Source organism: Coffea arabica, chromosome 9e (assembly GCF_036785885.1).
Source record: "Coffea arabica cultivar ET-39 chromosome 9e, Coffea Arabica ET-39 HiFi, whole genome shotgun sequence".
In the NCBI taxonomy this organism is placed as follows: domain Eukaryota; kingdom Viridiplantae; phylum Streptophyta; class Magnoliopsida; order Gentianales; family Rubiaceae; genus Coffea; species Coffea arabica.
This window is the reverse complement of record NC_092327.1, coordinates 36244425-36304069: the sequence shown is the minus strand read 5'-3', so window position 1 is coordinate 36304069 and position 59645 is coordinate 36244425. Positions and strand designations below refer to the sequence as shown.

The following is a 59645-nucleotide window of genomic DNA, read 5'->3' as shown; positions in this document are numbered from 1 at the left end:
GACCTGAATTGACAATTTGATAAAATGGCCCCCCCGGCTGGAAATTAGGAGAATGGGACTTTTGGAAGCTTGTCCTTTAGTGCGGACACGGAACACCAAACACGAGAGCGAGGACCAGGACACGGTTATTGTCCGTTATAAGCAGTTTGCCACGTTAGGGACACGTGCTTTTCATACTTGTCGTCACCCCCACCTTGACCGTTGACCGTTTTATCCGTACAGCGTTTTGGTTTGGTGGTCCCGCGTTCTCGTTTTCCACAGTGGTAGTTTTTTTCTCCAATCTTCCTTGGCTAACTTCTCTTCTGCCGACAAATTTCTTTTATTATTCTTTTTATTATCTTAAACATTAAGCCCAAGATTTTTCACTCTGTAAGTAGAATTGGATGATGAATCAAATTATTCCATACTCAGATTCAGTTTGGTTTGATAAAATCTCGTTCGAACTTAATTCACCAACTATCAAATTCGATAAAATGTTCGTTTAAATTTGATTCGGTAAATAAACAAATTGAAATTAAACAACATTTTAAACTCATTAAAATAATCAAACAAGTTTGAATACTAGAGTGTTCGCACTTGATTAGGGCCGTTTACATCTCTACGTAAAAGATACAACTGTGTCATATTAAATTTATTTCTTTGAAATAAATAACATATTTCTGATTTCTTCGGGATGTAAAGTTCCGTTCTTTTCTTAAGCAAGTAAAGTTTGGTCCTTAATTTAATTTGTTCAACAATAATTAATAGCAAACATAACCGGGGAAGGAATGAGTTGGTTTGGGGGAGGGACAGCAAGTGTGAAATTTTGAATTCGAGCTCTTCCATTTACGCAAAAAAAAAAAAAACCATTTAAATAGCAAACATAACCAACTCTTCAAATTGAAGTCGGCAGAAGTTAGTGACCCGGCCGGGAAAAGGGGTCCTTATCATAGATTGGAAAGAAGAATGGACAGTCAAATTAGGTTTGCCAAAAACTCTAGTATAAAATGATCCGTAGCTAATCTGGTAACGTATTTCTGTGTTGTTTTTGTCTCTAAATTCTCGACGGCAGTTTATGGGGTGACGTTAACAGTTACTTTCGGCTATTTAGGATAATTGATTCCTGGAAGATTCTTCAAATCCTTTTTTTTTTTTTTTTCCAAGATTAGATAGGTGGCAGGGGAAATTTTGGAGCTATTGAAGGCTTGAATTCAAGGATAGTCAAAGGGCAATCGAACCATTTGAACAACTCCAGCTTAATAACCAAACTTCTTTATCGTTTGCTTCAGAAGTTATGAGAAAATTCATTCCATTGAATTTCTTTTTCTTTTTTTTTTCCTCCCATCCCTCCCCAAATCCGTCCCAACCCCAACCGACAAGTCAGGATTTGAACATTGAACCTAGTAGCAGAAGAGAGATCTTAACAGTCCTCCCCTGACTATTGGAAGTTCCATTGAAGTTCATGTGGATGTTAGTTGTTGTAGAATTAGCCGTAAAGAATGGGATTTCAAGAATGCTACAAATCTACAATATAGTAGGATGAAAATTACAACCAAAGGATATGGTCACAATTTATGAATAGTAAGATAAGTTATATCTATGTGTACGTATCCCGTACCAGTTATGTATATTAGTGGATTATGAGCGTAAACTTGAAATCTTACCGTATAATAAAGCGTGAGCAGAGATTTGGTATTAACGAAAAGTGTTAACATTTACCCTTCCGATATTTTTCATTATCTATCCACATCTTATTTGAAAAACCTTACGCTCCTACGTAACTATCACTAAACTAAACTTCCCGGTAGATTAATTGACACCCTCCAAAAATCTCTCTAACTAAATTTTTATTCTAAGTATATATTATCTATTATTTGCTTTTTCCTAAAATATGCACCCACATTACATACAGTGTTTGCCCCACCCACTAGTTGCAAGAAAGTGTCAGGGTAATGTTTACACCAAATAATTGCATACATACAAGTGCTTTATTATTGTAGAGACATATGCATGTGTGCGCGTGTAGCAGCAGAAGTATAGATGCAGTAATAAAAGACTTGCCGTCTCATCAACGCCATGGCAGAAGTGATATAACCCTAATTTTTATGCTTGCATGGCAGAACTTCAACCCCCTGAATATATACCGAGCAACATTCGTTGTTTCAGTTTAAAAAAATAAAAATAAAAATCAGCAGGGTAAAAGCTGTCGACTAAAATGAAAAATCAGCAGGTGATCGATCTTCCATGAAAGCTGTCGACTGTCGAGTGGCGACTGCTCCCACATTTTTCCAAATCCTTGTACTGTTAAACATCGTGCAAGCAGCTCGACTGTTTAATCTCACTTGGATTCTATATATGAAAAGAGAATGCACGTGGCAGGGTAAAACAAAATAGAACAAAGACATTAAAACCAACAAAAACAAAAGTCCCCCAGTCACGAGCACCGTGATTATTTGCATCAGACAAAAAGTGTATCTTATCTATCTGATTGTATTTTCAGGAAATAATTCATACCTGAAAGAAGATTGCTTAGTCAAAAGGGACATATATATACATGTATAGTACCATCTCGGTTGGTTTCGAGTTAATCATCCCGGGGAGTAATAAAAATGAATGGGTGATGAAAGTTCAATGTATCAGAATCTACAATCTCATAGAAAAATTTCAATCTTCTTGACCTTCTCGTAGAAAAGTTTGAATCTTCATGTGCCCTTCTTTTATGACTTGTCGAATAAGAGCAGTAATGTAGGATAGATGGCAAGAAGCAACATGACTAAATTGACTAGCAATAGTAAATGCGTCCTCTCCTGGGGAGGTTTGTTTGTCCCTTACTCAAGCTAGCGGCTAGCCCTTCAATTCTGATTGAACATATTATCAAAGAAAACGTCTGATATTTTCTTCAAGTGATTTCTTGAGCTGTGCACTACGATGGATTTGAATTTCAGAAAGTATATATCGTTTGCCTCAAGATTGTCGGAAAAATATTTCTTAACTTAAGCTAGCTACACTTGGCATAATAAGAAAGCAAAGCAAAGCAGATGATATCTAAGGTAACAATAATGAGAAATCATATTGTCAAGAAATGGGAATAGATTTCAATTACTTAAACAATTCGGGTATGACGTGCCAAGATCCTAACATCAACTTGAGGGGTGGTCCAATCAGCTGGGACTGATACCTATTTGTGCAATTTTTCAACTCCCCTCTTGAGGGTCTAACATGAATAATCCGAAGACCAAGTCTTGGGGTGGTCCTGAACAAACTCAAAATGCCCTATTAGAGGTTCACCACATGGAGTGAAAAGGTACGTTAGATTGGTTGGATTGTCATTTTTTTTTTTCTAAAAAAGTTTTAGATTTTTCGTGAACATATTTTCTAATTATCTTTGTATCTCACATGTATCACATCATTACAATGTATTTTTCTGCAAAAAATCGAAAAAATATCAATCCAAACGAGAAAGTTTTTTAGAAAGGAGAAGTCACGCATAGCCTGAAACTGTCCATTTTTAATCTTTTGTACAGTATGTCAACGTGAATATTTTTTTACGCTAACAGATATAGATGCATACCACTTTGCGTAACGAGTGTATTTCAAAACTTAAATAACAATAATATGACATGTATTAAAACCCGCTAGTATTGTATAAAAAAGTTTGATCCTTTTATATAAGTAGATTATGTCAAGAATTAATACAAGCATATGCTCGCATTTACAGCAGAAATTCAGACACTTATAAGATTTTTATTAAAAGGAAGTGAGCTGGTTAGAGCTGATTACTCCAAAATTTCTCGTTGGGATCTTAGGGCTGTCATTATTTTATTCACGAAAGGACCAATAGTCGACTGTACTAACATGGAAAAGTATATCTGTATAACCACGTTACTAGTACTTCGACAACAAGATTAACGGTGATTCTAGAAGTGCATGAACGGAGGCTTTTTCTCGGTGTTTGGGTTTTGGAAGGGAGGGAAAAAAAAGACCAACTTAAAAACTCTCTTTGTTGAATATATTTTTTAGGGATGAAAAGGAAAAGAATCTGCTCGCGATCCAAGACATTGACTGATCAGTAACATGCAAGATCCTTCTTCCAATGCTGGAGCATGCATAATCAGTCCCGTAATTCGTGAATATCAATCTGAATCTCCGTGGTGCTCGGCTCAAAGATTTTCAGATAACAAGTTTTCAGCGACTTTTTACTGAGCAACTTTCCCACATTTATTGGTAGAATAAGCAAAACATATGGAAAAGATATCTAGAAACCAAGTGAAAGTTGTTGGGTTAATGGGGAAAAGATGAAAAAAAAAAAAAAGAAAGAAAAAAGATGCAAGCAAAAGGCTCGAGGTCGAAGGAGCTGCTAGCACTATTGCAATTCAAAGCATACTAGTACAGATCTCAGGGTACCATCCTTGTCTTCAAGAAAATAAAAGTTGAACTCAAATCTTATATATTTCACCTGGACGATGACGGGAAAACACTAGTGTCATGTGTACATTAGTTTATCAGAATTTAGCAAGCCTTTCTTCTTATGTTGTTATCTGTTTTAAACCACCGGAATAAATTGATGTTCTCCACTTTCTTCAAGTTATCTTTTCTTACTTTCAACGATTGGAGTTTTATGCTGTAGGGAGACTTTAGTCTAGTAATTAACGTTGAGAGTTCGAAAATTAGAGTCTTGAGCTCAAGCCCGTTTCTCCCTCTCCAATTCTAAAATCCCACGATCCCCTACTTTATAAAGCAAAAAAAAAAAAAAAAAAAAAAAAAATTGGAGTCATATGCCTCTGGCTTATATGTCAAGATACATCATTGTCGTTGGCAAAAAGTGGCAGTGGCTAGCAGTACTTATTTAAAAGATTCAAAAGAAAGGAAGGATTTGTCATTGGTCCTGCTTTTCTTGCATGTGAGCGGCTATGGGATGGTCATGTTCCGCTGCTTCCGCACAGGCTGATTTCTTGAGCAGCAGGAGGTCAGGGACAGACACCTGTTGACAAATGATAAATGATCATGATCCCCTGCAATCCAAAGAAAAGCAAAGCAAAGCAAAAAATAAAAAAGTGCACGTACGTTGATTTTTCTGAAAAGTAAAAGAGCTTTTTTTTAGCGGTTTTGGTAGTTAATAACCACCGAAACTGGTGCCCACATGGTAGGAGCAACTTTACCCCCCCGCAAGCTCCTCTTTACTTTCACTAGCTCACTACTTCTGCAGCTAAATAGGAGGGGGAATTGATCGAGTCTTCGACTGATTAAACCGACCACTGGATTGAAGTGGCATTGCCTGAGAGCAATGGTCTGCTCTTTTCTTTACTTTATCAAGGCATGCAAATCTTTAATCTGCACATTGTGGATTTCTGGCCTATCAAAACTATTATCTTGATCGAATTGGACCGAAATTTGTATAGCATAAAGTGTAAAACCCCATGTGATGCCTCTGATCCAAAGTACTACTTCCCACTTGTCAATTCAGTCTCTTGCTTTAACTGGTACGTCATGATCGGACAAGGTCCCTAAAATTTTAGGTATCTTCTTCGCATATGGTAATTTGTACTCATAAAACTTATCTAGTTTGTTGGTGGCCTTGGATTCCAAGTTCCTTTTTCTCCAATAAAAAAAATTGCTGAGTGCCCAAATGTTTCTAACTGCTAGAAACTGTAGAATGGATGGAGAAAAAACCAAAAGATTGGAGGGAGAGGCGCCTGAAATTAAGGGCACAGCAAGCCATTTCTTGTACCATATATAGCAAGTACATCAGGGATCGATCTATGTCTGAACCAGGAATCCTAACGAGTTGTCCCACAAACTATCAGCCCAGAAGAAATGGTTGATGCATTAGGCTTGTTACCTAAACGTTTTGGTTTCTTATCTTTAGTAGTTGTTTTCTTTTTTTTTTTTATCCTTGAATGCGTGCTGGATCAAGGTGATAATAATTATGCAAGTTACAATCCCAGCCCTTAATTTAGTATAAGATAAGGGCATAAGAGACCACCAAATCTTGACAAAAGCAGAAACCTAGAGGTCGCATGTCATTTTTGTTATCCAATTACCTTACATTATTTATGAATTTATGCATAAATCACATCTAATCATGAATAATCTTTGTCGGTATATATACATATGGGGTAAATTTTCACCCCAACCAATTGCATTTGCATGGGGAGTAAGGACTACAATTTGCTCTAACAAGCCTTTGTATATCAGGAAGAGCGACCTAACTTGCATGTTCTAAATAAGCCAAAATAGTTCGACCAGCATGCCGAGTGATGAGTTAGGCACATATTCTCAGATAGATCAAAGCTCGAACAACACTTTGGTAATTGTTGAGAAACTTTGGTCAGGTTCATGTGGATGGCCAAATCGTCCACATTAATTCCTCTTTCAATTAGGACATTTAATCTAATCAAGAGTTTAAGTTTCTAGGCAACTCCAATCCTTACTAATTGATTTTGAGACGAAAGTTCAACTTCATCGTGCCGAATTTTTGAGTTCTATCGTTTTAGTCTAAAGCCATGTATGAGTAAAATTATCCTGAGGAAAGAAAAATGCCCAGAATTCCTAACTTCTCAAGAATTTCCACGAGCATCTTTTCTAACATCGATCCTGCAATTATCTCTTCCAACAACATGCTTTGAATGGAAGATTTTTGGCATCTTGAAGACTAGAAGTCAAGGAATCCAACTATCAAAACAGAAAGAAGTAGGTCAGTGGGGTAAAAGAGAGTCCAGTTTATGAATCATAACTTTGATGATGCTGCTTCGGTGGTGCTTCATGGGACTGGCTCTTGAATCTTGACTAAACGAGGGCCAGGTAAATTTGATGTTGATTTTATGGTGCTTAGTCAGCAACGACGCAGCTGATTGTTACACCTGCTGCTGTACAAGGCAGCCTTGGAGAGAAAAAATGGATGCCGTGTCCGACCATAATTTCTCATTTTTTCGTGAACTTTTTCTTATCAACAACAAACAATGGTCCTCCTTTCGTCCTTGCTTCTTGCTTCTTTCCTTTGTTCCTTTTATTGGTTGTTTCGTTTCCATGCACAATAATATCTTCTGTAATTAACCAACGCCATGTTATACAGTACTATCATGTCATCTACTGTGAGAGAATTGGTGTGTGTTTTTGGGAGTTGGTCGGTTCAACACCATAAGAAAAGAGACTTCATAACTACCATTACCTAACTCTCTTCCGACTGCAAACATTTGAGAAATTGAGTATGTGTTTGTGTGTCAGAAAATGGAGGCAAACCATGTGGGTACTAGATATCAATACCCCACCTCTTATTTTTGTCAATCTTGAGTGATGCTTCCATTGCTTTTATGATCTCATGCCTGTTTGCCAAAAAGAAAAAAAAAATATATATATATATATATATACTTGAAAAGAAAGCAATGATTCATCTGAGGAAGGTGGTGGGAATTATCCTAATTCAGTGAGAAATAATTGAAGATCATTATTAATTCAAGGGAACCAATTAAGACAAGAGCATCGGCCATTTTCCTCTATATTGTTCGTTCGTTCGTGTTGATTTGGAAATGTTTTGGGAGGTTGAGAACTTGATTTAGCAAATTGATCGTACATTTAGCATTGGGAGTTTGGTAAAATCTCGATTCATTGTTCAGGAAATTTGCAAATTCATTGTTCAAGAAGAAGAAAGAAAGAAAGAAAGAAAGAAAATAAAAGAAAACCATTGTTCTTGTTAAAAATAATGAGGACAAGATTATCTCCCAAACCAACATCAAGATTTCTGCTGAGAAAGAATTTGTTTGACCCAATTTATGCAAGGGAGATAATTCAATTTTGGCTAATCAAATCGACAAATTATCTTCGCACTAAACATGAAACCTAAAGATTTCTTTCTCCCACTGATATTTATTTAATCATGGCCCCCAAAATATTTTTGAACAAAAACGATACATTTCTGTTGCTTGTTTCTTACCAAAAAACAGAGCTGGTACAACCATATAACTCTCCTGAAATTTTGAAGAAAAAAAAAAACCCCATGTCTCTTTCCTAGAGATTTGATCATCATTTCAACCAATATATCCTAGATTGAATGATTAAGTTGAAGAACACATCCTAGTTTTGAGTCATCTGAGTCCTCCTCTGAACAAATTGGTGACTTGCCGACACCATACGTGGGCGATGATTTCACAACAAAAACAGTTGTTTTAGGCACAATCCGACTACTCATCCTTCATATTTTCCTGTGCTAATAACCTCATTAATCTACAACACGTACGTACGCGCGTGCGCGCGCGCACACATACACACACAAACCAAAAAAAAGACATAGTACGTAGCAAACAATTTCCTATCTGCGTCAATTGTCATTTCATCCATATTCCAAAGAGAATTAAAACCGAATAGGGATATAGTATTTGTTATCCCCAGCTGGGATTAGCCAATTGTATTTCGATGGTTTGTAGTTAGCAGATAAGGATTTGCGTAGCGTCCTAATTTGACCATTATCCATTCAAGGCAGCAACAAAAAAAAAAAATTGTAGCAGAGAATTTTGAACTCATGGGCTGCTGTATCCTGTGGAGCCAAATGGGATGATGTTTCTTGAATCCTCATTTCCACCGGCCTAAGATACTTTTTCTCCCTTCAGTCTCCATCTTCGTCTACCATTCATAGTACTACTATTTTATATACATATAGTTTTGAAGCTTTTCATTAGTACCACATAAATCCAAACACATGCACACAATTTGTAATAATAAAAAAAAGTTTTTTTTTTGAGCCCCGGCCCATAGTATACATAAACCAAAATATATTTGAGAGTCCAATGAAAGACAGATACATAGATATTGTCATTGTCCAAGGGATAATGTGTTCATCTATGCATAAAATCATAGGAAGAACAGATGTCTACCGTCAACAAAGATAACTGAATCAAAAAATATCTCATGCGCAGGATTTACTGCCTCTTTTCAGGGTCATCGCTGATGAAAAGCAACCGCCAGAATCATGCTTTACGAGCTCGTAGAATTAGTAGGTGAGATGGTGATATGTGGCAAAAAAGAGAAATATTAATCGGCATGTTCGGATAGGTAATTACTTACACAAAAATTATTTACTTGTACCACAGACATTAACGAGGACGACGACGAAGATTACGTGACAAAATGAAAATTAAAAAGAAGCACCGACTTCTTGTTCTCAGGTATTGATCCACTCCCAGAATGCCCCGTGGCAATGCAGGGTTGACACCTGGCACAGTGTGCGCTCAACATTTGTGCACTTCCTAGTACATTTTTAGCCCTTTTATCAATTTCAACTGTAAAAGCCATCCATATCAAAAGTAGTTTAGATGTTGCTTCTCTTAAGGTTAGCCATTCGAACATACACAGGAGGACTCATTCCCAATTCCACTTCAATCTGACTAATTCTTAACATAATGAATGTGTCTGGATAGCTAAGTTTTGCCGAATAACATTTCGCTTGCATCGTAAATACATTTTCAACACAATTTTTTTTATAATATTTTCAACCAATCTTTTATTTTGCATACGTCAAATCACAAAAACGAAAAAGTGTTACAATAATCGTTTCAAATAACATCTCAAATAATCTCCTATCCAGACGACTCGACTCAAATTTACGTCGCGAGAAGATAGATTACTTGTTGGACTTTTAGTTTTACTTTTCCAAGTTTTTTCCATGAAGATGACGTTGCAGCTAAAACACAGGGACATCCTACTTTGCATGCACCATGAGCGCTGTTCTTGTGCAGTCACCAAAGTCGGGGGGACGTTAGAGTTAGACAAGGAATGGACTTTCCAGCAATAGCTATCCGTGTTATCCATGTCTGCTGGAGGTTTGTTCATCATTTCTTAGGGGGCAACTGAACCAGATTATAAGGTGGTTGTGCCTGTCTTTTCGTACAGTGGCCATGGCCGCGCAAACCATACCAGGATAGATTCTGGGAATATTCATTAATTGATCAAAAATAGACCTTTGAACTTGGCCAATTTTGTGACCAACACCTTGATGTCCTATTCCGACTAAGACATATTTCCACCGCCCTTAACAGTGGGGGACCCTATGTTACGTAATGAATTGATAGATCCCGGGCATTCCTTGGGCCCAAATGATGCAAAGCATACGCACAAACCACCAAGACTGAAGGTTTCTTTCTAGTTGCTGCACAGTTTCCCAGAAATTTCATCTTCATGGACCAGGATGGGATGTCATCGCCAGAAGGGAATCTTTTAAGCTAGCCCAGGTAACAAATTAGTACTTCAAAATCAATGCAGTTCAGTAGACCCAAAAGTAACAGTCCGGCCACATCAATATGGGCTTCCATTTATCACTTCACTGGACTTATATAATTTTAGTTAGCCTTCAAATATGTAAACACCATACGAAATGGACACTAATTTATGGTACATGCAAATGAACGTATTGAAAAATTAGGAGTGTAAACGAGTTTAATTAAGTCGAACATTCTAATATTCAAACTTGTTTGATTATTTTAACGAGTTTGATATTTTGTTCAAATTTGGCTTGTTTACCTACAGAACCAAATTTGAACGAGATTTTTTTATCAAGTTTGAATGTTATCAAATATAAAATGCTGTTCAAACTTAGTTTGACTAGTTAGCTGACTAAGTGTGAACGATCTCTTACCAAGCTGAATTCGATTCAAGCATCGAGTAGTTTGATTCATCTTTCAACCCTACGAACAACACAGGAAAGAACCGATTGATTGCCTATCGCCTCCAAATTCTCAAAATGAAAGATACTTGTATGCATGAGACTTTTAGAAGAGACATCAAAATCAGTGGCAAGGAGAGTTAAAAGGTTGATCAGTCTAGAATTTAACAATGAGCATCCGCAAGAAAGTATGTATAGAAAGAATTGTCCCTCCAACTAGGACCCATTGAAGAACTTTTCTCCTTGCCCTTGGCCTCAAGAAATTGAAGTATTGCAGTATCACCTCTAAAATGCATTCACCATCAAGAAAATACACCTGAGATTGTAGGAGATGAGCATATCAAATTTCTACATCAAGATAATATGCCACAAAAGGTAGAATATGATTATATCAAGTTTCTCCATATGTGATACAAATCATGTTGTACATTAGAGAGGATGCCGCCTGAGGTGATACCATTTCATTCTTTGGAGCTAAACTTCATTATCTCAGCCCTGTTGGATTACTTACCATGATTTTGCTAATTCTATTTCAGATCAAAAAATTAATGAGGCTTTTATTACGTTACCATACATATAGAGGTCGATGTCTTGGAATTGACTTTGGAGTCCATAACTGAGAAATGAACTCCTCCTACTTCCCGGTTACCTTCCTCTTCTTCTTTTGCAATTCACACCAAATTCTCACACATCATCCAACAGCATTGGATGTAATCATCCCAAAGCATATGAAAATTCAGGCATACAACGATTCATCAATGCACCTCCAAAGCCGACGTATTTCAACCTATAAGCCTTCTTTCATTCCAATTCATGGGTTTAGACCAGCAAGGGTATGGCTATTGTGCCTACAGTACTTCACACATGAATTTGAAGTACGCTCCTGACCTCATATTCTTCACAACTTCCAAGTCCAACGAAAGGTCTGCAGTATTAGAAACTATTTGTGTGGGAGGAAAAGATTGGTGTCAATGACTACTTAGTTATTGGGACCAGTTAAAGCGGACATGTGACGTACCACATGGATGACGTGTGTGTTTGATCGTGACTCTGAGAATGTTGTGTGAAGTGCACAAGAAGACAGAGAAATAAACAGGGGGAAGCAAAAAAGGAAAAGTGGATTTCTTAGAGATCGTTCTAAAAGTCAACCGTCGATTATATTAGGGAACCAAATAAAAGAATCAACACATCTCTAATTTGGTACGAAATAGTAAATTCATGTAAGTAGCCCCAGCCCTGTTTCATCATTTTTAAACTTTATTCTCAGCCAATTGAACCTTTAAACCAATATGGTACCAGTTATGAAGCATAATAAATTCATGAAAACACAAGAATTCTTTTGATAAGAAACTGGAGCAAAAAAACAAAGGGGAAAAAAACAATAGAGTAAAACAGTACAGGTTTCAACAGAATGGAAAACTGACAGAAATCTTAACCTAAAATGGTATCTACCTTTATGTTTAAAGAAAATTTAGACCCTAAATTTCAGGAAAAGATGCTGAGGTGTAGCCTATTTATAATGGTATTCCTGTCTGATATTTTTGTCATTCTAAAAGCTGAAGTGCTTAAGCAGCCTAGCTGATTCACACCGCCCCTCACACAGCACACGAACCCTCAACAAAATTAGACCTCAAAGACTTACCCTAAAACACGAATAAGGGACTTAGTCAACTTATTAAAGCATCAGGCATCCCATTTCGATGCTAAATACTGCTAGGATAAGTTTTAACACCAGAGTCATTTACAAGGTCCAAAGCAATCTTGCATTCATGAGGTTTCCTATAAGCAACTTATCAGCAGAGAAGTAAAAACAAAAAGAGGAAAGTCCAATAAGTAATAAATTGCAGAAGACATACTGGTAAACTGTTGAGAAGAGCAAGACTGAGAGATACATGGAAGGCGCATATAAAGAGCTTTTCCAGCATATTTGGAAGAGATGCACCAACATCCATCAACCAACGAGGTTCATATGAAGTCAAATGAAGTGCATGTCCCAGGGTAATTAAATCACCCACAAACGTGAAACTTGAAACGCAGCTCGTTTCTCCAGAAACAGAATTCTCATATCTTGGAAGCCAATTTCTTGCAAGTTTCCGGCATCCAGGAGAAGCAGGCCTTGAATACGTTATTTCTACCCATGCTAGACCTGGCATCTGGACTGGAGCGAAGCAATATTCTTCCTGCATCCACTACCATCTTATCAGCCACATTGCAAGTGCCAAAAGAGAATACTTTTTATTCGGCGCATCTATGATATAGACACAAATCTTACTTTACTCATAATAATGTACCTACTCAGCATGCTAAAAATGAATTTCCTACCTCCAAACATGAGCATCTTCTTTGGTCGCTAAGGGTTCTCACTCCATCACCACATTTTCTTAGCTTTATAACATCCATAGGATTGAGGCAGTAAATGCTTTCACTTCCCCTAGCACGATTATCTTCAATGCTTACATTATCTAGCACTGCTGGATTTAAGCAAGGGCTAGCTGCAAGTGCAAAAAGTTCATCCGGACAACTTGTATAATTGCCTTCCAACTGAAGCTGCATACTGTTCCTAATCAGATAAGAGGGCACACAATACCCTATTCTGCCATTGATTTTCGTGAGGCCTTTGTATTCGCCAGAATTGTGTAAGTTTTCAAGCTGCCAATTTAAAAGAGCAACCTTCTCCTTCCACTGTTGTACATTATGAATGCGGGTGCCATCTAATGATATAATTAAGTCATGGGGAGAGAGATAACCAAACAATGGTGACATAGGAGACACATACAGGACCTGTTGCAAGATAAGAACTTGTTAGGCTATACACATCAAGAGTTTATAACAGATAACAAAACAGATATGTGCGCGAAGTTACCATGGGACTTTCACCGTGTATGTAAAATGGGTCCAAGATCGATGGCAGTAGAAACAAAACCAAGGCACAAACCACACAAAACTGCAGGAAGTTCAATAAATCAGTTCAAAGTAAGTGGTGGATATTAGCACAAACATGAATGACTAAACGTCAGAGAAATTGAAAGAATTTTAATTACATCCAGAACCTACAGTGGCATTATGCCAAATTCCAGCACAATATATACGAAGGGCAGCATTTCTTGGTAATGCCTGCAAGCACTCCTCATTTAAAGCCACCAGAGCTCCTGGAAACAACACCGCTAGAAAGACAGCAATATACTCCATCTGTATACCCTCACTGCTTCACCCATAAGTGGCACCTACAGCAACATATTGTGAGATCATATCAATTATAATAATCTGACTATATTCTAATTTCTCTTGGACAAGGTACACAAGTAAAGCAACTAGGACATGTTGCTAATCTCCTGTAAAATGAGGAGCCTAACTGCAAAAACTATGAAGTCAGCAAGAAGCTAGTCCAATCATGCAGTAAAAGCAAGTCAGGGATGAGGTACATACATAATTAAAATCCGGTCTATTTTAAACTATGGTAAAGTATAGCCAACAAGAAGCTATAATATTTTATAACACACAAAGTTCAAGTTCAAACTGTTCTTATAGATTTAAAATCCCATACTAATTAGATAAAGGCACTAGTATCCATCATGAAGCATCTAACATTAACAAGAAGCAGCCTTCCTAGTTTAACTTATCACTCAGCATCTCATGGAAGAGGAAAGGGGATGATATTTGGCATGTATACCTGATCGTTTAGTCAAAAATACCTGCTTAGGACATTGACATCATTAACATTATTTACTAAATGACAGAAAGGTCAGATCATCTGCCGCGCTTATCCCATTGAGTTAGCAAATAAAAGCATTTCTTTCAAAACAGCATAAACCAGCAGGTGCCCAGTTGATCCACGTGAGCTGGTATTCATAAATATGGTTTCACATACCACAAAGAGAGGTAACATTGACATGACAGAGTGTACTTAAAAATCATTGAATCAAACAAAATATATAGGCAACATCATGCATGATATCACATTGACCCACAGAAAAGAGTGAAGAACATCTTAACCTTGCAGCAGCAAGAGCATGCCCAACTTCATGGATGAATACAGACAGAATGGAGGACAGAAAGATGTATCCAATATCAGGAAGTGACATGATTAGACCGGAAATCTGCAGAAAAAACACAAGATTAAAATGCTTTCAAAATCTGAAACTGACAGGCAAAATAAATTAGTCTCAAAATGCTTGTTCAAAATGTGGTAGTTGGTCTACAAATCAGGTGTGTATGTCCGAAAGTGATTTGGAATTATTTAAATAAATTAAGAGCTGAATACATACAAACAGTGTTCATAAGGTTGTATTTAAGCAGAAGCCCAGCTTTAATCATTTAGATCTCATCTATTTTAGCTAAAGCTTTTGTTCACCTCAACCATTATTAGACAAAAAGATAAGCTTAGCTTACTCAACACATAGAGATAATGAAATGAAATAGCTTGAGGACAATACAAATTTTAGTTAGTGAAATAAAATCTGTTTCACTTATATGTTTACTTTTCTTTGCTATAAGCACAGATTAATGGATCTATTCATCTATCAAAACGAACTCCCCACACGAACTATTCTACTATTGGACTATTTAATTAACCACAACATTTCCAGCTCAAACTGGAAAAAACAAGTTGAACATTTGACTTTTTGGTTGTCTGCATTCTGTTCATTTAGCAAAAAGTTTTCAGAATTAGCTTGAATACAGATCATTTATCTAAAACGCTACGAAAAGAACAAGGAAGCACGTTGAACATAAGTTGTTTGATAACAGGTTTTAATCAATTTTAGCTGCACATTATAAATAACATGGAGTCTATGGTTCTTATAGAATTAGAAATGAACTGTCGCATTTCTAATACACAGACACAGAAGACATAAAGAAAATTGAGGATAACAATCATGTTGGTTTGGATACTCAATGTTGAAAGATGATTTCAGGTGTCCAACTCTATGAAGAAGATCTCAGTAAGTCTAGAAACCAGTGTATTTACAAAAAGCCCAAGTCTTTAGTAAAAGCAGGAGACTATTATCACCTTGCCCTAATAGTGAAGAATAACAAGATGCACCTAACTAAATTAATGTACAATAAAGGATACAAATAGCTGGACAAACAAGAAAACAATATGGTTCTCAGTAATAGTTTTGGGCACCAATGCCACTATACATCCAAAAACAACTTAACCAACAGCAATGTATCAGACAGCAATAGGCTGCTAGAATATTCCATTACCAAAGTTGTATTTATAGTGAGTCAAAACCCCAAATGTTATTCATTAACGTACTAAATCAGGAACCAAGAACTGCAGAAATAGACAAATTCCATAAAGCTAGGTACCAGCACAGAAGATACAAGCAGCTGCACAGCTATAAGATCTAGATCATTTTATTAAAAGTGAATCTTTCCTTGGGGCTGGTCCTAACAAAAACTTATCAGTAAATTTCATGGATGCCTAACTAACTTGAATGACATGGCACACTTGAACACTAACCGAAGAGGAAAACCCAAATAATGATCCGTTGAAAAGACTGATCATCCCATCATTCCCTTTATACAGATGGATAGCTCCTCCAAATTCCCATAGAAGAATCTGCCTCACAACACACAGAAAACAAGAAAATCAAGTCATTTGCATATCACAGAATTTGATATAGTACCAGGAAGCACCATTTCATGTCATCTTTACGATAGCAGTCCTTTTTACGTTTTTCATGACTTCCACGGACCAATTCCATAGTGACAAAATTTCTGGCGCAGTGACTAACCAAAATTACTCCAAGCAATGCAGTAAGACTAAACCCGAGGCCCACCGAAAACCAAACTCTCAAACACCTAAAACAGAAACGATTGTAAATAAATAAGCAAAGGAAAAAAAACAATCTTGTCTCCAAAAAAAAAATGTCAAAGTTCGTAAAAATGGAAAAAAGGAAAAAAAATCTAAAGTGACTAAGTCAATCTGCCACATAAGTTTCTGATGCAGGCAATAAAGCTCTCAAGCAGTTCTGCAGCATATCTTTCAACAATGTACGTTTAGTCTTTCACGATTCCCTTACAAAAAAAGCTTGGAGAAATTCCTTCTTTTTGCGTGTGCGTGTGTGTGTGTGATAAAAAGGCAAACCTGGAATGACGACGACCATATCGATATAGAGGTTCATTCAAGACAGATGTTTTGAAGTCGCAGTACCTGTATTACACATAGTTGTCAAGTATTTGTCATCTGTACGTGATATAGAATTCCATTGAATTCAAGCACAACCCAGAATTCTTTTAAATTCAAGGAAAGGTTTTGATCGATTTTAATATGAGAGAGATGAGCATACCAACAAGAAACAGCGTTTGTAAGGCGAGTGAGTCGAAGTGGCAGAAGGGTCTGACTGCTTTGGCTGCCTCTCCCAAATCTTCTTATGCGTCTGCCTTCCATCAAACCTAACAAATCACTTGCTCAACTCTGTGATTCCAAATCTTCAAGAAATGATTCAGGAGGGTAGAAAAATGGATTTAGGGAGTCCATAGGCTCCAAGATTTTTGTAGAATTTCACAGCAGTAAGAAGGAAAGGCAGCATAACCCATTTTGTCAATTGAGCCCCCTACAAAGACCAATATCTCAATTTAGTCATCTTGGACTTGGACTTGGTTGCAAACAACAAGAGGGTTTTGGGTTTACCAGTTTTATCAGTCTTTGAGCTTTTTCATTTTTTTTAGTAATTTATTTTTAAAAAAATTGGTTTATTAATTATTTATTACTTCTCTGTTGTTTTTTTTTTATTTGGTGTTTATCCTTAAACTTTGTCATGTTATTTAGGGAAGAAGTGGAATCTTGGGTAAATTATGTTACATTTTGCAGCAATTAGATTATATATGTTGCTACATCATGTTTATCTTAGTTAATTTGCTACTATAAAATAAAACTACCAAATATATGTCAAAAAAATAACAAATATTCATTGTGTATTGCAATAAATTTTTAAAAATGTAAGACATACCAATACTTTTCACAAGACAATGATGCTATTTTGTCGAAAAAAAATTATAGTTATTGTTACAATAAAAGGATATTATCTCTAAAAGAAAGGAAGAGTGTTTCTTGAAAAAAAAAAAAAAAAAAGCAAAAAATGCTTGTTTTATTAATAAAGGCTAGAGCATAAGAAACAAAATGGTATTAGGTGAGGTGATGATAGTTGATACTTTAAACATACAAATTCATATTCCAACCCGTACAAAAATGATCTATATTAAACAAGTTACTCTAATAATTTTATTAGCCTAATTTCACTTTGCATAGTTGAAATTGTATCACTATTTTATTTTGTACCTTAAATTTCAATTTTAGATATTTTACACTCTAAAGTATCAAGGTTATTCAATTTAAATTCAATCAAAGACTACTTTCGCAAAATTAATGAGTATACCTGACAATTGAGCGGGTTGGGTTGTTTATATTGGGTTTTTATTTAAATGAGTTATTTCCAATCCGTTCAACTTTAGATGGGGTTGATTTTGGATTGTATCATATTAGGTCATCTCAAACTCATGACCCAAATATGACCTAATATATTAATTAATACATTTTGATACATAAACTTTCTCACATACATTTTAACACATAAAAAGATTTTTTTTCACACACATAAATGTATTGTAAATTATAACACCTTATTTACACTTTATTTACACACGCTAACTTGCTTGCATCATTAACACATTTTCCAATCATCTTTTTATCTCACATACATCATTTTAAAATAAGTGCTACAGTATTTTTTTTTACAAAATTATCTCAAATAATTTACTATCCAAATACACTCATATTTGTACACACTAACACACTTTCACATGCACAAACACCCACTCACTTCCTAAGTTCCTTAGAAATACATCATAAATAGAATAATATTTTATATTGCTTGTATTGTGAATTTTAGATAATAAATTGTACATTTAAATAGATTAGCTAAAAAATTTTGTTTTACTTTATACTTTTTAATACTAGTAATTGATTGAAACTTATTTTTTGTCATAACTTATTAACACTTTTACTATTCATATATGTTTTATTGTAAGTTTTAATATTCTATGTATTTAAATTATTGAATGCTAGATTATATTATGCTTGAAAATGTAAGTAATAGACATATAATTTGTTGTATTATAACATTGATGAGGAATTATTAACGATGAAATAAAACAAGTTAGAGAAAAGTAAAAGAATGTAATTAGAACAAATTTAAAACTCTATTCTATGTACACGAAATATTAACAAACAGAAATAAGTAGTAACCTGAGAACAACCACAAAAAAAAGGGAGAGGAAAACAACATACTCTTAAAATGCATAATAAATTATTATAAAAGTTGAGCAAGTTTAACTATTGTTATAAAAGTAAAATAACTATGAGTTTTATTTCAAGTTTCTTTTTTCTTTTAAATAAAAATTTTAAAAACTGATTGAAAACATATATATGAGAATTTTAAATGCAAATTGGTCAATGAATTATTAACACATGTCAAAATGCAAGTGATTGGGCATATGTGTATTTACTTTCAAATAAGTTGGGTATTGGGTGCCTACATAAAAAACCCAATCCGCCCAATGAATAGGTTGGATCTTTCTTACACAATCCAACAAAATCCATAACCCAATTGATCCAACCCATCATTTTAAATTAATGAACGGGTTGGGCAGATTGTTGGATTTTGCGCTTTTTTGCCCGCTCTAGTAATGAGATAAACAGTTATGAAAATTAATGACAATGTATCTTTTTGTTTTAACTACTATCCCTTAGTTTTTTTTATTACTGTTAGCATATTATCCCTCGATGTATAAGGTCTCAATTACTATTATTGTTAGCAAAATTAATGAAATAAAAGTTGATGTAAATTAATGATAATATATTATTTTATTTTTAATAAATTATTTTACTATGTCTTATCTATCATCTATTATGCTATGGTCAAGATTTAGTCACATTACTTGTCAAATAGACTCAAACAAAGAAAAAAGAATGTTGTAGCTAAACCTTAATGAGACGTTTAAAAAAAAAATCCATAAATTGAGTCCAGTAACTAATTACTGCAACAAAACAATTACTAATAACTTACAAAAACTTTTATAAAAGGGCAAGAAGCTCAAAAAGTAATTGAAATGAACTTGAGGGAGCCCGGTGTAATTTGATTAAAGAAAGTAAGCGGTAAAGTTAGGATAAACAGTCTAAAACGGTAGCTCTGGAATCTGGGCGTTTTAAGTCCTTCATCTTAGATCACACGGCGTTGGATCCTTCCCAGAAGAATTTCCTTTAGCCTGATAAGACCCACGATCTTGACAATCATCAGTTTCCCAGAACAAGAATAACAGCATTTGAAGGTGACAGAAAAGAAAAGACTGCAAGCCTACCACCCATGATACTCTTGCAGTCCCCTTCCAAGTATCTCTTACAGATCTTGACTACTCGCCTTGAAAAGTACGCTCTCTCATTTTTCTCTTCCCAATTGTGCTTCCCTTCAAATTTTTCCTTCTGGGGTCTTTGTTTTCTTGTCTATTTAGCAATTTTGAATGGTATCTGTTAAATTCAACTGTTCAATTTTATGTGACTGCGATAAAGTTTTGTTCTTTTCGTTTTGTTGGTCTTTTTTTCGTGGCTTTGGTAAAGGAAAGTGTACAAGAAATGAAGTATGTTTTTCCAAGCCATTTTGTATGGCTTTCATGGTTAGGACAAATTGTAAAGCTTCAAACTTGAGTAGTTTGAGGTTTGTTTAAACCAGAAAAAGTGGGCATTTTGCTGTGATGCTTAACACTCAGGTGATTCTTCCTCTTCTTCTTCTTTTTTTTTTGGGTTTTGCAAATGTCGCCTGGAAATGGGTCGAAAAACCTCAATTCATCGACATTACACAGGAAACTATCGTGTTTATGCTTTTCTTAGATATGGGATGAAGGGAATAGGTATAAAGTTTATCTTTTAGGTAAATAGTGGCTGAAATATTGCTGTCGCAGACATTTAAAGTTATGAGACTTGGTATTGCTTTATGAATATTTAGGTTCTGATTGGAACTTTTCAAGTTTTCTTCAAGTGGTATTGCCTATATTTTAATTGGCATTTTCCTTTTCCTTACCAACCAAAAGATCTATTACACTCAAGAATCAAAAGGGTGGTATAAATATTAGTCATTTCCAAATTTATGAGCTGAATTTTGTGAATGATATGACAAAAATTATTAAAAGGCCAACTGCACTTGCTACCAAATGGGGACTCTGATGCTGGTAACATGTTTTGTTTAAGAACGTTGATTGCTCTTTGTTGAAGTTCATGCCTTTGGAGAAGCTGCAAGCATTTGATACCACAATCAAACTATTCCCTTCTCTTTGCTTCTGTTGGGAAGGAAACAATCAGCCTCTGTTAAGCTTTTAAAGACTGGGAATTCATTTAGGTTGTTGAACCTTTTATTTGTTTGTTGTTACCAAAATGCTATGGATGATTAAATCAAGATATTGTCTCTGGCAATGAAACGTCAATGCTGTTCTGAGACCAACATGTCTACTGATTATCATATCGTCTATGTTCTGAATTATGCATTGTCATAATAATTTCGTATTGGAAACTGTGGCCAAAATTATTTATGCGATTGTGAAACTCATTGACCCTTCAAAAGCATTTTACTCTCTGATGTTGTTCTCGTTTGGTTTGAAAATGCACCAAAATGTAATCCTTTCTTTGGCATGGAGAGCACAATCTGTTCTTATGCAGTATTTTCTTTTTCTTCATATCTGGCTTTGATAGAACATGCATGCAACCAAACCATAATATGATTTACCAGAAAACTAACTTCTGGGTGCCTCTGATGACTGATGATAAATGTAAAGAGATTCAAATGCTTCATTTCTTAATATAAGGACTAAAGGAAGATTCTTCAAATACTTGAATAATGATTTAATCTCTTTGTATGTACTGATGGATTGGTTATAAACTATTTGTAACTTTCCTGTTACGGACAATGATACTTTGAGGATTTAATTAAAAGGAGATGACCAATCTTTTAATCTTATGATGAAAATTGACAAAACATACCTGCTTGATTGCAGTCTTGACAAAGGAGTTGAGCTGGATTCCTATTGGATTGAATTCAATGATGTCCGTTACCATGTTCAGGTATTATTGGCATCTTAGTCAAGTTCTTGGTAAATGGGCAGCCATTAGATACAGATCGGCTGACATGCTTCCTCCCAAATAAGTGTTACTGAATGATTAATTTACATGTTTGATGACCAAAATATTTTTCAGGCCTCTATGAAAAATCCCAATCTTCTCTTTTTATCGGTGAGTTTACCTCCACCACCTCCCGAAACAGTATCCTTTGGTGGGCTACCTCCAGGTGCCATAGAAGCTATAAAAGCAGCATATGGAGTGGTTGCACAAATTCTTGATCCTCCAAGAGATGGATTCAGTCTCACATTGAAATTGAACTTGTCAAAACTTCCTCCAGATGAAGGTTCAACGCGTTTTCTTTAAGGTCATTATGATCTTGCCATGGTTGTGCTGAAAGAGATAGGATTTTTTCTCGGATGCCTTCATCTGTGGTTATTTGCTTTATTAGCTTTTGTCTTTGAAAAACAATGGCTTTTCATGTTATTTGTACCATGTTACTGCCCAATTGTTATTTTTGGATGTATGTATTCTTTTGTCCTTTGTCCTTGAGTCAAAGATCTTTTTTAGGTACAATATGTGGTCATGGAATTAGGTGCTCTCTGGGTAGTTAATGAAATGACGTAAAGCTTTGAGAGTCCGTCATCCTTTTGGCTTGGAATTAGTTAATGTATAATGCATTGTTGAATTATCTTCCCTAGAATTGTCAAATATGTACAAACTGAGCATGATTTTTACAGTATTAGAGTTTCTAAGAGTTCTCTAAGCATTTTTTATATGATCTAGATTTATTAGTTCTTTGAGCATCTACAAACAACTCTAAACATGCTTTGCTACTGATATTGGACATAAATTGCCATAAGCTCAAGTTGCATTTGCTTGCGTGTTTGTGGCTTCAACTGTAGTAGCTCAGTTTTCACTTCAATTGTCCTCCAAGGCTGTTGCTCTCAGTTTCCTTCTCAAGTTCCTGCAGTAAAGAATCCATCCATATAATACTTCTTGTGGTCTTTCTCTGAAGTGTTTCCTGGAACTATTACAGAGCATAAACATGGGGTTTTGACGAAGATTGCATCTGTGAGGGAAGTGGTATTGGGTGCCCCGTTAAGAGTATTTCTTAAACAGCTTGCTTCTAGGACAGTTGCTTCTGACATTGACAAGGTTGTTGCTCTGGTGCATCGGCCCATGGAATCCTTTTTTCTCATCCCTCAGGTAAATCTGTCATAGAGTTCATCTTCTGTTGACTCTCTTGCAAAATTCTATTGGATTGGATAATCTATTTTAATCTGAGCTTATCTAATATAAACATTGGTTGGCTTGTGACTGAATAACCCTCATTCCATCTTCTCTGTGAATGGTTTTCATATCCATGATTGTAGAAGTGCATATACTTTGGTCTTTTCCAGGTATTTGCAAGTCATTTCATCCCCTAAGCTAATTATGGATACTAATTTGTGTACTGGAGCACGAGGGAAGAAATCACACTTTGATTCATTTAGGCTGAACTGATAGCAAAACCTTGTGAAATTGCTGATTTTTGCAAGTACTTTGGTTCTTAAGAGAACTGATTGAAGAAATAATCTCAATAAAGTATGGAATGAAATCAAAATGTTAAGAATCACATATGGCGCCTTATTACTAAAGTTATTTTAGTTGATTATTCTTCTTATCTTCCTTTCTAATATTCAAATACAATTGAGTTTCTTCCTTCTGATCTAATACCATTTTTCTTGCATCACTTAGCTTGGAATACTTGTAATAAGTCAAGTTCTCAAAATCACTGTGACTCTTTGGGGTCAAGTATGCATATAGGGTTCTGAATGTTTTAGTACACTTGTCTGCAGGTGGAAAAGGTCACTGTGGTATTTCCTATGAGATTCAAAGATTCTATAGATATTCTTCTGGCAACTTCTTTCCTAAAGGTAATGTTACACTTTTGACTGGATTCTAAGTACTTATTTAGTTGGTTTCCATTTTTGTAAGCAAAAATGCTTGAAAAGGTGCCAAGAAATGCTAGAAGTCTGTTGGGCATTTTTTTTGGTGTTGGTTGTTTATGATAAAGGAAAAAGGACCTGGGAAATTAAGTTGCAGTTCTGAGTTCTATACCGTTTCACTTTAACTGTGGATATATGGATGTGAGGTCACAAAATTTGGTTTCTGATCTGTTTTTGCTCTTTGAGTTTCAGAGATGATGCAATCAATAGGGGCTTTGAAACTAATAGAGTTGGATCGAGTTGAAACACTTCATTTAATTGCCATTAAGAGAACATACTACGATTGGTTTCTATCTTGAACTGGCTAATTTATTGCACTGTCTTCATCTTTGTGTGAACTTGCTTTAGTTTGCATTGTTTGGTTTTCTTTTTCCAGTGCAGGGGTAGTTTTTTCAGCGTTCTTTTTGTCATATTTCAGGAATTTGTAGATGCTAGGCGTACTGCTGGTCTCAACAATGCCCCTCCTTGTTCGTGGTCTCCATCTCCTCCCCCCGAACTGAAGGGAGCTCCTCCAGAAGCATTATCATCAAATGCTGGATTTGTTAGTTTTGGTAGCAGCAGAATTTTACATCAGTCCCTTCCTCCATTAGAAAATTTCCACTTTCTCCTTGACCACTTTGACTTTTAACTCACTGCAGTAATTTTCCCTCGTCATGTGGAAGGCAGAAAATTGGATAGAACCGTTTGGAGTCTATCAACATTTCATGCATATGTGAGTTATCATGTTAAGGTAAGACTCTCAGTACATAATCTGATGCCTGATTGTTTACAAACTCATTTTTTTAACCCTTTCCCTTGTCAATGTACATTTTTGCTCAATTTGAATAAGTGAAGATCTGATGGGAACATGGGGAATGTAACTTAGAATTTTCATGCCTGAGGTTGAATGCACTTGACTAAGACGAAAACTTTTCATTCGCAGAAGTTGTACTTCGTGTTGTCAGTTTTCCTTTTTGTTTAGCCAAAATTTTGCGAGTTTGTTTTGCAGTGTCAAGTATTTGTACTCAGTTTTTTAATGTAAAACAAGGTGTTAACTTTGTGTCTGAACTCCTGAGAAATGGCTGCAAATGAATGAAGAAGATGTGAAACGTCTGGACTAAATGCATTGATGGAGAGTATCAAGCATCTAGCTATCTCAGTCAAAATATGAATTCTTTTAACATGAAACGTCGGTGTACTGTTTCTCTTTGTGGAGTGGGTAGAGGGGTGGGGGTTAGATGAGGTGGTGACACATTGTTCTGTGGAGCAGGGGAAGAATTAGAGTTATAGCTAAAACCATTTGGATGCCATTTAACTAATTTTGATGATTTTATTGTGTAAGCTTCATCAAATGAGAACCTTTTTTCATATCCTTTGGACAACGTGGCTTGTCCTTTGGTAGTGATGAGCTCTTAGTTGACTCATACAGTATTTAACATCAATTAATTCCTGTAGGTTTGATTCATAGATTGACTTCTGTGTACTGATTTTTATAGTTGTTGACTGTGAGAACTCAATTTTACATAATAATTCTCTGTTGGCAGTGCTCAGAAGGTTTCATGCATACACGGATGAGACGTCGGGTAGAGTCCCTAATACAGGTAAAATAATTTCTAGTTCTTCTTTTATGTGGTGTTTGTTAAATCTACTTTCTGTTTTGTGCACTTTGCTGTTTCAGTTCTTAAATTCTTAGAAAAAGAACAAGTAAACCAAGTGGTAACAACATGAATATGTTCTGCCCCAGGCCTTGGATGGTGCCAAACCAGATTATGAGAAGGCAGTGAAAGCTACACAAAACAGATCTTTTAAGCGATTGGTGCGCCATCAAGATATATCTTTGGAACTTTTAATATGTTTATTCCCTTGTTTTTTTAACCCTGACCGGTTTCTATTCTTTCCTGCTCGGGTCCTCTGTAGAGCCTCAAGGATGGAAGGAGCAGTTTGAAATCATTTAGCTGAGAATGCAGGATGTACTCGCTGATACCGTGAAAGGCTTGCACTAGTAACTGTGTTCTGCTTCACTCAGGGAGAATTTAGCTGGCGCCTGGCAACAACGAGGAGCCCTCCTATGGTGTATATTTTGAAATCTTCCTCTGCGTTTATTTGCTTATCAGCAAACCAGAGCCTTGTAATCTATTATGTTCTGCATTTCTGGGCAGCAGCAGCAGCAGAAAGCATAGTGGTTTTGTACTTTGTAGGGATCATATTTTATATCATTCATGTTAAGATAAAGATTTTGAGCCAGGTTCAGTCTGTAATTTTTTTTTTTTTTTTGTCAAAAAGGTTCAGTCTGTAATTCATGATGCATAGATATTTCATTTGGTAAGTGCATAATTTTGGTTGAATGAGTAAATTGCTGCACCACCACAGAAACCCGATGCAGAGAGAGGTGCCAGTTTCTGGGCTGTCTCGAGAGCTTGGATACCTTTTTAAGAGATTAATCATGTAACAAGAAAACCAAGAAAACTTGAGGCCATTGTAGCTCAACAGAGATTTGCAGGATGAGTTGAACCCTGTTCCAAATGACTGTACATGCGAAATGCATTCTTGTGAGTTGTGATCCATCCATCTTTTGCATCACCAAATAAGTGATTATTAGAACAAGGAAGAGAAAGAATTAAAAGTTTCCGAGGCCATTTTGGATCACCCGTCTTTAGCCATTATTTTCTGGACACGAGGTAATATTTGTATTCAAGAAAATTTCTTGGAAAGTAAATAGTTCACCAAAGCAGTAAAGAAAACAATTGACAAATTGCAATTAGCATGATATTTCAAGGAAGATAATTTCAAGTAATTTAAACTTGTTTTTTAAAACCCTTTTGTCTTAGGCATAACAATAATATAATCTTTCCCCTGATGATGCTAAAAGAAGAATTTACATAAAAACAAAAGGGTAGCTATTATTCAAAGGAAAACAAATAAAAAAAAAAAAATATTTAAAACCAACATACCCAGCCTAGTGCCTCTACTTACATTTAAAAAACTCTCACTCCAAGCAAGCATAGAGTTGAAAAATAAATCAAATTACTTAAATAGTTGAATCGAGTTCATTTCAATTTGGTTATTTGACTAATCAAGTCAAATACGATTCGAATTTGGTTCATTAACTAATCAAATTAAATTTAAATAGTATTTTATATTCGATAACTTTTAAATTTTATACAAATCTTATTCAAGTTTGATTTGACGAAAATTTTTTATTTTATTTTATAGGATTTAAATACTAAAATGTTCACTTTAATCAGTCTCGTTTATACACTCTAAATAGGCGTTGGAGGTTCAAAAAATCCAAAATAAACTAAAGTTAGAAAAGGGTGCCCTTAAAACCAAAAGATTCTCGAGACAAAACAGTGAAACATGAAAGCTGTGTACTGCACAAAATACCAACTTCAGTTAAAGAAGCTAAAATCCTTGAATCTTAACCAAATCCAAGCATCTGAACCAGTTTTCCAAGAATAAATTTTGTGGGTTGCAACAACTTTTGCCTCTCATGTCTCGCTTCAAACCAAGATTACCATTTGCTCACGACCCAGGTTAGTCTTGAACCCCCGTTTCATACTACCGGATTTATCATCGTTACTTAAATTATTATAACTTATTTACCATTGAACGTTATGCACCTCTATTTCTTGTGTTTCTCAATGTAAAATGCCTGTTAATGTTTGATGTTCTGGGTTTTTTTTCATTCCATGTTCTTTTTTACCGGTTTTCTGTTCATTGTTTTTTCTATCCATAAACTCGCATACAAGAATTAACTATTACATCTTTCTTTTCTAAGCTATGGATTCGTCAAATTATGCGGGGCTTTTCGGAAAATGCACCTATTTAGTCTTATTTTATCTTTGGAATCAATGCTTAATGTATTAGATATTTGGCTTATTGATGATGTCGAAAAGAGCTCAAACAGATAACTGATTGGAGGGTCCATAAAGATGTAATTATGTGACTATAAGTAAATATTTATTAGTTGGAGGTTGCAGTCGCATATGGGAGGATGAATTTCAAATTTTGGTGAAACTGCAGAAATCATTGGATTTAGAATAATGGTGGAAAGGTTGAGTAAAGAACTCCCATAGAAGAACTGTGTAACAAAAGCTCTAACTTGACATAAATATAATTGAATTTTGCAGCAGCTAGTCTCACTTCCTGTATTTTGTCTAAGAATAAATTTTCTCAAAGAGGGAAGCAAAATGGAATGTGTTTTTAAAATTTTGTCCTGATGAAGTTTATGGACATTTTGACTAATTTAACCGTGATTTCAACCAAGTGATAGAGAAAGTTTAACTACCCTGATAAATATATGAGATAAGTTTTCATACAATATGCTAATGGATGTTCCTTGCTTGTAATTTGAAAAAAGTAACCCGTCTGAATCCTAATGATTTGCTTGTAATTCAAGACAGATACACATCTAAGTCCTAATGAATATATTGAGTTTCTTCGATTCAAGTAAATGGAAGCTTGCTCTATTTTTCCCTTTTTTACTTGGGCTGATTCATATTTATGCTGAAGCACAATCTAGATCCATAAAATTCTTCTTATGAGGAAAAAATTATGTTATTGAGAAGAGGTGAATACAATAGGCAAAACACTTAATCCGGAGATGCATACACGCAGATAGGAACATAATATACTAACGCACAATTAGTGATACATATCTAAATATTTATTTGGATTTAGACCCCAAAAGCCCCTACTGCTTGATTTTTCTAATACCTCATTTGAGCTATTTTGTGAATTTCTTATCAGCTTTTTCATTGATGTGGCAAAATATACATGGCATGCCTATACCAAAATCAGCTTTATGGTTCATTTATGATCACCTAATAGGAATAAGTAGCACTTCCTTCTTTATGATTTCCCATCCAATAGCACTCCTAATAGAGAAAGTACCACCTTTTCCTGTCAACATTCAGCTACTTAATTGTGGAAGTATCTTGACATATTTATTCTTGGGAATAACAAGAATAAACTTGAGTGGAGCTGACTTTCTCTTATCAATAATCAGAGGTCTAGTAAACAAAAGCATCAAGTGAACGTTAGTGACTGTTCTAGTTGGTGCCTTGCCAAATTGTCAGATTATCTGTCTTTCCATAGGTAAGCTAGTTAAATATATCCCTGCCCTCCCGTCCACAGCACCTCAGTTTCCTTCAAGTTTTGTCAATGACAATTAAGATCCTGTTGATCAATAGCCCCCCAAAAAAAATTTTTTTTTGCTGCCAGAGAATAGAAAATTAGTTTGATTTTATGCTATCTAAATTAACAACTACAGACTTCTGAATTCAAATAGCTGAAAATATCAGACTTCATGGACATGGCTTCAAGGTACATCAAATAGTTTAAATTGATCAGCCACCTTAGATCTGCTCAGGCAGAATCACGTCTGTGATTCCGATTCTGCTACAGAGCTTGCAGTTGCTCCTACATTGTTTCCTTGATCAGCTCTTATCAATCCTCCAGCGCCAGATGATCCTGGACATCTTTTCCACATCACATCTGTCTTTGATGTGCCTAGACCTGCTGGTGAGAAAAACAAAGTCACTAGTAAGTCTATTCAGTCAATTTCGGCCCTGTTTCCTTTCCCATCAAAAGAATAGTTGAAAATATCTCAGTAAAAGCTTTGCATACTTTGTTGAGTGCCTTCCTTTGGTGTCAATGCTAAATTATTGGTCTATTTGAGTCTCATCAGTGAGCATAATCTGTTGGAGGCCTTACTTTGGTATCGATGCTAAACCATTGGCCTTATTTTGGTGTTGACGCTGAACCATTGTTCTATGAGAGTCTCATCAGTGAGACCTTGCGCACAATTCTGTAGACAAAGGGAAACTATGGTTTTGGGACATCTCTTAGGACAGAAGTTGGAGTGCTATCAACATATCACAGATAGGGATAACAGCAATCCCACTTTTAGGGCATTAGGTCAAACTGGAAGGATAACTTCCAATGTTACAGTCAGTTTCTTCCTCAGCAGTTTATATTTGATCTATTTGAGGAGTTCTGTGAGATTCTTTTCACTGCTGGAGGCTGCCCAACATAAGCTGTTAGCAACTAGTGCGGTTAAGCAGCAGAGGCAGCCTTAATTCCTCAAGTATGTCATCTTCCTGACGAAGATTGAAATCTTCAGTTCTCCATTGTCCTTCACCATCCAGTCACTACTCTAGCAAGCATATTCATGTTTGCATGTTCATCTCTATAATCTAAAGTCCTTTTGCAAGTCACAAGGGTTCTAATTTTCCTGCAATCCCTTAATCATATACAGTCTGTATATTTTCTCTTAATGACTATTTCACGGTATATGCCTGTTCTTTCCAATGAGAGTCCTGTTAGCTATGAATTTAAAATGATAAATATTCTTGTATAAGGGTTCTAACATATCTTTTGAGTATCAAGTCTTTATCAAGGAACATTGTACATTCTGCCCATGAAGTTTCTTTTTGTCCTTGAACAAATTTTACCAAAAATGTGATCATTCCACTCTAGCATTATCAACTTTGTCAGTAATTGCTTCAGACAGGGTATCCCCACACAACCTAAGTCTTGGCCACTGCACACTTAAAACCACTTACAGTATGACAAAAGTCAAATGCTTACCAAAAAGAAATATAAGTAGGTAAAATCAAATGAAAATTGTTCAAGGGATTATTACCTATGATGTTCACTAGCATTGCGAAGTTATTTAATTCAATCGCAAATAGGTCGGTAATTATGGATTTCTGGAGCAACATGTTCCATCCTGAACTCTCCCGAGCTCTATTTGGTACTGTACTTGGATTAGTAGTCATGACTGTGTTGTTTGACCATGTGCATCCCAGACCATTAAATTCCAGGCCCAACAGACCACACTGATTGATAGTTTCTGAGAAAGTTCTTCTTCTTGCACTACCACCAGGTCTCTGATCATCACTGGCACAATGCGTCAGCTTTCCTCCTGCAAGTGTCCAAGGGTGACCAGTTTGCTCCAAAAGAAACTTCAGTTTACCCCATAGCTGCTCCCTGTTAGTGGGACTGGGGCTTCCGTAAACTATAGTAGAGACCCAAGCTGGAAAATCAGGCTTAGAAATGATTGCTGCTACAGATTGCATATTTGACTCAACAATTGTAATCCCAACTCTATTAGGGTTCCAAAGTAGCCAAACTCCACCTGCCTGCTGCTGTGCTTCCACAAATTCAGCTCTTGTAAGGCCAAATTGGTTGAAGAAGTTCCTTAGACTAAAGCTTTGAACACGAGGCTCCAGTATTGCTACCACTTCAGCTGAATGCAATCTATGACTCTCTCTCATGCATCTTGTGAAATCATCATCTCCGGCTCCCAAGCAATTATATAACAAGATCTTCATTGATGGGTTATCGATGTGTACAGGTAGATTGCCGTGAGGCTCCCAACCCAACATTTCAATTACCTGCTGTCTTTGCTCTTCCCTAGGGGTCGTTGATTCTATACTCACTGAATGCATATCTCTTGTAATCATGTCAATTGACCTTGAAATAATGGTCAATCTGACCTCCCTAATTAACCAAAGGACTTTGAATAGCCAGATGCTTTCAACATCTGATGGTATCAGCATCTGCATTCCGTCGCCTCGAAACTCTGTTATGTGGAGCGGATCCATGATGTTAATGTTTCTTAGTAGAGTTGAATGTCAGTTTTGACCAAAAATTTAGATCTCAGGCACCTAAAAAATGTAACAATGGGGCTCAAAAAGTTTGTGATTTTAGATTTTCTCAATCTGAAAATTAGAGGTGATTATAATTAATGGCTTATCATCAGATACTGAACCACAAATGCCTTGTGTTTGAGAATATTGTACCTGTTGTGTTTCTCCACACCCACACAGCTCTGACGCCAGAAAAGAAATTGGTGATGCAGGTGTGGCAAATAGGAAAATTAATAAGAGCAGGCAATGCGTTGGCAGTATTAATGAGGATTCTTTTATCGTACCTAGAGGGTGTTGCTTCCAGGAACTCTCACAGAGAAATCTTGCTTCTGATTATGTGTTGGTGATATTGATGCGGATCTTTTTTTTTTTTTTTTGGGTACCGAGAGGGTGTAGCTTCCAGTAACTTTCATTTATGAAAATAATTTCATACACTGGTGGAACTTTTTTTTGGGCTTTTGGGGGGAGGGGCAGCAGCCCCCCAAGAATTTTATAAATTCTTTTGATGTAATAGGTATTTTGGCTTAAGAAGTTTTCTTGGTTTAAGTTTCTTCCCCCCAAAATTTCTTCTGATAAAGCTCCCCCAAATTGCAGTACTGGTACGATAATAGTTGCCCAAGTTCAAATCGCAACTATGTACTAAATTTAGACTTATGTATCAAATAATGTAGTTTGTACTCTCAGGTTTAGCTATCCGTTTGATCTACTATTTTATAGTCTGTAACTAAATTATATAGGATCCTTGTTCTTACTCTTGCCGTGTCTATTTCAGCTATGGAGCAAGCATTCTTGACAATGAAACTCCTTAGAAACTCCATGGTGAAACAAAATGGGAGATGACCTTCTTGCAGGTTCCTTGATTAATTTAGTAGAAAAGGGATTTGCTAGAAGTTTCGGTTCAGATTCTATCATGAATGCTCTTGATTCTGAGAAAGAGTGACATGCACAATTTAGAATGCCTTGCGCTTGATAGATTCTAAGAAAGTAAGTTGCTATCTATTTATAATGCCTTAAAACTTCTCAAAGTTCGAAGTTGTAAGTTCTACAAAAACTTTCAATTTAGAAGTTTTGGTACAGATTCTATCATGAATGCTTTTGATTCTAAGAAAGAATGACATGCACAATTTAGAATGCCTTGCATTTGATAGATTCTAAGAAAGTAATTTGATCCCCACTTTGCAGGATAGAACTTATGTGATTTCAAATATCATGCAATATTTGATTAACTTTTTGAGAATTTATGTGTTTATGAATTACATGCTTTGCTTTCTATTAATTCTTTAATAATTTACTGTGGCTCGCTTTAGACACTATTGTCATACGTAACACCCGGCCCCCCAAAAAAGAAAGTCCAAACCCTGGTTTTGCTAGTGATTTCATTGAAGGGTCAACAAATCATCTGTCTTGTTTATCTGAGGCAATATTTGAGAGTTCTCATACTCAATAGTGTCGTTTCAAGTGATTTCAAGTTACTGACCTTATATTTTGCATGTGGTAAGTCCGTATCAAGCATTACATTGCTCACATTTTTTGCTTCTTCTGTAGGCTCAAGGGATGACAATTGGACAATCCTAACCAATTTTTGCATAGAACAATGCTCACACTATGACCCATTCTGATGTTCCAGATATTCTAGCCACCTTAAGTATGTAAATCATTGTAAGTTATAGACACCTTATAGGCTAAAGATTTTTATGGGTGAGCAATTCATTTTGTGGAACATAGAGTGGTATGTTATAGACATACTATGCATCAAAGATGCTTCATGGATGAGCGTGCCATTTTGTGGAGAATCTGGATGATGATGATACAAGGATATATACCTTTTTCCATTAAATATTGATCAGTCCTAGTTCAAATTGGAATACTTATTTGCTTGTCAAATTTGTTAATTCCCAACTAGCAAAACACTTTGGGGAGGTCAACAATCAAAGATTTATTGAAACTGGTAGGTGAGGATCACTATAAATGTTTAGAGCTGGGTGTTTTATTTGGCAATATGTGCATTTGATTACAATTTGCACTTCATTTTTGTTTATGTTTCATTGATCTGCACCATAGTTTATAGTTCCAGTATGATATGTCAAGGGGAATAAACTACGGGGGGATTTTAAACAGGTCTATCGAAGGTGGAAAACCGTGCGTGTGCAAAAGTTTTTTTATCATACTGTCATACTTTTTACAGCCGGACTTGATGTAATTTATGATGCTTTGAACCTTGATATTCACTTAGAATCACCTCAAATAGACTATTAGTTACCATACTACCATATAGGCACGGATTTTGGGAACCAAGAAGAGAATGGCCATCCTCCTCTTTATTGCTTGTTCACGTTAATCCTCCAGTTATGAACTCTCTACCGTAAGGTGACATCGTTATGTTATCAAATTTCTTCCACCATTTGATGCTTAGAAAGTATTCTTTTGACGTGGGCTATTCTTGATCAGTGGTTATAATCCTGGAATGCTGTTTCCTCACCATTCCACCAAGGTAGAATGTCATCTTTTGAGGCAATGCAGGTACATTAGTGTGCAGTTTTTGGAGTTGTAGCTGAGACCTCAAAGCCATAAAGGTGGCCATTTTGGTTCAAGGATTGCAAGCTCTAGGTGCAGCTTTCACATGTAGATCTGGTGTCCAGCTTTCTTCTTCCTTTTTGCTTGCCTTTGACCTTTTAATCTAATATTTGATGTATGAGAGTGATGTAATCACTTTGATTTGTGTTTGGATTGCATTTTTCTGGATTTTTTGTAGAAAAATTACTGTAGCGATTTGATGTATGTGAGATAAAAAGGTAATAGAGAAATGTGTTCACGAAAACGTAACAATTTTTCAACATCCAATGTAGAGGCAGACTCTTTATTGTTTCATCCAATTGCCTTGAATTGTTGCATGACAGCCCATTTTTTTGGCTTTTCTGAGAAGATGTTCTTGAACCTCCACTTTGTATGCCTTTGTCTGCTGGTTCTCTCTTTAACTCCTCTTTCACCGTTTCTAATTCTCTCATGACCAGAACCAGATGCCTATACTGAATCAGAACAAAAGTTTGCCCTCCAAAGGTTCACTAAAGATGTCATATTCATGTTGTCTTTCGTAATCAATAATGTTTTCCGTTACATTTGGGCTAAACTGACTATTGATGAAACTACTGCATTCTCCTTTTTTTTTTTTTTATTTCCTTCTTTTTAATGCTTCCCTAAGTTAGATTTTTGCAAATTATAGCTCTGCTGAGATATTTTTTTATTCTTAACATTCAACATAATAATGCAAGTTTAGGTTAAAATCCTAGAACGTAGAGGTTCTGGATTCTAATCCCTCTGTTCTCCTTCCCCATTTCTTAAATCCATTCCATCCCCTGTTAGAATTTTTTAAAAAAATATATATAAAAGTATAATAAGTTTAACTAAGCCAATTGGTTTGTTGTGATGCTAAATATGAATCAATAATTCAATATAAATATCCCCTAAAGCTAAATTGGTAGATTATCTTGCTGCCAGCCACTGAAAAATTTACATTGATACCAAATTGACTTAAAAATTGCAGTTAATTCAAGTGCTTGTAAATTATTTCCGGTTACAATATTGGAATTCATCCTAAAAGTTTGTCCATCATTCACTTTTCTTCCTACTCCTACCACACGTTTTTTTGCTGTCACTGCATGAAAACTTTCCCCAGTTTTAAGGCTTTTTCTCAACTTTTAAGTCTCAAAAATTTCTACTAGAAACTCCAATTCAGTTAAAGATAAAGATACCCAAAACAAATATATCTCTATACCATTTCAAGGATAAATTATAGAAAACCTCCCTAAACTATCTCTCTCTTCTATTTTGGCCCCCACCCTTAGTCCCCTGTTCTTTGCTTTGCCTATTCTTTCAAATGTACTACAAACCTTTTTTTTTCACTTCTCTTTTTTGAACCTCCCACCCTTCTCCATACTTTTAGAATTTTTTCCAATTATTAGGTCCAAGATTCGAACCTTGGACCTGACAGTAAAGAAAGAAAATTCTAAGAGCCCTCTGCTGATCACTGCGTGCAATTCTTTAGTTATTCGTTATATAATTAAAAATAATTAGTTCCTAATTGTCCCTAAGTTTGAAACCATCTAGATTAATATCTCCATTGCCCTTCCTTTGGAGAAACTCAACACACTTGCTTTTACCACCCCCAACAGAGTTTGGTCTAGGTTGAGCACAAAGATTTGCTACACTGATGTCTAATTCTAATAATTTTTATGTTTTAGCTTTTAGTAACTCATGCTACCTCCTTTCAACCAATAGTCAATTTTTTCCCTCTCAAAAGAAGTTTTTTCTAGTGTAAAAATATTAAATTTTTTGTAGATAAGATAATATCATTGTTGACAATTCATATTGAAAAATTGAGAGTGTGAGAAAGTATGATATCACTAGTCATTAATTACCACATAATGATGGTTTAGCCAGCCATATATTTTCTCCTATACTTGAGTTGATGATGGATCATTGGTAATTTTGGTACTACTAATACAATAATACTTAAATTTGCCAAGTGCTGCAGATTGACCGTTTAATATTTTTCCCATAATTGATTAACACAATACTCCATTTTCCAACGTGCGTCATACGTGGACTGCTCACGTTAATTTCCACTTGCATTCCTAGGTTTCTACGTTTCCTTCTAATTTCCATTTTCTTTAATTCATTTTATATTTCCCCATTCCGGCGGGTTCCCTCGCCGACGGGCGGCTGCTAAGCAGCCAGCCATAACACTAGCTGGGAATAGGATTACTGTTTCTACCGTCACATTCTTGCTGCAAATCTCCCAACCAACCCATCGTTACCGGAGACCAGAATAAGATCTTGTTGGCGTGACAGCCTTCTCTAGTCTGGCAAACAAGAAGGTAATTCTGATTCATCAGTTTAGTAACTTTTCCATGTTGGGATTTTCCATTTTCTTGTCAAATTTGTTAATTCTTTATTACCATGACCAGTTTTATCTTAACTGCTTAGGACCCTCCATAGTTCACCTAAATTGTAGCTTGATGCTTATCTAGTACTCTTTAATATGTAGATTTGGTTCTGCCAGGCAATGATGATTTTTTAACTTTTAAGGAAACCAACCATTGGAGGTAGGAAGCCCATGAATGGGAAATATTTTTTCTTACTGTTTTCTCTGATGGTATTATTCAAGATTGTTAGGTACCCCGATGCACTAAATAAATGATTGAGAAGAAAACAGTTCAGCATCTTCCTTTTCCACTTGCTCAGATTAGTGATGCTATTGAAAAAGTTTCTAAAGTTAGCAGCATTGATGATTATCTCATTTCTCTGACAGTTTTCAAGATATGATTACCTACATTGTTCTTATTGTCTAATTGGTTCATTGTATATATTTGCTATAACATTTCTGCAGTGCTAGTTTGCAAAATTGTGTTGTTGAGAATGGCCGGAGAGAATGGCAATGTGATAGAGCACAAGGCGTATGCCAGGGTGGGATTGCTGGGAAATCCTAGCGATGTTTATTATGGGCGAACCATTTCTTTCAGCCTTGGCAACTTCTGGGCTTCAGTGCGTTTGCAACCTTCTAAAGAGCTTGTTATTGTGCCACACCCTACTCATGATTTGGTCCAATTTGAGTCCCTCTCTCACATGGTGAATCGGTTGCAAGCTGAAGGGTATTATGGAGGGGTTCGTTTGCTTATGGCCATATGCAAAGTTTTTCACAACTACTGCAGGGATGAGAATATCAGTTTACGCGAAGGAAATTTTACCCTGTCATATGATACCAATATACCTCGCCAGACAGGGCTATCGGGGTCTAGTGCCATCGTCTGTGCTGCTCTTAGCTGCTTTTTGGATTTCTATAATGTGAGGCATTTGATTAAGGTTGAGGTTAGGCCCAACCTTATTCTTAATGCCGAGAAGGAACTTGGCATTGTTGCTGGTCTCCAGGACAGGGTGGCACAGGTGTACGGGGGGCTTGTTTACATGGATTTCAGCAAAAAGTACATGGAAGAATTGGGGCATGGAAATTATACGCCTATGGATATTACTATTCTTCCCCCTCTTTATCTTGTCTATGCCGAGAATCCGAGTGATTCTGGAAAGGTGCACAGTGCAGTTAGGCAGAGATGGTTAGATGGTGATGAGTTCATTATATCGTCAATGGATGAGGTAGCTAATATTGCTTTGGAAGGGAGGGCTGCATTGCTTGCAAAGGACTATGGCAAGTTGGTGACTCTCATGAACCGTAATTTTGATCTGCGAAGGAGCATGTTTGGCGACAATGCACTTGGTGCTCTTAATATTAAGATGATTGAAGTGGCACGAAGGGTTGGTGCTGCATCAAAATTCACTGGGAGTGGAGGTGCTGCCGTGGTTTTCTGTCCTGACGGACCTTCACAAGTAGAGCTTCTGGAGGATGCATATCACAAGGCTGGTTTTGTCATTGAACCAGTTAAGTTTATTCCTTCTCTTTTAAATGATATCGATCTCAAGTCTATATCTTCAAAATAAACCTGCAGAAGTAGGGATGTTACTTTCCATTATGTTCCATAAAAGCTTATACAGCCCAGAGCAAGCTGGGATTTTTCCAGTTTCTAGTGAACATTTATACGTCTTTGAATCTGTCTGTTGCCATTGTCGAAAAAGGAAAAACATATCTTATCTTCGGGGAAATCTGGATTACTATTCTAAATTTCTAAGTGCTCTGTATTTTGGCAAATTACAAATGTTAGGATACTACATGTAGCATTTACAGTCACTTATATGATTTTTTGCTCCCTTTCTTTTCCCTTCTTTTAATGTGGGTGAACCAAGGATGGAGGGTGATAGTGGTTGTTGGGCTACTCAGAAATGAGATCCCTCCCTCTTAACTAGGATGCCAAAAGATGAAGTTACTGATGGTAAGCCAGCATCAGTCACCAACTTCTGGAGCGAGTGGCATTTGGCCTTTAATAATAAATGACATAGCTTAGTTACTTTGTCGCCACCAAATGCTTCTAGCTGTTCTCCTATTTGACCGTGATCAAAAGTCTTTCTGGAGGGGATTGGCACTCTGCCTTGCTTTGACCATGGATTTTAAGTTGCTGGTATGTGATTGTGCAGATTTCAACCGTGGTTTGAAGTACCAAATATCTTCTGCCACTTTGGACCATCACCCATACCTTAAAGGCTTAAACTTTGGTTATGAACATATCGAGTTATTAGTGTGCGTAAGAGGTATACTGAACCAAGGATAATTGCAATAAAGATGAAAGTTAATCTCGTTTTAAAATGTGAAAGAACCAATAAAATGGGGTAGAGTCTTTAGATAGAAAGAACCAATTCTAAGGGTACATAGAAACCAAGATAAGAAGAAATAAGGCAAGGCAGCTGATTTGTACAGAAACAAATTAAGAGTGTTTGATGATGGTGACAACAAAACCGAAATAGCTGGTTTATATTCCCCCCTGGGACCATGCTCTGGTAGTTATAGGGTAGCTGGCCAAATGAGTTAGGTAGCAAAATCGGCCGTAGAATAGAGTATATCAATACAAGTGATCATCAAGAACAAGAATTTGGTGAAGTCCAGGGTGGAAATCTCTGATCCGAGCTCATTGGTCTGCATCCATCAAATCCTGGTATTGTCTGCCTGCTGATGGGAGGAATCCCAGCAGCCAAGGAATGTATGGTGAGCTATTCCAACATTGGCTCGGCAAGCAGAGGCAAAAATGTGATGAGGTTGGAGACTCTTGACTTGGCATTCATCATCTCCATTGATGTTTAAAGAAATTTTTCATTCGGAATCGCTTTCCAGGCTCTCCATTCCTTTCAGTCCCCTTCGCTTCTGCTGCAAGGTAGATGCAAGTTAGATGGATCAACAACAAATCATGTTTGAGATATTATTGCTTTTTCCATTCAAAAGAAACTATAAACCTTTCTAATGGAAATGGGGAAAATTCACCTAACATACCATATTCGTACACAATACCCTCCCTTATATTTATATATTTTCCCTATCTAATCTACCAATCCACTCTTGTATTTATTTATTTTCTCTAATTTATCTTACATTTTTAAATATATGACACCTGAAATATATTTTAACACGTGCTCCCCCCCCCCCCCCCCGGTTAGATAGACCCCCATTTCATATTATCTGCTGATTTATTTTTCTCTTTAAAAAAGAAGGTATTTCTTTTTTTGGATTAGTAAAAGTTGATGTGCTTTCGGATCCCACTACCGTCGGATCAAGGCATATCTTTAAAATCATATTTACTAACGCAATCCTCACATTAACAATAAAATTTAAAAAAAAAAAGCCTTTTTATAGGAAATGATCCATCAAAACCAAACCCTGTGAGCCGTCTAAAGTAGTGCTGCAAACTGAAAAATGATTGGACAACGTTCGCTAGACTAGTCCAAGGGCTAGACGGGCCAAGCCTTAATTCCATTTAGGTAGGGTCACGTGCATAGCCCAATTCCTAACAATTAGAGAAAACCCAAGTAGTCAGTCTCCATCAGCGTCCAGATTAGCCGTACTACCCTTGTTTACTTTTTAGGTCTAACTTAAAATCCACGAGAAAAGAAACGGGGACTCGGTCTCATTCGTCATAATGGGTAGCTCCCGCACATGGGCCCAATCCAACTAATGAATAAGTATGTGGAATTAATTACTAAACATTTTTTCTATATAGCCTTAAAGACACCTCGGGCCCACGAGGCTTAAAACATTAACTGTTGACCAGTTACTATTGATTAAAAAATCTAGAGTCTCTCTTAAATAAAAAATTTATAATCGTTTGAATTGCCATTTTTCTCTAAAAAATTTTTGCATTTTCAATGAACATATTTTTCAATTACCTTTCCTATCTCATATACAACAACAAATCAATATACTAACACATTTTTCTACAACTCCTCCAAAAAATAGCAATCCAAACAGAATTAAGAAATGGAGCTTAAATTGTGCTCAATAAGTGATTATCAACCAATTAAAAGTTTGTGCTCATTTTGGTTCAAGAATCCAATCTCTTGATGATTAGTGAGTGAACAATAAACCATTTATTTAATTGAAGGTGTATAAATTATTCTTAATAAACGATTCAATTGAAGGATAAGGTTGTGTTTGGATTGCATTTTCCATGATTTTTCATGGAAAAATTACTGTAGCGATTTGATGTATGTGAGGGAAAAAGGTAATAGGGAAATGTGATCACGGAAAACAACGTAATTTTCCGACGAAAAATCGCAATCCAAACAAGGCCTCTTGTTATAGATAATTACGTGCTTGTTAGCAATTGGCGTGTATCACTCTACTCCATTGGATCACAACACTATGTTATGGTTTTACACACACCAAAAAAAAAAAAAAAAAAGGAGGAAAAAACCACTGTTTTGTCAAAAAAAAAAAAATTTTTTTGGGAGTTAGAATATAATTCCAAGATAAGTGGATAAAACCACTGCCTGCCAGGCTTTGGGATTGGTGAATCCACATGTCATAAGATTAAAATTTGGCACTTGATCATTATGTATAATTCCAAAAAAAAACATTTTGTGTATTCAATCTAATTTTATCACATAAAAGATTTGATTGATTCCAACCTTTACAAAAAATACTACGAAATTTGCCAAGAAAACAAACATCTGACTCTCCTAAGGCGCGTGACACGACGTACATTGATTCCTTCAAAACTTCATGGACGCCATTTTGTTCAATTCCAACCAACCAGCCATTCTCCCTGACTCCTTATTTTAATCACCAATCAACTATTATTGATGAATAGCCCATTTAAAAATTATGGGTTAAAAACAAGAAAAAAAAAATTTATGGGTTAATTCTTTAAATTGATTTAGTAGACAATGATGACATCCACTTTAAATTTACAAATTTTTTTTAACTTTTTTTTAATAGAGGAAGGATGAGATTTAAGATGTGAGAAGGAAGCACGATTAGAATTCAAAAACTCTACGTTCACAATCCGCTACTTTCTACTTACTAAGTGTGCGCGCGCGCGTGTATATATATATGTATATATATATACATATATACATACATACATATATATATATATATTATTTTTGGGTAGGAAAGCAAACGAGGCTGCTGAGTTAGTCTGTTGACCACACCTAGGTTAACAGTAGATAAATAATAATAAACAACAAATAAACTAAGGAAGAAACGTGAAGGAATCAAGAATTTATTACCTTTCTGGGGCACTTTTTCTCCCTAACTTCATATCGACCTCTGGTCAGGTCAGAAAGCCACATCCCAGGAAAACAATACTGCCATGCCATCAAAGGAGAAAAAAAATATTGCATTTTCATTAGAAAAGAAGAGTGTTTTTTTTTTCTTTTTTTGGGGGTGATTGAGAACATTCATCAATACAATTAGTCACTACTACTAAAGGAGACCAGGAAGAAAAAAGATAAAACTGGCAGCTTAAGTGGAATATTTGCTTATTGAATGGAAGAGAACGATAAGAAAGATTATACCTGGAGTATTCTATCAATAGTTTTGGGCCTTTTTTTGGGTCTTTGAGGAAGCTTGGTCCCTTTCATTGCTAGAAAATCCTCTTCTTTTTCCTTTCTTGAAAGTGGAATGTAAATCCTAGGCCACTCATTCACCTCACTGCCACCGCCATTATTCAGCCTTTCTCCTCCTCCTGCTGCCGCCGTGATTTTCGCCGTCCGAACAGCATTGGTATTGTCATGGTTGTTATCATCATTGATGCTGCAACCACCAGCTTGACGTGGAGGAGAGACAATACGACTTACGTCTCCGACAGCAGCAGCAGCAGCAGCTGCTTCTTGATTTTGTTCTTCTTGCTGTGCTGCTGCTACGGAGCAGGCATTCATCTTCTCATCCCTGGCCGAAGCAGAAGACAGACAAGGGGTCTTTTTATCAAGCGAAGGAGACCTTTTTCCTCCTCTAGATCTAGATGCAACAGCCCTGCTGCCACCGCCACCACCACTACCGGTTGGCGGAGACTTGCTGCCAACAAGTCCCGATCGCTCTTCCAAATTCCGCCTGTTCATGGCCCAAAAGTCACAAAGAGTTTTTTGTTTTGTTTATAGAGTCGAGCAAGACAGGTGATGACACTTGTTGATTTTGGTTGGTTGAAAAAAAAAAAAAACCAATCAAAAGAATCTCAAGGAGTCTGCTACTACAGATCAGAAAAGAAAAGCAAAGGAGAGTTGTGTACTCACAATATATATATTGTAAGCAGTACTTTATTACGTTTAGTGGTGTTGCAGATAGATAAATCAAGGGCAGGGCAGACAACAGAAAGTACACTCTTTTAATCCCCACCTAAAAAGAAGAAAAGCACATACAAACCATCCAGAACAGATACACTACTCATATTCAAAGCAGGTACTTGCTGCCATCATAACACCATGGAGCCAAAAAAACCCATCAAGAATTTATGCACAAGAATTTGAAGTTGAATAGTAACAACAGTAAGAAATCTTGAAAATCAATTTTAGAAAAATGGAAAACCAGGGATGAAACTAGTACTACTATTAAGTAAAACTGCTCAGTGGTAACAATATATATATATATATAAATAAATGTCCACCCACAAGTCTGCAGAGAGAAGCATCAAGAAATTCATATTCATATTCATGGATTATCGCCTAAGACTTGGTTGTTTTATTGTACTGTCTAACCCAAGAAAGGGGAAGACCGGGTAATCAAGGTCTTGGTTTTGGACTTTGGACGCGCACAGCTTGACGTATGACTACTTGACAGATTGATCAAATCAAATGAATAGGGGATTCTGCATCCACTTTTTAAAGGGTAGAACAGGTAATCAATCAAAAAGAAAGAAAGGAAAAATAAAATTAAAAAAAGTCTTTTGCCTCATCAATTTGGCCGGATTTAGTGCATCCAACGAGGTCAGAGGCTTTAAGTAAGTAGATCAACCACAATACTTCCATATAGTACTAGAAAACAACTACTACTACTTCTTTAACGAATACTTGAAACAATAATAATCTTAGCCCCAGCTCCAGCGTATGTACCCCTCACACCATGCATAGCCACACAAATGGGGAAAAAAAATATGTGGAAGAAGAAAAGAAAGCAAGAGCCTTTTTCTTTCTCTTTTTTTTTTTTGGCCGACCCAAGAAATTTTTTTTGAAATTTACCCATTCCAAAGTGGAAGAGTTCAAGCCAAAATGACGGGGGCAGAAAAGCAATTCAAAATGCAAAGTTTCCTCTGGTTGCTTGTGAGATCTGATTCTTCTTCTAAACACGGCAGGTAGAATTGGAAAAATTGAATGCCTGATAGTAGTAAAAGGTTAAGCAGTCAAAACAGTAAAACTGCAGCCCCCACCTAAAGAATTGCAGAGAGAAGGTGGTTACCTGACAGGAGAAGGGCTGGTGTTTTTGGATGAAGTTTTGTGGTTTGATCCTCTGGAAATCCCATTGGAAGAAGGTAGTGAAGGTGGAGGCATAGTATTTGCGTTTGAATTTGGGGAAGATGACGAGTGAGGAGGCACCAATCTCCTTTGGAGCTTGGTGGACTGAATAGTTGATGTTGATGAAGATGTGTCATCTGTCAATGCCATGCCTCTAGAGCACCTAGACCGCTTTCTATGCCCCCACTGCAGAAAAGTATTATTATCATTCCCACCACCCCCAACCACTCCATTGCTGTCAAGATTTTGATGATTCCTGCTGTTACTAGCAGTTGGTGGAGAATTAGGAACTTCAGCTTCATCACCGCCAATTGCACTACCATTTCCATTGCCAATATGGTGGTCTTGAGAGGCCTTAGATGGAGATCTAAATCTTGTTAGGCCCTTGCCTTCAAAGTTGGAGCTTGTTTTTGTTGTGATATGGCCATTGCTTTCCGCTCTGTCCTCGTCTTCCTTGCTAGTTTTCCAGCTCGGAGTTGAAGTTGAGTGTGTTCTTCTTCCATTGCTCAATGGTAGACTATCTGGGATGACCCTCTGATACCTGTGATAACCATTTTTAGCTCAGGTTCAAAAGAACAATCTTTGATGGACAAAAAGCAGATCATACATACGAATGCATCACCAGCAACCAAAACTAACATACACAGGAAAACCAAAACAGAAAGAGTGAAGAAACACAAGAATAAGATCTCAGGTAACAAACGAGATTGCCTCAAAACAGATTTACGATTACAGTATGAAAAGTAACCTGCTTTTCAAGATTTTCTTTCCTTCTTTACATTCAGAAATGGTCTATATTCTTACCAACTCAGAGTTCATAACTCAGCACCAGAGCCACAAGGGAAGTGGAAAAGATACCAGAAACAGAATTTCCCTCAAGGAACGGATCATCACATCCAACTCCTTAGCATGGAAAAAAGAATACCATAAAAATATGGCATCTTTGACAATCAACAAAGAATGTTCTTCAAACACAGAGGTACGAGGAGGTAGAGCAGAGGAAGAAGTAGTCTTTCAGAAAAACAGAGGCCTAACCAGTAACCGGTGTAGGGAATATGAAGGGACGCGGACAGCACATCCAGCAAAACAGAAACAAAAACCCAACGATTGAAATTGAAGGAGTAAGAAAACAAAGCAAACTAGGCCTAAAACTCCCAAACCCATATCTAGACCAATTCTTGATGAACTCTAATCAAATTCATCCTTAATTCTGAACCAGAATCCACAGGCTTTCAGGTCACCTACATTTCCATCGAAGAAACATAGTGCTCTGCAGCCGACTAAGATTTATATGCACCGTTCTAAGAGACTCATGTTCTCCAAAACAGAAAAAACCCTTTTCGTTCATGATCTGCTAAACACAATCTCCAAGTGAAAATATAAACCAAAATAAGCAAATCAGGGAATAGTCCCTTTGCAAGAAGCGTTTCAAGGTATTTCTCAACTCAAAGCAAAAAGGGATCTTTGGCATTGTCCAATCAAGAAGCTGCTACTGTGAAGAAGATGATGATTGGTTACACTGATATAGCTCTGCCTCTCATCTCAAATAGAGACAGAGGAAGGAGATAGGAGAGAAAGGACCCATTGATGGATTAATTGGCTAGACAGATTAACAGTAACCGATCTCAAGACTCAAACTTGAAGAAAGAACATCCACAAACAACGGCCAAAACAGATGATTTTCTCACATTCAAGAACACAAAAGGCACAGCTGAGAGAGTTCATTGTAATTCCCATCAAAGCATACACGAAAACAGGGAGAAAGAGAATTGGAATATGGGATTTGTTCCCACCTCATGATCATGTACACACAGACAAGAGAAACCCACAAAACACAATACAATCCAGCTGCTTCAGTTGGTGAAACCGATTGACTTTATTCTGTTTTAGAATCTAGAAAGAATCCAGCATTAGTCCCCAGTACAGAATAGAGTTGGAAGAGGAAGGAAGGATGGTTTTTTTAGTACTTAATTCTCTCCAATGGTGTGTGGTTCACTCCTCTTCATGATATCACAAGAATCGAGAGAAAGAAAGTACAGAGGAAGCCAAGAGAAAGAAGAGTGGGGAAGAGAAGACAAAGAAGCGAGAGAGAAAGAGAGCTGCAGCAGGAGAGGGAGGAAAGGGTACAATATCAAAATATGGGTTGAAAAATATACACTTAAAATACACTTAAGTTGGTTTTAAGTGATTTCTCTATATTACCCTCTTCTACCCTATTTTTTTTTCCTTTTTCCGTTGGATTAAATATGGCAATTGAGGCCAGTACCCGTGAGATCTAATGGAATGAGGCAAAATTGGTGAAAAATTTTCTCCTATTAAAAATGGGTGGGGTTGGGGAGGGGGGGGGGGTGGCATACACCTGCATCCCAGCCTCGTCTCACCATCCATTAAAAAAATTATATATATAATTTAATTAATTATAAATTTATTATTATAAATTTATATTATTTAAAATAGTTACTGTAGCACTTTTTATGATGTGATGTATGTGAGATAAAAAGTAATTGGAAATATAAAAAGGTGAATTGGAAAATGTGTTTATGATGCAAACAAAATATTATTTGGGATAATTTGGCAATCCAAACACACTAATTGGGAATATTATTAGTTTTAAATACTACATAATGTGTATTAGTATATATAATAAAATTAATGTTATCAATTATATTAATAATTATACATATTTACTAATTAAAATATTAATTAGTTATGCTAAATTTACTGATACTTTTATACTAAATTCCTAATCACACTTAATACAATAACATCCTTTTTTTTTCAAAAAAAAAAATCACAACAATGACTTGGTGATTGTATTTGTCTCAAAAGTAAAAACTTGACTATTTTAATTATATTTATCTCGTCGTCATGTTGAATTGTATTCAGATAATTTTATTTTGATTATGAATTTTAATTATGAAATTATAATAGATAATAATTTGACAATGCCTTGATATTTAAATATTTGATTAATGACTAAAATTTAATTATAATATAATTATAGAACAAATTTTTATTAGCTCGCGCAAAGAAGCAGGGCGAGGGGAGCAGGAGGTGGGGGGCGGGTCCCTACCCTCTCCAACCCCGCCCCGTTTTCATATTCCATTCCGCCCTTTGGCCCTTTGCTTATGTTTGTGTGTGTGACATTCAATTCTCTTTTTCTTTTTGTTTTCTTGTTTTATTTTTTTGACTAGGATGTTGCACCTTTATATTTTGAGCATGCACCAGTTCAATTCGTGGTTTGAAGATACACGGTACTAATGAATCACTCCAATTAGATGAGCACACCAAGTTCACTTGTTTTGGAGAATTTTTCTTTTAAATATTCTCCATACACATTTTTTTTTAATCACGTTATTATCTCACATATATCATATCACTACAGTACTATTTATTTATTTATAAAACTCACAAAAAGTTCTAAAAAATGCAACCGAAACAGATTGTTCAAGATATCATATAAAGACTCCTTTCTTGTAGGCGAGCTTTGGCCATTTGGGATTGCTTTTTCTTTCATTCTTTTGTGATTTATTTTCTTTTTGTTCATTTTTCATTTGAGTGCAATCAATGGAGAAAGGAAGATGATGTGTTTTCATTAGGGTAAGGCTCACTTTTATTATTTTGTTTTAAATTTTCTAACCATTTCGCATTTTTTATTTTGATGAATAGGTCAACATGTAAGAATCATATTCATCCAAGAGTATCTTGTCATCAAAATTGCATGAAATGATTTGGATGGAATAAAATGAGTTGAAATTTATGGAAAAAGATAGAACTTAACACAAAACTTGCTTAATTAACTACATTTGATGTATGTTATTTACAAAAAAAAAAAAAAAAAAGTAATGACGTATATCCATGGTCCACATAGAAATGTGATTACGATATCCATTGGTCCACTTAGAAATGTTTGCTTGCAACGTAAATTGGAGATAGGATAGATGACACCACTGCCATTGTGAATTAATTATCTCTCCGTTTTCCTTTTCTCGTCATGTCTGACTTAAGTCTCATTATTGTTGATATGTCAAGAAATTTCAACGAAAATCACAATATAAAAGTCCATTTGGATTGGTCTATTTTTGAAAAAAAAAAGATTTTCAAATACAAACAAAAACATCTCATGTATATAATGTATCAAATATTTCAAAAAACATTTATAGTAAAATTTTTTATATACACTGTTACAGTAAAATATTTTTAAAACACCCTAAAAAACAGCTAATCCAAATTTTCATATACACTGCTACAGTAAAGTATTTCTCTCAATTTTAATTTTAGTATTGTGACATATCTGGTTTAATTTGACGCCATTTTATATCTGGGTCTTGCCCCCCCCCCCCCCCCCCCCCCTTTTTTTTTTTTGTGGTATAGTCTTCTGGGGTCTTTCGCGGAAATGAAGAGGATGTTTCTTTCTCAGCCTCAAAGAATTCCTCATGTATCTTCTTTCTTTATAAGAAATCAAAGCAAATATTCATCACTATTGAGATTCAATGGCATGACAAGCTAAGCTAAAGAAAAGCTTTATTACAAGTTAAGTTCTTGGCATTTTATCTGGACATCTTTCCTTGGCAATTTCAGTTAGCCGGAATCTCTCTTCCTCAGCCTCAATTTGGCTCTCCCTTATACTCCTCTCATATTCTAACCAAAATAGTGAAGACATTGCAGTTTTTAGTCCAAGATATCAGATATTTTTAACCACCTAAAACCTCTTCTTCTCGAACTTCCTCTTCTTTTTTGTCAGTATCACAATTATAATTTTCAATTAATTTTTTATTTTTCTAAAACCTTTTTATCTCACATATGTCACGTCGTGAAAAGTGTCATAATAATTATTGCAAATAATCTCCTATCCAAACACACTCATTTTCGGCTTAATATCGGCCGAATTCCCGCCTTTGAAGCTGAACCTCCCTGAGTTGTAACACCATATAAATTCGGCTTTAAAGGCTTTCAATCTTTGCCCTTATATGTAATGCAGCCAATGTATTGCTACTGCATCTGAAAGGTTTGTAGTATGAGGTTGAGGCCGATTTCCTATCGAAATTCACTCCTTCCTCACTTTCGTATCTGTTGACCATTTTCTGTCGTTAGAGGCCCAACTTCTTTCCTTAACCATCCTCAGCACTGTTATGGTAGTATGCATTTTCTTGCCGTCAAGAATTCTAGACCTAATAAAATAGGAAAGTCAAGGCCAACCAAAAGAAAGATTAAGACATCAGCCTGATTGACTAGCTTGCCGGAGAAAAGTCTTCTTGCTGTCGATTTAAACACTCTTTCAAGCGAAGTATTTGGTTTTATATTATTGTCGTGGCCTATCAAGCAATAAAGGAAAGCTGAATCTTTCTCTAGCCAATGCATTTTTCAGCACAACTTGGAAAGGAACTGCTGAAGATAGTGCAAGCACAGATGCCATCCCTCAGGACAGTGGTTGAACTTAAAAAAGGGTGACTTGAGGAGTTACCTAAAGAAAAACCGCAGCAGCATCCAGGGAGCACAGCCATAACTTTATTCAGTTGAGGAAATTGCACCTGAAATGAGCTTTCTACCTGTTTAAATTGGCTTGGAAAGTCATTAATCGCTGCACTCTTCCATGGTGAAGCTAATTGTGGACTTCCAATCTCATCAAACTGTAGTTCTTATGGGTGAAACGAAAGCAGAAGTAAGAATTATTGACATAGCACAAAAAAAAATTAACCTTTTGCACCATTTTTAGCTTAAAGACATATGGAATATTTTCCTGTTAAAGAGCAACAAAAGCACAAGGTGTAATATTGAGAAAGCTCCTTGAGTGTGCAATTCAATAGGAAAGCTCGGATTGAATTGAAGCCTGTGGCATTTATCAGATTACAAATATCTCAGACAGCAGACGTGGCATATGAAATTGAGGGAGCTACAAATCAACGTATATAGCTTTAGTATACAACCAGAGCTAATGCTAGAGTCATCCAGTTTCCAAGACAAAGCAGAATATGATGGAAAGATTAGTCAAAACTTTACAAGGCTTCATACACAGAATCTAAATACTTGGTAGCATCTAAATCTAATCCAGTCATGGATTTGAGAAAAGAGCATTAAAAGTATGTAGAGAAAAGGAAGGCCAAGGAAGACCATGTAGAAAGCTGAAAGAAAAACCCCAAGAGAGCAAGGTCAGCTTCATTCAGAACAAACTGTAGCTTGATGATCTAACAGCCTAACAGAATGTATCTGCGACAACAAAGACACCCAGAAGCCACAAGTGTGCACTTGCTCATAAACACAAGGCATGAAATTTATCTTGCTATATTAACTAACCAATTGCTTTACCTTTCCTCTCTTTTTTTTCCTTTTTCCGAATATTTGCAGTACCTCACTGTTGAGTCAATAAAAATTTAAAGGAAATTATGTATAATACTATTTTTCTTCTATCAAACTTCACTTTAAAACATCAAAACTGGCTGAGTTATTCCGGTAGTTGAAATATTTGTCTTTTTCATTTACATTAAAGTACTATTAGGTTTTTTATTATATGACTTCAAACAAAAGTGTCATGCGAATTACAGCAAGAGAAGTATAGTTATAAGATTATGAATTTATTCTAGAACTAAAAGAAAATAAGATTCACTAGATTTCTAAGGGCCTAGAATTGAACAAAGAGTATACCACCTATAAATAGATTGGCCATAAGAAACAGAAGATGCTGAGCCTTTTAAGATGCTTGGCTGGGATCCTAGGGACACATATCTAGTCACTCTACCATGTCAATGAAGAAAATTCTTAGCCTTTTTTGCCAATACAGAACTCAAAGAATGCACGTTGTGCTTCTAGTCTACAAAAGATGGATGTCATAGAGGTATTTCCTACTTTTCCTGTGACACATTTATATCCACAGCTTTCTGAAAATGAACGACAAATATCCTGTTGAGGTATCATGACAGACTGGCTTTAGCAAGTTGAATGCAATATGAACAATGACCATGAGAAGCTACTTTGCATCAATTGCAGTTCCCTTTCAAGACACTGTAGAAGATGCAGAGCAAAGACATCTTTAAACCATATTAAGTGGCAAAGGTAATGAAGGGAAAAGAAAAAGAAACAAGTATGGAAACACAGGAATAACAACAACTAAAAATCCTAATTAGAAGGGCAAAAGAAGAAATTCCATCAGCTAACTAGAAGGTTGACTAAATTGAATATCTGGATAAATTCAACTGAGATGGTCAAGGCTCAGAATATCATACTTTCAACAGAGTGCATACAGATCAAAATGAGCCGTCAGATAGAAGCAACAAAAATGAAATAGACAACAAAAGTTACCCTAATTCATTTATCCAGTTCAAACAATTGTGATATTATTTGCTCATCCAGTTTGAACCCCACCAACTCTGCTTCCCTGCAGACCTCCTTACACTTGGCTATTCTACCAGAAGACAAATAGATTTGAATCATGCAGTGGTACACATCAAAAGTTGGAGAAAAACCTGCCTCTTTAAGTTTTGCGAAATAGCGTACAGCCCTAGGGAGATCATCCAAAGCAACAAAAAGCCTTATTACTACTCTATAAGCAGGAAGATCAAAGAGGCAGTTTGTAGTTTCCATCTCCCAAACAACATCCAATGCCTCTCTATATCTCTTCTCAGAATAGCGACTATGAGTGACTGTAGTATACATGACTACACTTGGAACACGACCAGACATCTTGAACCAATCATAAAGCCCCTCCACAATGTGGAACTTCCCAAGCCTTACACAAACTTTCATGATTGCAGTACAGTCTTGTGGAGTCAAATTCAGATCCTCTCTTGCAGCAAGCTCTTCAAGTAAGCTTAAGACTAATACTTCTTTATCCGGATTCTTCCCTAGCTCCAAAATTAACTTAGCATATACTCCTGAGTCCAACATTCTTTTACTATCTCTAGCAGCTGAGAGAAGCTTCCACGCGATATTCAAACTTCCACCTTTAATAAAGCCCTTTACCATCGCTTCATATACATTCCGGCTGACCATGCTGATAAATTTAACGTCATCAAATTTGAAAGGCATTTTCAACTCATGTGATCTAGCCAAGACCTCAACAGTGGAAGCAAGAATCCTGTCATCTGGATACAAATGTGGCTGTTTCTGAGTCCAACAAAACACAAGTAAAGCTTTTTCAGGACAACTCATATGGCCTAGCTCACGAACTGTTATGGACAAGGACCCTTTACGAAGAAACCGAGCCCACTTATTTAGAACCAGCGACACATTTTTCTCCTTGGGAGGGAGGTCTTTAATCTCCTTAGCTAAACCAACCAAAAAAGTTGGATTCCTGTACAACTGATTCGACACTGACTGCCTAGATATAGCAACTGATTTTCTTGAAAATTTCTTCTGGTTTGGAAGGCCTAAAGCTCTGTTCTTGCAGGGAAGTGGCAGCGGTAAAGGCCTTTGTCTATTCAAATTTCCAGGCTTCTGAGGTATCCTCCCCCGGAAAAGTGAGGAGATTGCCTCAATCTCATCTTGGTCCCACATAATTTCACCATTTTCATCATGACTAACGTAACTTCCTTCTTCCTTCTCTTCATCATCAACTACAAGATCATCAAAGTTGTCATCATCTGTAAAGATGTCATTGGTAGAAGAGCCAGGCATATTCCTCTGGGCAACCGTGTCAAGACCGAGAAGGCTGGGGTCTGGGGGGAGCTTAGGTCGGCGTGGATTATGCAGGTTCTTGGGAAGTTTCCTGTAATACAGTTTGGTATTCCTACTAGCACAAGAGTGTGCCATTAAATTCATGTTTCTTCCAGTATTATAACTGCTTGGGATGAACAGACTTGAACTAGCTCCATATAGAATTCTGCTACTTGTTATTGTAGCTTCAGAGAGTGGGTATGGACCCAGTGAGCCAAGAAAGCTCCTCTGCTCCATAAGTGCCATAATAATTAAATTCAGAATCTTCTGTTAAACATTTCGTCGAACAGCTTATGGGTCCGAGTATAGTTGTTAAAGATTGAGCGAGAATGTGGCAGGATTGTCAGAATATTCCCAGTTTACCGCTGCTCCTCCTTTGTGTAGACAGTGATGTTGACCGCATTGCGTAAATAGAACTAATTCATGTATTCAGACACAAAGTAAACCAAAAAAGAGAAAGGAAGTGACCCCCAATTAAATAGGGGCCTTCTTCTTTAAAAGCAAAAAAAAGAAGCCACAAATGGGTTCCGGACCTTCCGGTGGGGTCAGATTCGGACCGGAAATATCAGCCATTTTGGATTTTGAAATTTTTTTTTCTTAAACCCTCACTTGTTATCAAAGGTCGTGGTTCAATAGCTACCATTCGGGCAACAACGATTTGAATTTCTAAAGAAAATTTTTTATGTTTGTCTTTGATCACATTTTCGAATTATCTTTTTACTTAATATACATTAAATTATTATAATATATTTTTTTACAAGAAATTCAAAAAATAATAATTCAAACAAGATCTATATAAAATAAAAGTCTGTCTAACAGGCATTTATTAGACACTCATCCAAATACTCTCTTTTTTTTTTGTCGCAACACTCATTCTAAATACGCTCATTCAGATATAAATAGACACTCGTTAAAATACATTTCAAGTATTATATTTTTAAAAATTTAAGATTAACTAAAAAACATAAATAAATATAAAAAAGGGTAGATAAAATTAAATAAAAAATATATAAATACAAAGAGAGATAATAATTATTAATATCTGCATATATATATATATATATATAATAGGTGAAGTGAATTTTAAATGTTTTAACGAATGTTCAATGGACTCCTTTAGAAAAACCCGTAAAAAAAAAAATCGTTTGTGTACATTTATAGTTGCTTGGAATACCAGATTAAACTGCATCAAGTTAGAAATTGACTGCCCACTCCAATCGGTGAGCTTATAAATCATAATCGTGAATATAGTATTGATTCCCAAACTAACACTCTCAATCATGTGGATGATGATCTGTAGCCACGCAACCATGAAATCACTAGGCAATCCTTCAATAGTCAAGGGGAAGAGTTTTGAGCTTAATCAGCTTACGTGCAAGAGTACCTTTGCGAGATATACACCACCCAAATCACTAGCCTACCCTTTAATAGACAACTCACCAAGACGGGTGAACTACACCATCCAAATTCTAAACTTGTAAAGTATGGACATAATTGCAATTCGAGATCTTAATAGTTCTCTGGCCGTGCAATGCCGGATGGATGACTGATAATGGTAACTCACGCTCAATTCCTCCAGTAAATCTCTGCAGCAAGAGTCTTCTTCATTGGAGGAAAGCATAATCCTTTGTATCCACATAAACCATCTTATCATTACATCTTTTTTTCAGTTCTCCGGGTATGCTTGGGCTTATAGGCTATAGCGACCCTTCTGTAGACCAAAAAAATGATTTTTTGCGTCAAAGTGCAACAGCAGATAATTGTCATTGAAATGGACAAAAGAAAATATTTCCAATAATTAGACCTTCAAATAACAGTTAGGCATTTTCATGAGTTGTCAATACAACTTTTACTGGTTCCTATTACTAACCTCGGCTCCATCACCAACGTTCCCCCGAATAAAGTGCATGTAAAAAAATTTATCTCATTTCTCAATGGAATCTATAATAGCAAAAACCTGACAGACGTGCAGCTGCAAATCAGGACAGAAGAAGCTTTACAAGAGCTTATAATAAGACCACAAGCCACACTAGTCTATCATAATCCAGTTTGCTCTCTTGCACAAGGATCAAAGGTTCAAGTACATTAGGCTGAAATTTAGAATCCTCGATCCCTTATTTTACTCAAATGCAGAGTAAAATGCATATAAGATATCAGGGGAAGGATCAACAGGCACTCAATCTAAAAAGAACATAAAGAACATAATGGTACAGCAACAATGAAGTCCGTGTATCTTCCTTGAACCATACATAATTTTCAAACACAGCAGGAAATGCATTGACGGCAGAAACAAAGCTAAAATCCAGGCATTTCACAGATATTGCAGACTAATGCAAAAAGTTAGCATGCTTTGCCAATATTGTCACCCAGTAAAGAAACAATAAGCAGAAGAACATTTTCTTACAATGCAGAAGAAACAAATTTCAAAACAAACCAGCAGCAGATGGAGGAGAATTCAACACCTGCATACATGATGGAATCTTGCTTCCAGATTTGTCTAGCGAAAAAGCCTGGGAACTGATCTTCTTGGAACCTTGCCTTCAAGTTTCAGTCTTCTAAATGCTTCCCTGATGTGGCAAGGCCTAATTGGCCCTCTCTCTTTTCTCTCTGTCATTACTATTCTGGCTGCAAGTTGTAGGCATCATAGTATCACGTTAAAGAAATTCTAGCACTTTCCACCGCTATACTTTTTGAAAAATCCACAATAGAAAAGAATTATATCTTTTCCCTGTGGCTTCCAACTGTCAAGAGACAAAAATTGCAAACTGACAAATGAATTTAAGACTCAGCTCGTAAATTGCCCATGTACCTGTTTCAACAAGCTCCCCAACAAACATTTTTGCTATACCAGATACTACAATTGTCATAGGAACAGAAATTTTTGAACTTCCAGTGATGCTCGTTAGCAACTGCAATGACAAAATGACAATATAAACGAACAACAGTACAAAACAATGTTATGATGCAAAAAGGATGTAGAGGAATAAATATGCCAGTGATCGTTTCATAATGCCCAAGAAATAAGACATGTAAGCTACATAAACAGGTATGTGGCCAGCGTAGTCTCAGGTGTGCATGTCACCAACAGGTTCTGCCAGCTAATTTTCCCTCGTATTTTCTGTATGTTATCGACTGAAAGTTTGAATAAATCACTTCTCAAACTAGTTGGAGGGAATATTTGAAATATGACCACTAGGCTAACATTTCACATGCCCAGATAAATTTAGAATAAGAAACTATGAGACCACAGAAAGATCAGTACAAGTTAAAAAACAGTAAGAGAGAACAATCCTTTGCAGAAGATAACGATGAAAAAACAAAATGAAAGACCAACGATAATTCAGATACTGTGTACAGCAGGATGTATTGATGTGGGGAGAGGGGAAAAAGGGCTTTCTAGTTGTTATAGCGTACCCGCTTCATGTTGGCTTTCTGAAATCCTGATCTTCGAAATGATTCATATCTATTCATTTGCCCATCAGTGAACTGTGATAAGATGGTCCTATAAACACAGGATGCGTTAAAATGGAGAAAAAGAAATAGAAAAAAAATTACAGAAAAATCATAAACACTCTTTCTCTTAGAGCTAATACAAATAATTGAATGCTGTTCACATTTCAAAGAAATCTATTCTGCGTTTTGTTGCTTTCCCAGAATCAAAACACATTGCAATCATTTCCTAAGAGTATATATCAAAAACATTTCTGTTACTCGGTTGACGAAGAACACAAGAATAACAACTTGAGCCAATTTACTTTCTCAAATCAATGAAATGGCGGGTACATAATATGCACTTTTATTTTTTTTTTTGGTTTTCTTGGGAGGTACCTTTTTTTTTTTTTTTGAGTTTCAGATTGCAGGATGAAACATAATTACCAACTTTAAGTATAAAATATTTTTAAAACTTGAAGACTGAAATAGTTACATCTCCTCAGCAGCACTATTTATACATCAAAGTCCCAAATGGCATATTGCAAATAACAAGCCATCATCAGCCAGGTGTTGAGAGCTACAATTCCTTGGAAGGAATTTAATTATAAAAGGGATTTTATCAAGCACAGACTAAACATTAAACAACTAAAAATGACTTCTTTGTCCTTACTAGGTAACATGTGATTGCTGAGAATACATGAAATGGTAATTCACATTAAACTTTCCTTTGGTTTAACTCAAATTTCTGTCATTCTCCCATCTTTTTTCCCCCTTTTTAGTAGATATATATATTTTACCTATCCTGCAACAGGAGTGACCTTATGGCCTAAAAAATAGATTCTATAACTTTGAAGAGTAACAGGCAATATTATGAACAAAAAGAGAAACGGTAAATTCGTCGCCTTTCCTTACCAGAACTCACGCTCCAATCATGTTATCACCCTATCTTCTTTTCCATTTCCCATAAGTAGTTGGTGTCTTTTTTTTCCCCCTTTTTTCTCAAACATCACACAATTTTCTTTTCTAAACCACGTTATTGTTTCCTAAAATCATGATGCAAATACAATGTTCTTGAAATGAAATGAGTAAAAGTCGTGTATGTGATGTAAATGCACTTCAATCATCTGGCAAATGCCATAGACTATAACAATACATGGAAAGATATTTTGGTGCAATAATTTTCTTAGCATTAGGAATAAATTTAAGGGAAACAAACATATTAACGAGAATCCAACATAAGACTTACTGCATTTTGGCCATTTTATCAGGGTCACCACTGGGAGGGAACTTGCCAAGCTCAATTTCCATGTTGTCTTCATCTTCCTCCTCATCTTCTTCTTTGGACTTGACAATTGGACCAGCAGCTCCAATTGAAATCGCCGCACCAGTGGTGGTTGAAGGCAATGAAGGTGGAACGCTTGTACCAACGTCATCTCCTTGACCACTAGCTGCTGCTGCTGCTGGGGTTTGTGTTTCATTCTCATCAGCGGCAATAGGTGATTCAGGTGGTGATTCTTCTTGCTCCTCGAATGCAACTTCAAAGGGATCCTTTGATTGCTTCATTGTCTGCATTTGTTACTTCTGCTCGATGTTTCAAAAAACATGTTTATCAATTTCTAGGATAAAGAATCCTTCTTCCCAAATAAACCCCAAAAATCATTTTTTTTAAAAAAACCCTAGCTCCGGAGAATCTCAGAGAATAAATTCCATAAATGTTCATGATTTGTGCAGGAAAAGAAAATTTAAAGTAGTGAACCGCGAAAAGGAAATTTATTTGGTCTTACTATGACGTCGCCGTCGGAAAGGTGGTTGTGGTGGCGTACCTGCTGCAGCCGCCGGCGATTGTGAATTGCACGGAGATCTAGTAGGGCTTTTAAGGGCGAGAGAGCAGGATTGGGAACGGGTAATGGAACGATGAAATTTTATAGGATGGGCTTTCCTGTCAATCTTTCCTCTTAATTGTATTATTTTTGAAATTCCAACTACAAGCTGAGACAGCACTTGAAGGCGTGCGATATGATGCCAGTTGAAGTTGCGTCTTTAAAGTCCTTTTAGGAGAAGGATATACGTCTCTTTGGAGGCGTGATCTTAGTAAAATCGAATTTACGCCTTTAAAATTCACCAAAAGGGAAAAGCACGCCTGTAGTTCTTTCTTTTTCTCCATCGTTAGCCATTATGGGGGTGATAATAAATACCTTTTTTTTAGGGTTAATTACATTTACCTACCCTGAGGTTTGACCATATTACCAATCAATCCCTGTAATTTGTCCAAATAACGGTCTCACCCTTTGAATGATCAAACATTTAACAAAAACCCCCTTAATGCCGAAAATGCCCTTATTGAGGCCATGTTGCATTAAAAAAAGAACATATTTTTATTTATTAACCTTCAAGTAATCCAAAAAAATAGAAAAACGTTTTTGCTTATTATTTTATAAAAATCATATCTCTGCTTCCATAAATAGTTTTGAATCAATAATTATTTTAAATCTTAAAAATGAATATTAAAAATTAGATAAATTGAAAGAAAAATAAAAAAAGAAGAAATTATTTTAATTCTTGGAGTATGGTTCAAGAAATTATTAATTACACGAAATTAATGGGTTTGGATTGAGGTTTCGAGAGTTCGAGTCAGAATCGGGTCGAACCCGAAAAGAAAACAGGTCGATTTCGGGTCAACCCATGGGTGACCCGATATGACCCGTTTACGAATTAAAAATAATTTAATAAACATAAAAATTATTTTATCTAACTAAACTAAGTTATTCTTTTTTTTCAAAGGCATTAATTACTTAATCCTAAATGAATTTATTTAACTTGTGTGAAGTTGAAATTATTATATTTGGACAAATAATATATTATATTATTTTTTACTTATATACTATTTTAATTTATTTTATATTTGGTTTGGGATAAAACACTTTTATGGTGTTTAATTTATTTTAGATTTGGTTTGGAATTATTTATTTAAATTTTTATTAATTGATTATGTAATTAATTTTGTGAGAAATTGATTTTATTAGAAATTACAGTGATAAATTAATAAATTAAATTTAAATTTCTGGTCATTTCGGGCCGACCCGCCAACTCGAAATTTTCGGATTCGTATCCTGTCCCCCGTTTCGGGTTGGCGGGTCATTTCGGGTCAGCGGGTTTTCTGTTATACCCGGATCTCAACCCGACCCGCCAACCCAAACTCGACCCGATTGCCACCCCTACAATATTCTTGGGGTTGTTCTTTCAATTAATATTTTTAATTGTTTCATCTTTTTTTTTTTTGGGTTCTAGATCAATTTGTGTTCTTTTCATAAGGATAATTGGGATTGGTTATACTAGGATCAAGCTCCAAGTAGTGCTCAACCCAACATTTTTTCAAGTTGCTTAAAAGGTGTGAAAACACACAATGACAATGCCGCCACTTAGTGCAGATGGTTCTTACAGTGTATGTATCAGAAGGCAAGTGAAGAACCTTCCATGGCAATTCCTTGATAACCACTCCAGTGATCAATTTGACATTATCAAGTTGTTGGGATAATAGTTCATCCACTTTTCTCTCAAAGAGGAAGGTCATGGTATCTCTCTTGAATAGGAAGACCTTTTGAGAAGAGAAGAAAAAGGAAGGCCATGGTCTCTCTCCCCCCAAATAGGAGGACCTTGTGAGAATTAAAAAAGAATTTAAAAAAACATGTAGACACCAATTAAGGTATACAAGTGGAACACTTGATCAGTGTTTTAAGAACCGGATCAAATCGACTGGTTCGACCAATCAAATTGCGAATTGGCCATGATATTGGTTCGATTCTATAAGAAACCCAAGAAATTTT

At 36.0% G+C, this 59645-nt stretch overlaps 7 protein-coding genes and 1 long non-coding RNA gene across 13 annotated transcripts; 3 read left to right on the top strand and 5 right to left on the bottom strand.

The window, feature by feature from the left end:
- Positions 1–10700: 10700 nt before the first annotated feature.
- Positions 10701–17226, bottom strand: LOC113710510 (membrane-bound transcription factor site-2 protease homolog). 2 transcript variants are annotated; one of them, XM_027233558.2, is made up of 10 exons: positions 16924–17226; positions 16722–16787; positions 16369–16435; positions 16095–16193; positions 14624–14727; positions 13685–13832; positions 13494–13574; positions 12953–13411; positions 12487–12810; positions 10701–10946 (listed from the first exon to the last, which is right to left on the bottom strand). In XM_027233558.2, exons 1-10 carry the CDS (start codon positions 17022–17024, stop codon positions 10788–10790), a joined length of 1608 nt encoding a protein of 535 aa, XP_027089359.2. In that variant the 5' UTR covers positions 17025–17226; the 3' UTR covers positions 10701–10787. The 2 variants fall into 2 exon arrangements, with proteins under 2 accessions (XP_027089359.2, XP_071922282.1); XM_072066181.1 differs by lacking the exon at positions 16369–16435 and having other exon boundaries at positions 16924–16975.
- A 2594-nt stretch (positions 17227–19820) lies between these two features.
- On the top strand, positions 19821–26060 carry LOC113710655 (actin-related protein 2/3 complex subunit 2A). Its single transcript, XM_072066315.1, has 10 exons — positions 19821–20060; positions 21677–21743; positions 21876–22083; positions 22777–22946; positions 23579–23656; positions 24147–24279; positions 24367–24458; positions 25252–25308; positions 25452–25523; positions 25625–26060. Exons 1-10 carry the CDS (start codon positions 19999–20001, stop codon positions 25664–25666), a joined length of 981 nt encoding a protein of 326 aa, XP_071922416.1. The 5' UTR covers positions 19821–19998; the 3' UTR covers positions 25667–26060.
- A 923-nt stretch (positions 26061–26983) lies between these two features.
- LOC113710477 (uncharacterized) lies at positions 26984–34180 on the top strand. Its single transcript, XR_003452884.2, has 3 exons — positions 26984–27240; positions 30597–31067; positions 32135–34180. It is a non-coding gene; the product is annotated as an uncharacterized lncRNA (long non-coding RNA).
- On the bottom strand, positions 28937–31933 carry LOC140014790 (uncharacterized). Its single transcript, XM_072066217.1, has 3 exons — positions 31516–31933; positions 30594–31380; positions 28937–29227 (listed from the first exon to the last, which is right to left on the bottom strand). Exons 2-3 carry the CDS (start codon positions 31315–31317, stop codon positions 29085–29087), a joined length of 867 nt encoding a protein of 288 aa, XP_071922318.1. The 5' UTR covers positions 31318–31380; positions 31516–31933; the 3' UTR covers positions 28937–29084.
- Positions 34181–35892: 1712 nt separating the features above from the next.
- LOC113710217 (glucuronokinase 1) lies at positions 35893–38039 on the top strand. Its single transcript, XM_027233097.2, has 2 exons — positions 35893–36236; positions 36749–38039. The coding sequence occupies exon 2, from the start codon at positions 36778–36780 to the stop codon at positions 37849–37851; it is 1074 nt and encodes a 357-aa protein (XP_027088898.1). The 5' UTR covers positions 35893–36236; positions 36749–36777; the 3' UTR covers positions 37852–38039.
- Positions 38040–38618: 579 nt separating this feature from the next.
- LOC113710216 (uncharacterized) lies at positions 38619–45872 on the bottom strand. Of its 3 annotated transcripts, none has more exons than XM_027233095.2 (5): positions 45534–45872; positions 43685–44281; positions 41812–42346; positions 41524–41601; positions 38619–39166 (listed from the first exon to the last, which is right to left on the bottom strand). In XM_027233095.2, the coding sequence occupies exons 1-5, from the start codon at positions 45542–45544 to the stop codon at positions 39113–39115; spliced, it is 1275 nt and encodes a 424-aa protein (XP_027088896.2). In that variant the 5' UTR covers positions 45545–45872; the 3' UTR covers positions 38619–39112. The 3 variants fall into 3 exon arrangements, with proteins under 3 accessions (XP_027088896.2, XP_027088897.2, XP_071921961.1); XM_027233096.2 differs by having other exon boundaries at positions 38619–39163; XM_072065860.1 differs by lacking the exon at positions 38619–39166 and adding an exon at positions 40869–41445.
- Positions 45873–50888: 5016 nt separating this feature from the next.
- On the bottom strand, positions 50889–53059 carry LOC113709563 (pentatricopeptide repeat-containing protein At2g01860-like). The gene has a single exon (XM_027232361.2). It carries the CDS (start codon positions 52633–52635, stop codon positions 51043–51045), a length of 1593 nt encoding a protein of 530 aa, XP_027088162.1. The 5' UTR covers positions 52636–53059; the 3' UTR covers positions 50889–51042.
- Positions 53060–53684: 625 nt separating this feature from the next.
- LOC113709250 (transcription initiation factor TFIID subunit 11) lies at positions 53685–57796 on the bottom strand. Of its 3 annotated transcripts, none has more exons than XM_027231972.2 (6): positions 57645–57796; positions 57068–57402; positions 55804–55891; positions 55199–55298; positions 54852–55014; positions 53685–54100 (listed from the first exon to the last, which is right to left on the bottom strand). In XM_027231972.2, the coding sequence occupies exons 2-5, from the start codon at positions 57391–57393 to the stop codon at positions 54887–54889; spliced, it is 642 nt and encodes a 213-aa protein (XP_027087773.1). In that variant the 5' UTR covers positions 57394–57402; positions 57645–57796; the 3' UTR covers positions 53685–54100; positions 54852–54886. The 3 variants fall into 3 exon arrangements, with proteins under 3 accessions (XP_027087773.1, XP_027087772.1, XP_027087774.1); XM_027231971.2 differs by having other exon boundaries at positions 57606–57764; XM_027231973.2 differs by having other exon boundaries at positions 54860–55014; positions 57606–57764.
- Positions 57797–59645: the final 1849 nt, after the last annotated feature.

Bases quoted from the DNA above. Each gene is read 5' to 3' on its own strand.
- LOC113710510 (XM_027233558.2), bottom strand. From the start codon at position 17,024: ATGGAAGGCAGACGCATAAGAAGATTTGGGAGAGGCAGCCAAAGCAGT. The intron at 14,728-16,094 runs GTTAGTGTTCAA...TTTTTTCTGCAG, and splicing joins TATTTGGGTTTTCCTCTTCG to ATTTCCGGTCTAATCATGTC. The intron at 12,811-12,952 runs GTAGGAAATTCA...TAGTGGATGCAG, and splicing joins GAAGATGCTCATGTTTGGAG to GAAGAATATTGCTTCGCTCC.
- LOC113710655 (XM_072066315.1), top strand. From the start codon at position 19,999: ATGATACTCTTGCAGTCCCCTTCCAAGTATCTCTTACAGATCTTGACT. The intron at 22,084-22,776 runs GTTCAACGCGTT...GAACTATTACAG, and splicing joins AAAACTTCCTCCAGATGAAG to AGCATAAACATGGGGTTTTG. The intron at 25,309-25,451 runs GTAAAATAATTT...GTTCTGCCCCAG, and splicing joins GGGTAGAGTCCCTAATACAG to GCCTTGGATGGTGCCAAACC.
- LOC140014790 (XM_072066217.1), bottom strand. From the start codon at position 31,317: ATGGATCCGCTCCACATAACAGAGTTTCGAGGCGACGGAATGCAGATG. The intron at 29,228-30,593 runs GTGGTAGTGCAA...TTTTCTCACCAG, and splicing joins CAGTGATGATCAGAGACCTG to CAGGTCTAGGCACATCAAAG.
- LOC113710217 (XM_027233097.2), top strand. From the start codon at position 36,778: ATGGCCGGAGAGAATGGCAATGTGATAGAGCACAAGGCGTATGCCAGG.
- LOC113710216 (XM_027233095.2), bottom strand. The intron at 42,347-43,684 runs GTAACCACCTTC...GGCCATGAACAG, and splicing joins ACCAGCCCTTCTCCTGTCAG to GCGGAATTTGGAAGAGCGAT. The intron at 41,602-41,811 runs GTATAATCTTTC...ATGGCATGGCAG, and splicing joins CTATTGATAGAATACTCCAG to TATTGTTTTCCTGGGATGTG.
- LOC113709563 (XM_027232361.2), bottom strand. From the start codon at position 52,635: ATGGCACTTATGGAGCAGAGGAGCTTTCTTGGCTCACTGGGTCCATAC.
- LOC113709250 (XM_027231972.2), bottom strand. From the start codon at position 57,393: ATGCAGACAATGAAGCAATCAAAGGATCCCTTTGAAGTTGCATTCGAG. The intron at 55,299-55,803 runs GTACGCTATAAC...TTGTCATTGCAG, and splicing joins AGAAAGCCAACATGAAGCGG to TTGCTAACGAGCATCACTGG. The intron at 55,015-55,198 runs GTACATGGGCAA...TACAACTTGCAG, and splicing joins TGGGGAGCTTGTTGAAACAG to CCAGAATAGTAATGACAGAG.